The sequence below is a fragment of the Leptidea sinapis genome, chromosome 40 (assembly GCF_905404315.1).
Source record: "Leptidea sinapis chromosome 40, ilLepSina1.1, whole genome shotgun sequence".
Lineage (NCBI taxonomy): Eukaryota > Metazoa > Arthropoda > Insecta > Lepidoptera > Pieridae > Leptidea > Leptidea sinapis.
This window is the reverse complement of record NC_066304.1, coordinates 6,194,869-6,255,816: the sequence shown is the minus strand read 5'-3', so window position 1 is coordinate 6,255,816 and position 60,948 is coordinate 6,194,869. Positions and strand designations below refer to the sequence as shown.

Below are 60,948 nucleotides of genomic sequence, written 5' to 3'. Positions count from 1 at the left end.
TCGAGGCCGCCCGCCCGCTGCACGTGCTCGCCGTCCGCGCCGCGCACCACGCCCAATAGAAGTGCGGTGTCTGCGGTGTGTCGGTGTCGCGGTGTACTCACAAACATGTCGAGCGTGACGTTGTGCGCCTGTATGCGGTGGCTCTCGTCCAGGTTGAGGTCGGGACAGATGAGGTCGAGGCCGCCCGCCCGCTGCACGTGCTCGCCGTCCGCGCCGCGCACCACGCCCAATAGAAGTGCGGTGTCTGCGGTGTGTCGGTGTCGCGGTGTACTCACAAACATGTCGAGCGTGACGTTGTGCGCCTGTATGCGGTGGCTCTCGTCCAGGTTGAGGTCGGGACAGATGAGGTCGAGGCCGCCCGCCCGCTGCACGTGCTCGCCGTCCGCGCCGCGCACCACGCCCGCGCCGCCCGCACTCCGCACCGCCCCCGCACACGACGCCATCCAGCTGTAGCACGGCTGCAGCGCCTCCCAGCTGTACCCTGCGACGAATACATACGTTTTTTTTTCAAGTTATTTCATCATAAATATATGCACAGTTGTTACTTAAATATATCTCGCGAAACTGTTACAACAGTTTGTTGGGTTGATGAACAGATTGTTGGTTGAGTTTACGCTCTTAGACTATACTATACTATTGCGCATCTATAATAATAATAATAAATTCTTTATTGCCATACAAAACATTACAAATATAAAACGAAGAAATAGGATACAGGATGAAACAAAAGGCAAAAGAAAAAGGCTAAGCTTCACCTGACATAGAATTATGGATTTGTTATGATTTATTATGTTTCCATGCAGCGCTGTTTTTCAGCCATCACCTCCTCCATAAGGTGTTGAGTGGAAGTGTATGTATTGTGGCTCTCCAATTACCTACTTAAGCTATATTTTTTTTATAAAATGTAATATTTAAAAAAAAGTGTTCTGATTACCCTTGAAAAATGTATGTAAGTGTGTGTGTGTGCGTGAGTGTGGGCGTGTGTTTATGTCCGTACACAGAAAAAATATTTTAGAGAAAGATATTTCTAGTGGATGTGGTTCAATTTCTCTGCAGGACGTTGCTTTTTTAGTAGAGCAAAACGGTATTTTTTTTAAAGGACTCGACACTCATTTGTTTCTTTAGAGGAGGAGGTAAGTCATTCCATATTTTTGCTGCAGAGAACCTGAAAGATCCCCTAAACCGAACTGTTTATGCTTAGGGATTATCAGGCCGGGTTGTCTGTTTGAACGCAAGATGTGTTCTACGGTGAAATCTTTCACCCAACGAAGCTTTTCAAATAAATATTCAGGCTTCTTGTTCCAAATAACCTTTTGAGTTAAACAAGGATAGTGAAGTTGTCTTCTTCCACTCATGTTCAGGATGCCTTTGCTATTCAAGTAGGGAGTTATATATGCTTTCCTGGGTATGTTGAAACAAAAGCGAACACATGAGTTTTGCACTCTCTGTATTGCCCTCTCTGCGCTAGCGGTCAACCTCGGCCCATAGAAGGAGCTACAGTAATTAAACTGCGATAGTACCACAGTCTCGCACAGAAGTAAACGCAAATCTTCTTTTAGATAGTTTGTAATTTGATACAAGGTCTTTAATTTAACAAAAAAAGCTGTTCTAATTTAAGTATTCACGTGTTCCACAAACTTTTGTTCACCATCCAGTAGAACTCCAAAGTTACCCGTTCTAAGACCATGTTGTCAATTTTTATGTCCAGGCTACTTTCCAACACTGCACTAATTTGGGTTTTCGTTCCTAGGACTATCATTTGAGATTTTGTAGGGTTTAGGACCAGGCTTCAGGACATTCTCCGATGGGATATTTCTAAGATCGTCTTTTTTATCGAAAGAGTAGTACAACTGTGTATCGTCTGCATAAAGATGGTATTTGCAATGTTTAATATTGTTGCGTAAGTCAGCTGTAAATATGGTGAATAAATAGGGCTTAATAAAGAGCCCTGCGGCACGCCTCTTTCTAGCGGTCTTAAGGTTGAGAAACTCTTATCACCATTTTTCCCTTCAATTACCACCATTTGCTTTCTAAACTTGATTGATTTAGTATAACTTTTTCCAGGACTTTAGACAGCACGGGCAGCATTCAAATTGGGCGGAGATTTTTCAGTTCAGTAACACAGTTCTTCTTCGGATATAGTCTTACGATCGCTTTCTTACAGCAAGATGGAAATGTGCTGGTTTCGATGGACTTATTAATTATTCTTGTTATAATAGGAAGGGTCACATCAAGAGTTAGTTTTAGCATTTCTATATTTAGGCAAACAATACCTGACGTGTTTCACTTGATATTCATAATAATTTTTTGATCTCTATTTCTGTCGTTGGTTTCAAATTGAGGGTGTCAATGATGGGTGTGTGATATCTGCGTATGTTTTAATATCGGCTGGTAGGATCAGAAAATGCTCATTTATTTTGTTTGGATCGTTAAGATGATCAGGAACTATATTTTCTTGTGCGCTACTAAGCTGAATAGTTTTTTTTATATTTTTCCACAATAGGGCTGCTGGCTTGGTTAGGTTATTGTTAATACAGTGATTAAAATACGCCCTTTTTCTCGTTCTATGCTTGCAGTTACCAAGTTTTCTTCCCATTATTCCGATAAAAGTTTTTAGAGCTCTATCTTTTTTGTTCAGTGCGTTTGTTAAAGCTTCGTCTCGTAACGTCATCATAAATTAAATCATGACCGTTATCCAGGGTTTAGAGTTATTTCTTAAAATTGATTTATGTATCATAGCGTGAAGGTCAAATAAACTTGTAACGTATCTGGTAAAAATATCAATCATTTCATTTACACCATTATGAGTATTAATCGAGTCCCAACGGATATTTTTCAGATCCTGTGTGAAAGATCTATGTTGTGTAATTCTTGTGAATCGAACGAGTTTGTTTACTTTAGGATTCCTTATTTCAAAGTCAACTAGGATCAATGCATGGTCGCTAAAACAGTGGTTATGTATTACCTTTACATTTTTGCATTTTAAAGGTTTATCTGTTATGATCAGATCAAGAATAGTTTGGGACAGATCGGTGATTCTTGTCGGCTCATTGACTAGTTGTGAAAGACTGTGGTGAAAATAGAAGTTTTTAAGTTCTTTTTCTTTTGGTGAGTCTTCGCTAGTAACATCAATATTAAGATCACTAAGAACACACATGAAATCACAATGCGACACGGAGTTTAGGGACTCGCCAAGGCCATCGAGCGTCTCCAGTACAGAAATGTTTTTAGGCCTGTAGACTGTGGCTAGGGCTATGTTTATACCAGGCAGTTTGACTTCTATGCATAGTTGTTCTAGCGAAGATGGAGGGTGCTGTCGTAATAAATTATACCTAATTTGTTCGTTATATACACTTTTACTAATACACATATACCATTACACACATATCATTACTTTGTTATCAATTCATAATATTAATAAAAACATAGTAAAATCGTATCTGTATACATATAACTGAACTATACTACTTTAAATATTAAGACTTACGTGGAGACGTTAAGGAAGTGCGTTGATTGGTGATGCGTCTCAATCATGAGCAGCCATTGTGGGTGTGTGTGTGTGTGTGTGTGAGACTATGATTGTGTATGTAAAGTAATACTTATTTATGCAACTGTTGTGTTATATGGTGTATTAAATCCAATGAGTATTTTAATACCTAATTATCAACTGTTGCATACAAGACTTTATCTACACCCAGAATATGAATCCTCTTAATGATTCTGAAACAGTTAGCTTACTGCTAACATTAAAACAGCCAGTCCTAGTAGTAACCTAATATATATGTATATAATCAGTAATGGATGGCATTACTGATTATATACAAATAAACTAAGTATTAATGAAATAATTATTTATTTTTAGTAGTATTTAACATTTTGTATAGTTCAATTACTAAAATTCACTTGAATATTATGTTCTTTTGCAGCGTTTAAAATATCCGGCGGTGTGCTGTCAAAACTTGAATAGCTAATATTTTCAAGAAAAATGGTGGGGATTCGAATAACCTACATTAATTACGGCGCGCGACGTTCTGATAGTGTGGAACGCACGTAAACGAAAATGTTCCTTTTTTGAAATTCATACAGTTACCACGCATCGAACAATACGAATGTGGCTGTCTCTTGAAACTCTTTGCGCATGAAGGTATCGAAAAAAAACAAAGGAGTGTTGTTATGAAATTCAGTACAACACTCGTTTGGATGATGTAATGGTTATTAGGACATTGGGTGTTTTAATGTTGGCAATAAGCTAACTGTTTGATAAAACCATTCAGAAATGTTTTTCAAGTGACGTGGAAATGTTAAACGTCTGTCAGTTTTGAGTGCTGGGTAGTTATGGGTCATGACGTCAAAGTACATATTAACATAAGAACAAAAGGAGAGGTTAGGTTTATAACTGACATCGTTGTTCACTGACTGTGGTCATACTTTTACACATTTGTTTGTCAGAATTGTATTAGCGCCGCCGATGGACATCCGACACTCCAAAGGTCAAGGGATGCGTTGCCAGGCCTTAAGTTCGGAATATACTCTAAGATTGAAGGTTCCTAAGTCGTACCGATTTTGGAAAAACTGTAGACGGTAATCGATTCCACCAATTTGCGAAGTGTGAAGCAAGAACTCCCTCGCAAAATTCGTGGTTGTAGAATGCCAGACGGCAATATGATTGTGGCATGCAAATTTGGTTCCAACAGTTTCGGAACACACCCCGTGATAAATGCGTTAGAAGACATCACACAATGAGATGATATGTAGTACCTCTGAAGCTTTTCATGAAAGCTTTCGATAAGCTGCCACCAAGTGTTGGAATAATATACCACCCCCCGTCAGGGACAGTTCCTCCATACATACTTTAAAATTTTAATATAAATTATTATCTTCGATTATGAAAGAGTAAAATTCTGCATTATGTGGCTTGTTATATAAGCGCAACTAATATAAATTAGTTCGTTCTTACCGATTCATAGGGTAAGATTTGTTTATTATTTTTGTATATTTTCTTTTAATGTGTGTATTCGCTATTTATGAGTATTTTATTGTACTTTATTCCTAAAATTATATTCAAAGCACGTCGCGAGTTGCGTTGCAATAGGTTCCGCTACGAAAAATGAGCGATGTAGCGCCTGCTGCAGTATATGCTAAGCGGTACCCTACATCAATAGTTGAACTACTATTTTTTTTTCACTAAAATTACATTGAAAGTACCCCCACTCTTATAAATTTATAATTAGTTTAGTTTTTAAAAGCGTTTTTGGTGAGTAAAATTTTATTTGATTTTCCCTTTGTTTTTGTTTTATGCAAATGTAATGTAATATTTTTTATGTACACCCATGCTTTAAATCCTCCATTAAAGATTAAACAGTTAGCTTATTATAGCCAACATTAAAACACCCAATGTCCTAGTAACGATTACATCATCCAAACGAGTGTTGTAATGAATTTCATTACAACAACTGTCTTTTTTTAATGTTAGCAGTAAGCTAACTGTTTCAGAATCTTTTTATAGAGGATTCATATTATGAGTGTAGATAAAGTCTTGTATGCAACTGTTGGATAATTAGGTATTAAAACACTCATGTGACACTACCATCGCCCACAAACCCACGTTCGTGTATACCCCTTATTACACAACAGTTGCATAAATAACTTGTAATTGCTTGTGCGATGCGAAATAAAAATATGTCAATGAATTGATGGATCATTATTTGGTCGTCAGTCGTGTATAGATAGTTACCTGAGACCCTCAAAGCCAGTTCTTTATTGAAGGAATGCGCGATGGCGGCGGCCGCGACGGCACTGTATGGGAACTTGTTGACATCCACGTGCAGGATTGCCAGATCCACGAGCTGTCCGCAAACCACGAACTCCAGCGAGGAGTACTGCGGGAACACGAACGTGTAGCCCCGCAGCGCGTTGATTCCCACATCTCTCTCGCCCAGGAGCCTCCTCTTGGCACTTTTCCCCTCGCTGGCCAATTGCATGTAGATATTCAACCAACTGTTGATAGTAATAGGCGTGATGTCCCACGACAGTATCTTTAGTATTAATCGCTCTTCTAATAGGATCTCCTCGACCGTGCACGCGCCGTCTGTTACATAAGCGAACTCCCCGATCTTAGGCGGATATACTTCTTCGACTTTCGCCGCAATAAATAAACATGTTATCCCTGCAATTGAAGTAAAATATACTTAGATTTTAAAATGGAAGAACGAAATTCTTGTAATCAACATGTAATGTAATATCAATTCTAATAATTAACATAGTTGATTGATTATAAATAAAGGGCAGGAGATATTAATTATGCTTGAAGTACCGCTGTCAAATTTAAAACTTTATTTTTATATAAATAAACAATTTCGAAAATATTTAGAAACAGGTTTAGCACACATCAGGGGAAGTTTAGCAAAACAAAATTCCCACATTAAATACTTAACCTGTCTTTATAATTTCCTCTTTACATTTTTTTTAATGTGTAACCAAATGATACTTTTTGCATGTGTATTCTTAGTCTGTTTCGTCCATATTTACCTATAAGTTGTAAGCTGCCCTTCTGCACATCCAACGTCTCGGTGAGATACCGGTCCAGGTAATCCACGGTGAGGTGGAACGTTTCTCTGTGCATCTTATGTACGTCGCATACCTGAACAAACAATTTAATTTTTTTTATGACAGTAAGGGACGAGACGAGCAGCCACACAATCGTTTTTTAACAATTATTTTGAATAACGTAATACTTTTGTTTTGAACATTTTCTGGGATCCTGTTGTAAAAGCATATACATCGCCCCACAAAAGACAATTAATTACCAGCTGGTGTGCTTCGCTTAACTACACAACAGCTATGGAATGAGCTTTCTTCCGTTTCCGGCAAGAAAGGCCGGCAACGCTTCTGTGCTTCCTCTGATGTTTATGGAAAAGGAGGACAAACGAGCGTACGGGTCACCTGGTGTTAAGTGATCACCGCCGCCCACATTCTCTTGCAACACCAGAGGAATCACAAGAGCGTTGCCGGCCTTTAAGGAAGGTGTACGCGCTTTTTTTGAAGGTACCCATGTCGTATCGTCCCGGAAACACCGCACAAGGAAGCTCATTCCACAGCGTTGTAGTACGCGGAAGAAAGCTTCTTGAAAACCACACTATGGAGGACCGCCACACATTCAGATGGTGGGGATGATATCCTAACTTGTGCGTGTCGTGCGAAGGTGGAATGATGATGTTACAAAGTATGTGGGTGATGGTGATCACTTCATATTATTCACACTCGTTTGTAAACCTTTGATAGATGGCCGATTTTTATATTTTTCATCTATATAAGTATGTAATGTTCTCATTACGTTATCTTTAACTTGCAAACAAAAATGCGACGAATTGTGCAACTTTTTTTTATTTAGACTGGAGTACGTTTGTCACCTCATTACACGAGTCACCTGATATTAAGTTATAACATCTATTTTCAAGCCCACAGGAATAAAAGGAGGAGCATAAAATTATAATCTTTATTATAACTTAGTATTTATTTTGTGCATCTGTTGTAACTGAACTCTTCCAAAACGGCTTGACCGATTTTAATGAAACTTTCTGTGTGTCTTCGATGGTGAATTCGAGAATGGTTTAGATTCACAATTGAACTACCTCCTAAAAAGCTGGACCCATTTTGATGTTTTTTTTGTGTTTCAGTGAATTTTAGATTGGTTTAGATTTTCAATTCCGGCATATAATATAATTATCTTGCTCATGTGTATGTTAGTGAACTCCTCCTAACGGCTGGACCGATTTTTCGAAGTTAAGACGTGTGTACATGACAACGTCTGTCGGGTCCACTAGTAGGTAGGTATATATAATTATTATGTACGTGTATTGACAGAGAACTCCTCCTAAACGGCTGGACCGATTTGAATGAAATTGTGTGTGTGTGTGTTTAAGTAGATTCGAGGATGGTTTAGATTCACAATTGAACTATCTCATAAATGTCTGGACCGATTTTGATGATTTATTTTTTTGAGTGTTCCAGTGAATTTGACATTAGTTTAGATTCTCAATACAGTCGACATATAATTCTCCTACGTATGTTAGTGATATTCTTCTAAGGTCTGGAGCGATTTTTCAAATTTAACATGTGTGTACGGGTCCGCTAGTTAAAATATAAATTTTAATGTTTAAATATCATATGAAACAATAGTCAGTCACATGCAAGCACATAAAAAACTAATTAAGTACGAGTCGAAATCGAATACGAAAGATTCTTTTTTTTTATGAAAATAAGGGACAAGACGAGCAGGACGTTCAGCTGATGGTAAATGATACGCCCTGCCCATTACAATGCAGTGCCGCTCAGGATTCTTGAAACCTCCAAAAATTCTGAGCGGCACAACAACTGCGCTCGTCACTTTGAGACAAGATGTTAAGTCTCATTTGCCCAGTAATTTCACTAGCTACGGCGCGCTTCAGACCGAAACACAGTAATGCTTACACATTACTGCTTCACGGCAGAAATAGATTCGGTTGAATCGTACTATACATCACACACTACTTGTACGGCTATGGTTGTGAAAACAACAATATTTTTAAATTTGCTTGGCGGCGTTATTGGAAATCGCCATCTCGGTTAATTTTGATTTAATTTGAAATGAATAGCATTGCTATATTATATTACATTTTATATTATTAACATAGTATTAACATTTTCTAATGATGACATATTAGTTATTATCTTATACCTTTAAACGAGCAATTCTTGTATATATATAATCTGAATCTCGGAAACTCGGAGGCTCTTTCGGCCTCCAAGGCCCCCGCCCGGCTTCGCTGTAAAAGCCGTCAGGGCTATCAGCACAGAGGAGGTTTTTAGTCGGTAGGGGGTGTTTACACCCGAGCCCGACATATGGCCCCGTTTCGGAGTCTTCAATACGTAAATGTTTTACTCCTCTCGAAGAAAAAAAAAAGGAAACGTCTCCAACGATTTAAATGAAATTTAGTATACAGGTAGTTTCGGGGGGAGAAATTTATCTAGCTGCCAATTTAAAAAAATGTAGTGTTATCCGTGTATAAATGAGAAAATGCTATAATAACATTAGAATACAAAGGTAAATTTCGCCACTATATATACACGACTGTAATTTATTATTTGACGTATTGTATTTTGATATACCTACTTTCAATCAACTGTTTTGATTGTTTTTATATAGCAATAGAGGATATCATCCCCACCATTTGGATGTCTTGCTCAGGCGTTCCTCTACACTGCGGCTTTCAAGAAACTTCCACGTACAACCAAACTATAGAATGAGATGCCTTGTGCGAGATGTTTATAAGCGTGGCAGCCATGGCGGCGTTGAACACTACAATCTGGTACACTCGTTTGTCCTCCTTTTCCATTAAAAAAACTATACAAAAATGTGTTGTTTACGATACCTACAGTCCGCTGATGGAAGGACGGCGTAGTCTGAGTAAAAAGGTTGCTTACATTTAATACGAAACCCGAAATCCCCCATACAACGTGAAAATCCACACCAACAGCAATTTATCGTAGCAATTTTTTGCTACAATGTTGCTACGAATAAAGCGGCTACGACTCTCGAATATTCTTTTCATTACCTTTTGCCAACACTAATTACCAATGACGTTCTTATACATATAGACAAATCACGTCTTATAAAAACAAAGCCGAAATATGGAACATGCAATAACTTCCACCAAAATAAACTTCGACTGCTATACATTACCGCATTAACTCCAGTTGCTTAAAAGATTCCTGTTCAATAAGCAGCAATGTAACATTTATTCTGATCAGGTTACGAATTTTGAATTTAGAAGCCGATTTGGACAGTGGCAGTTGACACGACTAAGGAGAACTCTTTTCAGTTTTTTTTCTATGAAAATACGGGACGAGACGAGCAAGACATTCAGCTGATGGTATTTGATACACCCTGCCCATTATAATGCAGAGCCGCTCAGGATTCTTGAATAGCCCAAAAATTCTGAACGGCACTACAATTGCGTTCGTAAGATGTTCAGTCTCATTTGCTCAGTTATTTCACTAGCTACGTCGCCCTTCAGACCGAAACAATAATGTTTACACATTACTGCTTCACGGCAGAAATACGCGTCGTTGTGGTACACATAATCTAGCCGGCATCCTGTGCAATGGAGCCTCCCACTGGTAAAGGATCCGTTACGCTATCAGACTGCGAATTTTATGTCCTTATATGTATATAGAATGTCATTGCTTAATACCAACTAGTCACCAGTGAGTCTAAATTTAATATTCACACAAAGGTTTAATAATTCGTGGGCATCAGAATTGTGAATGATAACACAATGTGTGTAATCATAGTTTGTTTCCGGCCATGCCACCACAAACTAACCACTAGTATTGCCGTAGCCAGAAATAAACTTGAATATTGGGAAAGTAATGATTGATTTAGTTCCGGTACTACTAGCACTGCACTTTTCAAGTCAAATATAATTTAACTGAGCGCTTTTGAATACTCTATTTGATTGAAAAGAGTGGCTGTTGAGTTTCTTATATGTTCTTCTCACGAGCTCTACTTTTTCCGAACATATAGTAGATTCTGTTATTAGAATTAGTAAAATACTTTTAGCGATTCAAAAGCGCTTTGATATAAAAAGCTGAACCGACAGACGCTGTTCTGTCAGTAAAAGAAATGGTGTAAGTATTCGGAAATAATATGATCTAAAGCGATCGGAAATGTGTTATCAAAGTTAATGTATTTGTGAATGATTTTATAACATTATGTAGTAATAAAATTATAAGGAATAATATAAAAAAAGGCATTTATTTTCTCAAAACAGATTCCTTTAGAATTCTTTTGGATGTCATTTCTAATAACTACTAGATACTACTACCGCTTCGGAAACAAATGGCGCTCTGAGAGAGAAGAAGCGGCGCAAGAAACTCTCCCAGCATTCTTTTTTTTGCGCTCTTTTCAATAAAAATATACAATATTGTACAGTCATTTCTATCGCTATAAAATAATCACAATCTTGTCCCAGGCTGTCCGATCATTTAGATATTCAGCAGTGGAGTAATAGGATTTACGACAGAGCCATTTTTTTATAAAACATTTAAATTTATTTATAGATAATGCCTGAACAGTGGCTGGGACTTTATTATAGAAGTGTATACATTTACCCTTAAAGCTATTATGTATCTTATGAAGCCTACTAGAATTTGTTACAAGCAATCCCTTATTTCTAGTATTATAATAATGAAAATCACTATTAAGAGCTATAGTACTTGCAGTACACAAACAGTAAACAAAAACAGCTTTTATAATACCGCTTTATAATTGCCAATTTTTTAAGGTTTGAGAGGTGGTATCCGTAAGAGATGTGCCATCGCGGACTTTTCTGTGGCCCTATATAAGATACATAATTCCACCATACATTGTTTTTTTATATCGCAAAAGGTTTAGACAGAGTTTTCATTCAAAGCTCCCAGGCAGCTTATCTTTTTCCGACACCTCCAACAAATATGTTCATAAAAACTTAACAAATTCTATACTTAAACCTTCCTCGAGAGCCACGCTATTGGTGAAAACAGCGTGAAAAATCGGTGCAGTACTTATTGAGTTTATTGCGAACAAACAGACAGACAGACGCCGCGGACTGACACTGTTTATATAAATTTTAGCCTCTGGCTATAATTTAATTTTATAGTTATATTTTTGACATACTACTCCGTTGTTTTAGCATGTCTTCAGCGACTCTTAAGAGATTTTAAGAGTTTTAAGAGAAAATTTCAGGTGTCTTGGGACTAGACGGGCGGCAACATGTTCCATACTCAAGAGATTATTTAAAATGAAACAGTGAATAAACTTACGATACGCTAGATATATATACGACTCGTGATATGTAGAAAGAGTTCAGCAGTTATCTCAAACTTATTTATGAATAAGGATTTACATACACTTTATTATTATAACATTTGCGATATCAACTTCAGTTGACGATTGATGGTCTACCAGGGCGATGCCAATCTTCCAGCGCATTTCATCCGCTTTTGAATGCTTTGTACCACTCGTAAGCACGTGTTTTTGCTAAAGTTATTCACCCTTACCTTTGTGTAACATTTTCAGTGTCTCCGTAATGCCATTCGAGAAATTATATTCATTGATGAAAAATTTAAGACAAACTCTTTGAAAGAGCGACATCTCAAGTCAATTTCCTAATATGCAAATATTGGGGTTGAGCAGGTTATCAACTGTAAAGTAGATCCTGTAGATGGAGCCACAACCTGAGAGTTGAACAAAACAAACAGAATTTTATAACGAGGCCGTCCGTACTCGAACTGTTAGCTTAGTTGGTTAGAGCACCGGCACGGAACGCCGGATGTCGTGGGTTCGTATCCCGCATCGTTCATAAAATTTTGTTTTTGAAATTTTATTTATGTATTAATCCTAGAAGTGAGGGTTATCACTTCAAAAACATAACATATTGTTTACAAACTCTTTGTTCCATGTTTTTGTCTAGAAATTCGCAATACACATTAATTTCTGTTTTCTTTTTAGTGTTTACTAATTGTTTAAATGTTGTTAATTTAATTTACTCGCAACTAAACAATTAGCAGCTATAATTTAGAACATTATTTTTTTCTCTTTAATTTCAATTAGAACTTGTTTAAACACTTTTCCTATGTACCTAGCATTGAATACCTCAAACTTTTACATAGTAAAATGTGGATAGCGTGTCTGACTACAATTTTATTAGTCTTATATGTTATTTCTTTATCCTACTACTATTCTCCTACTCTGTAAGTATTTTTTTTTATGGAATAGGAGGGCAAACGAGCGTATGGGTCACCTGGTGTTAAGTGATCTCTTGCAACACCAGAGGAATCACAGGAGCGTTACCGACCTTTAAGAAAGGTGTACGCCCTTTTTTATGAAGGTACCTATGACGTATAATCCCGGAAACACCGCACAAGGAAGCTCATTCCACAGCTATGTAGTACGTGGAAAAAAGCTCCTTGGAAACCGCACTGTGGAGAACCGTCACACATCCAGATGGTGGGGATGATATCCTAACTTGTGGCGTGTCGTGCGAAGGTGGAATTCGGCGGCAGGAAACAGGTTAGCAGCTCTTCGGAAAACTACCCGTAACTCTACGCAACGCGAAAAAGTAGTTGTTTGCTTTTCGTAATAAAAAAAATATTTAAGCATAATTATTGAACCACTTAGAGAATGGTGTCGTGTTCGTGTTCGGTTCGAGAGTCGTGTTCGGAAAAGGCAGAGCTCTTGAGAAGCACATAAAAGAAATTCAACGGCTAATCTTTTTAATCAATTAGAGTATTTTACCAAAGTAATACAAAAATAAACTGTTTAAATATAAATTATCGTGCAATACCATCAAAGCGTTAAGTTTAATTATAGCAAAAGGAGCGAAATATTTTAACGAAAAAAAATCTCCAATGCTCCCATCGAATATCCCAACGAAATCGTGTTATAAGATTTTCGATGTAGCTCACAAATAAAATTTGAAAACAAAATTGTATGAACGATGCGGGACACAAACCCGCGACCTATCGCATTCCGTGCGAGTGCTGTTTTCAAATTTTATTTGTGTATTAATCCCAGAAGTGAGGGTTATCGCTTTAAAAACATAACAAATTGTTTCGATGTATCTATTATATTATTATGAAATAAATGTCAAGATAATCATTGGATAATACATTTAATTATAATAATACCTAATGGTGTGCTAACTCGTTTGAAACATTGTTTAATCGATATCAAATGTTTGTTCGTAATGCATAAAAGTGCACGGCCTGTTGATAAACTCTGCTTAATCTGTTAATTGACATCGTCAGTATTGGGTCAGAGATTAGGAATATTTGACAAAACAATATTTTAACATCCTTCCTTACCGCATCAAATATTTAAAATTAAAGGACTGGAAATGATATATTGCTGACTATAAGGGCTATACTTCACGTGTCTGGTGTTAGAGGAATTACAGGAGGAGGAGGAACTGCGTAAGAAAATTCATTCGAGTTTTGCTGTTCGTGAATGACATATCAAGATATTATTCCAGATATTCTAATTATGGTTGATGATTTTGATAAAATGTGTGAAAGAATATTATACCAGACAATTACAGTACAGGATGCCAGGGAAATCGTAACAACAGCGGCGAGAAGACGAACAGGACGTTCAGCTGATGGTAATTGATACGCTCTGCCCATTACAATGCAGTGCCGGTAAGGATTCTTGAAAAACCCCAAAAATTCTCAATGGCACTACAATTGCGCTCGTCACCTTGAGACATTAGATGTTAAATCTCATTTGCCAAACACAACTCATTTAACAGAAACACAGTAATGCTTACACATTACTGCTTCCCATAATCTAGCCGGCATCCTTTGCAAAGGAGCCTCCCACTGGACCTATTCTGGTGCCAAGCAGTGCAAGCACGATTTGTGTTTCAGATTGGAAGGAACCGCAGCTAATGAAAGTGGCTAATGAGCGTTAAAATCTTATATTTTTAGATTTTGGGTTTTTCAAGAATTCTGACCGATATCGCATTTTAATATGTTGTAATACAACCACTTACAATCAGGTGAGAGATATGAGGCAACGGGATGTAAACAGGATTTTATTACTGAATTATTTACATTGCCTAGAAAGCACGCCATAAACTATTCCTCACGGACTAAGCATCAAACGGTCTGATATATTTTCAGAGACTAGATTATATTCTTCATAGAATGAAAATCTATAGCCAACACCAGAAAGCATAGTAAGGAGAGGAGCACCAGAGGAGCTCATCAAAATAGACTTCATCATCACGTGAAAGTCCAGCTCCATAGCAACTCTGATATAGTAAGAAGACTAAAACAAACAAAACCTATTGGAGTGTTAGTGAATTAGTGTAAAACAGTATAAAAATAGTGAAATTATGAATGACACACGAACAACGTGACTTCGCCTTAATAGAACCATTAACGGCCGTTCCCAATATACTATCTACAGACAGATATAAATTACTACAGACAGATATAAGTCCCAATATAATGATAAGTCCCAATCTTATCGCGTTATATTGGGACGCGTGAATTGAAATTTCCATACAAACTTCTATCGCTGGTCGTCGTCCCATCGACAAGTTTATTGGGACAGAAAAGTCAACGATAGTTTCGTCTCGTTTTATCTCAAGTAAGAGACTGTATATTGGGAACGGCCGTAAGAAGTGTTAATGGACACATTCTAAAATTAGTCTATCTAGTGTTTAAAGTAGAATTAATTATTACCCTAAGTTAATTAGACGACCTGTATAGCCGAGTGGTTAACGATCCTACCTACTAAGCTAGAGGTACCGGGTTCGAATCCCGGTAGGTGCAAGCATTTATATGATTAATATAGATGTTTTTTTCCGAGTCATGGATATTTAAATGTATTTATGTATGTTTATATGAATTTATGTATTGTATTAAATATATCATTGTCTTGTAACCCATAACTCAGGCTATATTAAAAGCTTAACTTGGGGCAAGATAATTTGTGTAAAAAAGTGTGTCAATTTAAATTAGATTGCAATACAAGTAAGGCAACATTATAATATTAATATTTCCCAGAGGAAAAAGCTGAGGAGTTTTACGGAGTACTTCATATTAGTAAATGACACTATATTTTAACAAGATGACAGCTTAGCTATCTGTTACATAGACTCGATTCATCGAATCTGTCGCATACAAAATATGATGTCAACTGCAAATTATAGGTATAACAATAATTAAGCCAACGAGACAAATATGAAATATCGTACAGATGTCGTAAGATACACAAAATAATGATCGTGCTTAAAACATTTCGAGGTTAGTATATTGCCGATTACACAAAGTAGGGATTAACTACGTCATCAGTTTTCCCGTTCATATTGGAATGTTAAAATATTGTTAGTAAAATATTCTAATTAATCTAATATTAAAAATTCTCATGTCGCGGTGTTTGTAGTTAAACGTCTATTTTTCATCCCCCTAAATGTTAAGGGTGGTATTCGCCAATTTTTTTTGACATTTTTTTAAATTTGTTTGATTATGAGTCAGCATTAAAAAATACATAGAACTTCAACCATTTTCACCCATCTACGATCAACAGTTACTTTTGTATCGCGATTTTAATATCGGCAATACGTTTGCTGGGTCAGCTAGTTTTTATATAGAATGTGATTTTATATCACTTATTGAACTTCAAAGCCACCCATTCAAAAATGGTATGCCTTACACCTAGGAAGAATGGGCGCAATAAGTCGGCCGGCATCTTTTACTTAAAAAAAAAATCTTTAATTAGCCGGAGGGAGTCGTTCCATTCTCATTCTCCGACATCAGAATGTCACTAGTAATTACCACGTAACGTTTCTCAAGCATCCTTTTAACTTCGTAACAAAATATATGTTTTACATTTTATGGGATAGATGTTGTAAAACATATGACATCGCCCAACAAGACTTATAAACTCGACTTAACCGAGAGTAGTATATAACAAGTTTATGATTGTTCCTGGTGTTACATTACTATTATCACAGTTTCTAGAAAATTCGCATATGTGCATAATTCTGTAAATATATTATTACATTATGTTATGTATTTAAAGTGATATCCCTCACTTCTAGGATTTATACCCAAATAAAATTTGAAAAACAAAATTTTATGAACGATGCGGGACTCGAACCCACGACCTCCGGCGTTCCGTGCCGGTGCTCTAACCAAATTTTGTTTTTCAAATTTTATTTGTACATTATTACATTATCAAGAATACGATGAGAGACAATATTTAAAATATTAGATAAATCGTTCGAAAAACTATAAATTATTACCTTAGGTCATAGTCACACATTCTTGGGAAGATAACAACAAGTGTTCAAGTTATTTCATATACGTAATATCTTGTTTACAAGTTTAGTGCGAGCCACGCAAATAAAACCTTCAAATGTATACTAAATTATAAAATAATTTTTAATAATGTTTAAGATTAGTTGATTTGTGTACTTTATGTATTTACTAAAAATGCTAGCATTAACAATGCTAGGTTCCAATAATTGGAAGAGCAGAATTCCGGTTCTGAAAACCTAAAAGGGAATTCCTAGAAATTGTATTCACTAAAATGCTATATAAATATTTTTTCATCCGTTTTTTATTTTTGATTTTGACTATTTCTTAAAAAAATCTCTTAATTTTTTTAGGACCTAGGTTATGCATAGCGCAAATAGCTCTCTTCTGCAGCTCAAATATGGTATTTATGAATATCGGCTGCATCGCTCCATAATTATTTACCATAGTACATAATACTATGAAAATAACTAAAGTAACATTTATAATATATACGTAAAACGAAAACTATACAAAGATTGGCACAGGTATTTTTATACTTAAAAGACCTCACACCATATACGGAATATTTTGTGTAGTTAATAATTTTCTTGTATACGAAAAACCCAAAGTTCAACAGGATGACAATTGTATATATAAATTACGTGACACGTTGTTTGTCCACTATGGACTCCTAAGCTAATAAAGGCATAAAAGGCATAAAAGGCATAAAAGGCATTTATTTTCTCAAAATTGATTCCTTTAGAATTCTTTTTGATGTCATTTCTTATACTACTAGATACTACTACCGCTTCGGAAACAAATGGCGCTCTGAGAGAGAAGAAGCGGCGCAAGAAACTCTCCCAGCATTCTTTTTTTTTGCGCTCTTTTCAATAAAAATATACAATATTGTACAGTTGCTATAAAATAATCACAATCTAGTCCCAGGCTGTCCGATCATTTAGATATTCAGCAGTGGAGTAATAGGATTTACGACAGAGCCATTTTTTTATAAAACATTTAAATTTATTTATAGACAATGCCTGAACAGTGGCTGGGACTTTATTGTAGAAGTGTATACATTTACCCTTAAAGCTATTATGTATCTTATGAAGCCTACTAGAATTAGTTACAAGCAATCCCTTATTTCTAGTGTTATAATAATGAAAATCACTATTAAGAGCAAAAAGGTGACGATTTTTGTGAACATATATTAAATTTTCATAAATGTACTGACAATAAACAGTCATAATATTTATTTCTTTAAATTTTTCTTTGAGAGACTGTCTATAACCAAGCTGATATATAGCACGAACAGCTCTCTTTTGCAGAGCAAACACTATATCAATGTCAGCAGCATGACCCCATAGTAATATACCGTACGTCATGATGCTGTGAAAATAACTAAAGTACACTAATCTAGCGGTCGCAACATTCGTGTACTCTCTAATCTTTCGAACTGCATATGCCGCAGAGCTGAGTCTATCTGCTAGATGGGTAATATGTGGACCCCACTGAAGCTTTTTATCTAACGTGATACCCAAGAAGACCGTAGTGTCCACAAGTTCCAATCTCTGGTCATTTATAAGTACGTTGGTTTGTACCTCCGCTGTGTTTGGTGTAATGAACCGTAAACACTTTGTTTTTTTACTGTTTAAGTGCAGATTATTCGTCTCAAACCAACGCACTATCTTTGAGAGTGCATTGCTTACCTCGTCATCAATATCCGCACGTCGCTTCACTTTAAAAATAAGTGAAGTATCATCAGCAAACAATACAATCTCATGGCTATCATCTACCACAAACGGTAGATCGTTAATATATATAAGAAACAAGAAAGGACCGAGAATAGAACCCTGTGGAACACCTATTCGCACAGGTTTACCCGAAGACCGTTTGCCATTTACATCGACTATCTGAACTCTTTCGCTTAAATATGATTTTAACAGATTTAGGGCTCTATTTTTCACTCCATAATGCTTTAGTTTTAGGAGTAAAGTTTCATGGTGGACGCAGTCAAATGATTTTGACAAATCACAAAAAATGCCCAATGCATCCTGTGACTCTTCCCAGGCGTCAAAGATGTGCTCAATGAGTCTAGTACCCGCATTAATTGTTGATAAACCCCTAGTGAAACCAAACTGATTTTTGTTCATTAATTTACAAAAATGCATTTGTAGCTGTTGAAGCAAAAGTTTTTCAAAAATTTTACTAAAAACAGGCAGCACTGAAATAGGTCTGAAATTAGCAGGGTCAAAAGAACTGCCCGATTTAAACAAAGGTATAACTTTGCTGTATTTCATGAGGTCAGGGAACACACCCTCATCTATGCATTCATTAAATATTATTGCTAATTCAGGTGCTATAATGTCAAGTATGTATTTAACAATATTAGTCGAATGGCCCCATAGGTCTTTTGTATTTTTTAGGTTAATTAATTTGAAGATTTTTATTATATCGCTACCTGTAACATACTTAAATTTCAAGTCAGTAGAAGATACTGGTACGTGTAATTTAAGCATATCATATGCTGCTTTTGGCAACAATGAACGGATTTTACTGGGGATTACTTCATGGAGTGCAGTTTGGTCCAACTTGAGAGATAGGATAGTTTTTATTTCGATTTGGGACCCATAAATATTTTTATTTTCAATATTTGTTTTGTATGGACATATTTTCTATGAGAGAATTTAGTGACGCACGGTTTGACAGTTCCACTGTGAAACAATTTCATTCTAACAACAGGGAGCATATTTACGAAATAATTTTTGATGTTTTGAAATATAAAACAGTTGTTTTTTTAATATCTACAGAACAACGTCTGTCGGGGCAGCTAGTAGTATATATAAATTACGTGACACGTTGTTTGTCCGCGATGGACTCCTAAACTAAATAACGGATTTTAATGGGTATTACTTCATGGAGTGCAGTTTGGTCCAACTTGAGAGATAGGATAGTTTTTATTTCGATTTGGGACCCATAATTATTTTTATTTCCAATATTTGTTTTGTATGGACATATTTTCTGTGAGAGAATTTATTGACGCACTGTTTGACAGTTGTGCTGTGAAACAATTTCATTATAACAACAAGAGGCATATTATGTTACGAAATTATTCTTGATGTTATGAAATATTATTGACTTATTCATTAAAAAACAGTATTTTACTTATTATGTACAGAACAACGTCTGTCCGGTCAGCTAGTATATATATATACTAGCTGACCCAGCAAACGTTATATTAATATTTTAGAGTTAGACTGTTTCTTGGACATTGCAACATTACTTTATTTTTCTGAAATATTTTTTTTTTCTAAACGTAGCCTAAGTTACTCCTTATTATATCAGCTACCTGCCAATAAAAGTCAGTCAAAATCGGTCCAGCCATTTCATTTTTCAATTTTATTTTGGTGTATGTATGTAGTAAAAAACAGTAATTTCAATATTACAAACAGACACTCCAATTTTATTTATATGTATAGATAATATATACATAGTTATTGTATTCTAATACTCGCCAAATGGTCTAGTGTCGTGTTGAGTCCGAGCGTTAACTGTTACACCTTTAATAATATTCACCCTAATCGTAATTATATATCGTACCGTTATAGACCCTTCATAGTTCAAACTACGCAACGTGTGAACAAGAATAACGAACGAAATCAAATTTCAATAACAATTTACGTCAATTAAAGTTATTTAACCTAATAATGTAATTTTTTTACATAGTAAATGTGAATTTTCAATTATTATTTTTATCATTTGTTTATAAAAATATTTAAGTATTTATCCCGATATTAATAAATAATGTCATTTTTTAAATAATTAATGCCAATATTCTGTTATTATTTCTTTATTTAAATATTCATCCCGACATTAAAAATAACGTATTTTTTTTTAAATAATTAATGTAAATCTTCAGTTACAAAACTTTTTATATGTCCTTGGTATGAGCGATAGTATAACGCAACCCTTACGACACGAAGATTTTGAAGGTTCCCGATAATACATTTACAAAGTTTATTTGAAGAATTAATTTGTTAAGAAGAAGTTTGATGAAGGAAATTATATTATATATAAAATTCTCGTGTCACAATGTTCGTTCCCGTACTCCTCCGAAACGGCGTGACCGATTCTCATTAAATTTTGTGAGCATATTGAGTAGGTCTGAGAATCGGCCAACATCTATTTTTCATCCGCCTAAATGTTAAGGGTGGTCCACATGATTTTTTTTTTTTAATTTTTTAATTAATTTAATAATATAATAGCATTATTCTTAAATGGTTGTAAAATCACTGAGGCCCCATTCGAGTCGCGAACTTCGATGTATGATTCGAAACTATCAAATGTTTATTAGAAATCAAAGTAAAAAATCCAAATATCTAATATATAAAATTCTCATGTCGCGGTGTTTGTAGTTAAACTCCTTCGAAACGGCTTGACCGATTCTCATTAAATTTTGAGTGCATATTGGTAAGGTCTGAGAATCGGACAACGTCTATTTTTCATCCCCCTAAATGTTAAGGGTGGTCTTCGCCAATTTTTTTTTTGACATTTTTTTTTAATTAGCTTGATTATGAGTCAGCATTAAAAAATACATACAACTTCAAATTTTCACCCATCTACGATCAACAGTTACTTTTGTATCGCGATTTTAATATCGGCAATACAACGTTTGCTGGGTCAGCTAGTAATATATATAATAGATGTGGACAAGAGTGGTTCACGTGTTGGCATCTGGTCAGATCAGCCCACACCACGTCGGCGCGTCAGACCAAAATTTTTTACACTCATTTGGTCTTTGAATGGATTGACAAATGAAATCGGGACGCGCGTAAACCGTGCCGGACCTTGAACGATAATTATTTTACTATAATACACTCGAACTCGAAATAAGACCTAAAAATATCACCTAAAAGAGATCGCAAATCGTCATTGGCATTATGAACTCATAATATTCTTAAACTAAAATCATGACACTGTAAAAAATCGTAAAAGCAGATGAACATAATAGGTACAAAAAATGTGCAAGCATAGGCAAAACGGTTGAGTGTGGGGTCAATGAACGCGACGAAAACGGGTCATTGCCCTCTAAGTACTAAGTATTTTTTTTTGCAAAATATATCTCTATGTTTAAAAAAGTCTTACCTGATCACTTCTTGACAAAGCAGCATGGAATAACACCATATTTATTATGATCTATCTTATAGAAAATACCTACATTTATCTTAAGGTAAACTAACAATATTTAATATTGTTATATTATGCTCTACCTTGTAGTGTCTATGTATCAATTAAATCTATGTACATTACTTACTAAGCTTTCTATTATTGTCCAATTTCTATTTGAAATTTAAATGACCACAAGTTTTAAAGACCTATAGATGAATTATCTAGTTCATATGACAGTAAAGCATAAATTTGCATGTCTTAATATATTCAAAATATATCAGTATTAATGAGGTTTTGGTATCAAATCTCATTAAATCAAATTGCCATAAACTAGAGAGAGCATAAGAGTATTTGAATCTGATTTACCTCATTGAGCCAATCAAGCAGAATTGCTCTCATCCTTGGCTGGAGAGAGGGATGGTTTTCAAACATGTTAGGGCTCTTCCTCATGGATGACTTTATGTCACATTCACACATGCTTCTCCAGACATCCGCCGGATCAGCCCAAGACAGGCTGGGCAGAGGACACTTCCGTTTTGGAGGTGTAGGGCAACGGAACTTACTTGTACTGTAATAATATTATTTGATACATGGGAACATCTGTGTAGCTTTAATTATGCATCAATACAAAAGTATCTGATTTGAAAAACATGATAAATACTAGAAATAATAAATGTAGCTATTTAAATCAAATCAAAAATAAACTCCAGACATGTTTCTCAAAATTTTTAGCCATTTGGGCCTAAAGTATAAATACAATTTATTTCACATAATTTAAGAATATTAAATACATTAAAGTTATCATGAATATGGGAATAACATACCTGGCTCTCTTGTTTGAGTGTGGTGTGGAGTCACCTCTAGCCACATTGTCTAAGGGGCTTAGAACACAATTTGGTAATTCAGGTATACTTGGTGGACTAAGGTAACTATCTGCATTATAATCTATGTCTGTAAACACACTCCTGGGTTGTTCACTGTTTGGGTAGCCTTCATCATCACTGGAGCATGATGATGACTCCACCACTACATTACATGCTGGTTGTTCATTCACTTCATCATCTAACCTAGGTGATATCTTCAATGGTGGCATATTCTCTGCCTATAAATATATTATAAACATCATCAGCTGTTGTCAGTATATGGTGTGTTACAAATAAAATCAGCAGAGATACAACATACCTCATCATCAGTGGAGTTTCTTTTTCTTTTCAAATTCAGTCTCTTAGCATCTGGTTCACAGGGAGATCTGCGAAAAAAAAAATGTGTAAATAAAGCTTATCAAGGTCAAAATATTGACAAATATGGTTAGCTGTACATACCCTGCCTGTGCCATAGTGACGGCTATCTAGCTCACTGGAGATGCACCAACTGGCTAAAATATATTATCTGTTAATAATGCACTACCTAAAGAAGAATATAATATCACAGTTTTAATTAAATTATCATTAAATTACCGCATGTCACGAACTAACTAAAAATAGGGTTATGTCAGTTGTCAACCGAAATTGAGGACATATTTATAATTATTATTCACTTACAACACTACTAACTAACACAAGACACTCTTATGAAAAAGCACATATTCTAAAATTAGTAATAATGATCATTAGTATACGGTTTCTACGAGGGTGTAAATTCGGCGTGCCCCCTGGAGGTTGGCGGGAGAATATTTTTCAGGAATGATTTTCAAGGGTAACTACGGGAAAATATTTATTGTTTTAGCATTATATGCATTCTAGTATATACGTTAGTTAATCGTTCATCGATCAAATGTGAAAAATCATGAATCAGCTGGCGGAAAAAATGCCACGAATCCGTCACAATCGCGCGCGAAATTCTTCCGTCAGCGCCATTAGACACGTCGCTAGCTTGGCTTTCCGACTCCATCCACTTTAGGAAATTGATAAAAATAGACTACACATGATACCGTCGCATCATTCATATATTCATTATTAATATTATACTCCGTAATTTTGAAAAAATATAAAGCAATATACAAATATCTTCTAAGTTTAAATGGCTTGGCTTATCGCCCACCATAGGTTTATAACCTAATTACGCATAAGAGACAAAGATTTAATTAAAAGTAATGAATTTCAACGAATAAGTTAATGTTAGAGAGTCTAATTATTCAATATAAACATACCCAATCATTCACAAAATACATAAAAATCCTTTAGTTAAAAAATGTTAAACTCCAAGTTAAGAACGATCACTGAGAAGCACAAAATCACTTTATTTTTTAAGCTGATGTTTATAGATTTAATCAAAATTGAATTTAATAATAAATAAACTCTGTATGGACCAATTTCACATGCTATTATACAATTCCACGGCTCGATAACGCCCGGCTTTCCGCGCGAAAATGTCGCGCTAAAAGTTTGGTCTACAACCAGTCATTGGCTAACTTCAGGTTTGTTTCTTTTTGAAATTTATACGTCATTACTATTCGTGTTTCCTTACACGAAATTTTTGATAATTTGACAGTTGCAAATGACATTAAACTGTTTCAAAAGAAATTAGTAAGAAATCTGAAATACTAGTGTTCAAAAATTGTTGGATTATGAAAAATCAAAATAGGAAATAACCTTTTCCCCTTCTTGTGTTTAAAACGAAAATTAAAATTTTTTAACTCAATTTTAAGACTAAAGTATAGATATGTTCCTATTAATATAACATACACCAGATATATCAAGTCACTATATTAATAAAAAGTACCATTTTTGCAAATGTAACAAAAATAGTTATACATTACGCCGTAGAATGGAAATATAATATATTAACAATTATTGCCTGCTATTGGTCTATATTTTGCGTATGTTGGCAGAACCTTACCTTCATGGCATTATTTAATTTTGAGGTTGGCTGACTGTAAAAACGAATTTCATGATTGTGCTCAGCTGGGCGCCAGCTGATAGAAAGCCGTGAATTAAATGTCAAATGTCAAATTTATTATCAAGTAATCAATATCTAGTACCGAGTACGTTTACGTAGTATGTTTTAAAATAATTATATTCTATAAAATTCTAAAAATGAAATAATAAAGACCTTTATTTATTTATTTATCGATTTCCAAAAACAATTAAACAAGATGTCTCTTGTGAATTTAGCTGTTAAGCTATGCGGAGTTTTACAATCACAAAACGACGAAGGTAAAAAAACCCTTATTGTTTAATGAAATAGATAATTATTTTATTGTATTGTTATTATTTAATGTTATTTTTGTTATAGAAGTGACTGCACGTGAATGGCGTCTCGTTGGTCAAGAACAAGATGGGTCACAAATTTTCACATGGATATCAACCCGTGATTCAAAAGATGTCCTTCATATTGGAGTTTACACAAACAAAACGAAAACTTTATTGAATTTATTTACATTCGATGAAAAGCTTAATATAATTCAAGCCTCAGTGAACTCCTCACATAGTTTATTAGTATATGTGGTGAAAGTTATATCTGTAATTAATGAGGATGAACCGAAGTACTGCCCCTACCTAATATCTGTGTTACCAGATAAGGTGACAGGTCCTGAGCCAATAGAAGAAGAAGGTTCTACTAAACAGATAATGTTACAATATGTATATGGAAAAAGTAACAAATACAGTCCTGGAATAAGAAATGACAGATTTATTCTTTTTAAACATTTAGAATGTATGTATAATTATTTAAAATTGTTATAAGGTCATATTATGAATCATAAGGGTTTTTCTTATAGGGTAATGGCACAGTAGATAACTAACATCAACAATATAAGGATAAGGGTCTATGTTAACTTTAATAATAGCCCTTTTTTTAAATCATTAAATATTTTTATGTAGAAATGGTCTTTACAAACTGTCATATTGTATATATTTAATATATTTGTTGATGTTGATTCCAGGTATCAAGATATATAGATCACCAATGTTTTTAAATGAGTGTGAAGATGGTTCAGAGAAATGGGGTTTTGACGGCATTTATCCAGAGCCAGAAACAATTGTAAATGTATTCTCTTGGGCGCAGTGGGATTGTGTTAATCAAGTAAGTATACCAGCTGTTGTAATATATTTAATAATTTTGATTGATATAATACCACAACAGCTGTGTGGCACTACTCAGTAGGTACCAAAACATACTCGGCAGTTGGTTGCCAGTAGCTAACAGAGACTTGCCGATTTTATTGTAGTCAAATGTAAATGATTTCCTTATTTTTTTGAAGTAAAACTTCTCACAGATGGAGAAACAAAAAAAATCTTTAGATAATCAAAACAAACAAAAATGTTGCACTAAAATAATATATAATAAGGCAAAGTAAGTATGTAATTCTTTCTTCTGTCCTAGTGTGAATTGTAAGGAAGTTTTAGTCTTGTTCAATAGGTTAACTACCTTACAGCTACAAGTAAATAGCTAAGTAGGGTGAAAATGCTGAATGCTGTGTAATTGACATGCCTCAGCCCAGGATTGGTATCCAATACATAAGAAGGAGTAGATTGTAGTGTGTGTAAACTAACTTTTTCAACATATACTGCAACACAATAATATCATAGTGAGGAGAATTTATAAGACCAATTACAGGCACAACTAGTAGAAATAATTATTAATAATATCATAATTAAATGTTGTACAAGTTATTGCTGTTAGTGGTGAACTTTTTAATAGTGCACAGTGTGGTGCACTTCAGATCCAGTGGAGTGCAAAATCACATTTGGTTTTCCACTCATTCTGCATATCTAAACTCATAGTGTGCTCTTTAAAGTTATTAATTCTTTTTTCTGTAGAAACGATTTTCTTTCTTGACCCAAACCCTACTCTGTCTGAATTGTTTATATGTATGTAGAAGTAAAATCATGAGTTAATTTCTGTAGCCCATTTATCTAGTTTTAGTCAAAACATAATTGAGAGAATCATAATTATGTTATGAATTTCAGATTTTTATTGGTTTGTTTTCCGTCTTTATATGCCATTTCAACCGGATAGTGATCTATTTATTGGTAGCCACTGATGTTTCAGAATTACTACTTAAAACCATTGCATACTAAAAGACTCCTTGTATTTTTTTGCAACCATTTACAACAATAAATGAACAAAGAATGAACTTCCTTGTGCGGTGTTTCCGGGACAATACGACATGGATACCTTCAAAAAAAGCGCGTACACCTTCCTTAAAAGCCGGCAACGCTACTGTGATTCCTCTGGTGTTGCAAGAGATTGTGGGCGACGGTGATCACTTAACAACAGGTGACCCGTACACTCATTTGTCCTCCTATTCCATAAAAAATTAAAGCTGGTTATTTTTTAAGTTAGTTATAAAGATATATATTCTCCTTGTAAAGCATCTGAAAATGCTTTATTGAAAGCACTACAGTAGAATCATATAAAAATTTCCAAATATTGCAAGACATTGGTTCAATTTGAAATCAACAATTACATGCATTTTACTACAGTGAGTGAAGTTACTGCAACAGTTTTTTCAATGGCTATAATAGTATTTTATTACTAGATTTGTTAGGTGGCAAATATAATATAACAAATTAAATTCCGATTGAAAGACAAAGTACTACTTCTTGATAAACATTACAAATTACATTTTTATTTATTAGAAAAGCCATTTAAATTAGATTACCTTGATTGTTTTCAATTTGTGACTATTCCCAGTGTTGTGATGAATATTTTGACTACATTTTATTATTAGCAGAAGTAAACAATCATCATTGGTCCATTTATCATATGATGGGGTACTTCTACATCCGAAATAGTGTTAATTAAGCATTATGTTCATGTACGGTTGCCCGCTGAGTTTGTTGCGCCCGTTATTCTCAGGTCTGAGGTCAGCATAGTTTTTGACTTTCAATAAGTGATGTCACATCCTAGTCTGAATAAAAATATTTGAATTGTAATGGGCAGGGCTTATCAATTACCATCAGGCAAAAGCCAAGCTCGTTTCGTCACATTTTATCTTGACCTGTACTTTAATGAACGAAAACTCCAATTTTATAACTCTATCATCATTGGTGTACATTACACAGCAACTAGATTCACAATCACGCTCAAAAATTATCTGAAGCAAAACTCTGCCTACGCGTTAATTACGCTGAGTTTTTTTTACTTTTGTTTCGACCGCGCTTTGAATACAACGTCTCGCACGTGACGTACATTTACAACGCTCATACATTTTTTGACGACCTTTTAATAGGCGAGGGAGTCTAGTTGTTTTATTGTATGTTAATGGTGGTATCATAATTGCGGTTGTGACTTGAGACATAACACGTTTAAAGAATTTATAGCATTATTACATGCCTTAAGCCCGAAGCGCGTATGTATGTTCTACTTGGGCCTTGGGCCTACGTTTTCTCGCATAAAATCATAAAACCTATGTATCAATTATATTGTGCATATAAATGATATTAAAAAGCACATCGTCAGAAAGATAAATGATTATTTAAAAAAAAACGATTAATTGATAGTTTTCCAAAAAAAATGGTTTTAGTTATGGTGTGGATTTATTGAGTCCGCATGGCGGGGTAAACAAAATAACTTCTGAAAATTTTTTTTTTTACTAAATCTATATTTAGATCTCTTCATTAATTATGTGGGAAGCCATGGCAGTAGGTATAATTTGGTTTTCTTCAGCCTTTTTTATTTTCGGCTGGGGCATGCCGAAATTTTCGGTCTCTGAGCAGCCCTATGTTCTATTTTTAACCGACTTCAAGGGAGGAGGTTCTCAATTTTATTGGTTTTTTTATGTATGTACACCGATTACGCTGAGATTTATGATCTGATTTTCGTGATATTTTTTTAGTTTGGTGCAGAATGTTTGCCATTTGGCCCCATAAAAATATGACATCGTTCGGCCCAGTAGTTTTCATTTTATGATTATTTTTGTTTACATCGACGATCATATCAGTACGGCTTTTTTTTAGGTTGTTTAAATATTATTATAATTAACCCGTATCTCCATAAGTGAGCCTTAGGCTACCTTTCATTCATAACTAACAAACGTTCTTCACGATCTTTCACTGTGTCACAAGAACATGAAATCGAGTTTTGAACTGCATTTTTTCGGAGTCGATTACTTTTTTCTGTGCCCGTTTCTTGGGATCTATATTATTAAAGGCGCGCGCGCACCTTTCGTAGGCTTACCCACGGACTGCTACTTAAAAAATACTATTTCATATTTGACAGTAAAAAGCAACGTTATAATTTTCAGAACAACCTATGAGAGACACTAAAAAGTAAAAATTAAAAAAAAACGACTACCAAAACTAAAAAGTAGAAAATATCTTAATAAAGATTTAATTTAATACAACTATGCAATCCTAATACATTTACTATTAATAAAATACCTACTATTATATGTATGTGCTTCCTATTGATAGGTTTGGAGTAGGTGCCATATTAGTGAAAACTTATCTGTATTTAAACTACTTTAAACTACTTAAATACGTATGACATGAGCGCTTAAGGCATGCATATTTGGATTTACCAAACTTTTTTGTAACATACAGGTTCTATTCTACATCCACTACCGCGCGCCGACGCAGAGCTTCGCCGAAGACGAGGAAGTCAAATCACCCACCGAGCCAACGCCTACTCTGTCAGCTCTGCAGTTCCATGCAGACTTACCCCACGAGACTGTGGTAAATATTACATTATACTCTTTCCACGAAGCCTTTATAAAAATCATCTTAACGACCAATACATTTTCTACATAAGTTGTATGAAACGCTGCTTACTTCGAATATGCAATTTGGACACTATACGAAGGTATGAAGCGTAAGTAATATCTTTCTTAGTAGGTGTTCAATAGAAGGCTGGCTATAGAATAACGTAACTAAATTATATTTAACGCTAGGGTATATTTGTTTGGGTTCTTTATAAGGTAGGCACTGCCTGATTGCCTTTATGGTATGCACTTCCCTGGATGGCGCCCAGATATTTCCTAGTGTGTCTCCTTTTTCATTCAGCCTCTTTAGGAGGTTGTCCACTATACTATGTTCCATTGAAGTGATAAACTTTTGCTCTTACGGTAGGTACTGTATCTTTACCGGACCGCCCTTTTTCTGACAAGGTCGGTAATTCAGTTTACTATGACTTGTCAAACATTAAATTTTCTAATAGGCGTTCTTGATGATACTGTTTTGCTTCTTGATGATACTCTAATTCTTCTTTTATTTCTCTAAAAGTTGCAAGTGTTGAAGCTTTTTTTGTGACAGTATATTTTGTGCGTGTACATGGTGATGTCATGTGAACTGCCAACTCTACTGATCCATAAATAGGAAAGGTTCTATATATGTATGTTGTGAGGGTTGTAGGGTTATGTCTTTTAGTGCTCCGTCCCTTACGTCAACCCGATCGTGGTCTTTCCAGTTTTTTCAAATACTAAGTACCTATCAGTTTTGGAAACGGTTGGGAAAGACTAAAAACCTAGAGAAGAATTGTGAGTGTGACTGAAGACCTGCTCGCGGTCATGAGAAGGAGAGTCTGATATACAAACGGACAACGTTGTGTTCCTATAAGGGTGGAATTTTTCATTTAGAGGTATGCAGGCTTCACACCTTTCTTAGCCTTATATATATATATTGATTTTGTGAAGTAAATCTGAAAAAAGGGGTTCGTGAAAAATGCGTGACCTACTTGTGACACGTAAATATTATACAAAAGTATTGAACATCAGCAGCGTCCTGCTATACACCTCAAAAAAGTTTACAATGTCTTTTTCATATCTTCTTAATATATATAAATTACGTGAGACGTTGTTTGTCCGCGATGGACTCCTAAACTAATGAACGGATTTTAATGGGGATTACTTCATCGAGTGCAGTTTAGTCCAACTTGAGAGATAGGATAGTTTTTATTTCGGTTTGAGACCCATAATTATTTTTAATTCCAATATTTGTTTTGTATGGACATATTTTCTGTGAGAGAATTTATTGACGCACGGTTTGACAGTTCTGCTGTGAAAGCATAGGTACGTTCAAAAAAATCTTGATGTTATGAAAAATTATTGACAAATTCATAAAAAACAGTATTTTGTTTATTATTATGTACAGAACAACGTCTGTAGGGTCAGCTAGTATAATATATAACAATATTTTCATTATAAGCAAATTTAACGCGAGGCACGTTAAACTACCTGATACTGTTAAACAAGCTATTCTATTTAATATGTTTTTGGATATCTCGTAAACAACTCACGATAAAGATCAAATTTACAACATGGCGCTTTTTCGGACCCATAAATCGATCATACTAGGTCTCATCTCAGGAAAACCAAAACTCTTTTTTCAGAGGTTTTACACCCGTCATGTAAATCATGTAGCTTATCTCTTTTGAGTCAACCCTTGTTATGTACACAAATATGGTATGGTCAGCCAGTCGTACGTGTAATTTATTTATTTAAATAGTTTACCAACTAGATATACAATTAATATTATGACTACTCTTAATTTAAAATTTCTTATATTTAATACTTATATATATACAGGGTGGACCAAAAGTCCGTTTACATTTGAATCGGTTGCCACGTCTAGCAACGGCGGCGGAGGGGGGTGGAAGGGTTACGCATTGCAAGAGCGGCCAATGGGTATTAAGTACCATGGCGTCGTTTAGCGGTAGTCAACGTGCATTTTGTGTACGCGAGTACTATCGAAACAACGATTCTGCGACCTTAGCTCAACGAAAGTTTTGCAATCATTACAAGATACGACACAAAAATAAAGCTCCATCAGGTGTGTTAATTAAATAATGGGTGCTCAAGTTTGAGAAGACGGGTTCAACAATGGATTTACCTCGATGTGGCCGGCCTAGAACGTCGAGGGACCCCGAAAACGTGGAGCGAGTAAAATCGTCTGTTCGTGACCAACCTGGACTATCAACTCGAAAGCGGTCTGCTGTCCTTAACGTGCCAAGATAATGATGTATTAAACCGCATTCTCGTATTCGCACAGAAATCCAAAACATCTCAACAGAAACATGTAAAGCTGTCATCGAAAATTTCCGCTCTAGATTGCAGCAATGCCAGAATAATGAAGGATTGCATATGGATGATGTGATTTTTAAGAAATAAATTCCCCTTTTGTTTACTATCGAAAACAATAAACAGTTTTGATCTACTGTAATTAGTTTTTTTTTAATCATCATTCCAATTATAAACGGACTTTTGGTCCACCCCGTATATACGATTTAAGAACTTTATTTCTCAGAAGAATATTACAATATTCACTTATAGAGAAAATATACTCTATTTACTATATAATATAATATGTGAGCCGTGAAAATGTAACAATATCTATAATATATCGATTATTTTTTTCTTCTTTAACTATAAATATTAACAGAGTAAGTAAAGTGGAAAAAAGACAGTAAACAATATATATATAACTTTTAGATATGCACAGAGTTGCTAAGAGGTTTATAAGGGTTCAAATAATATTTCTTAAAATTGACAAATGTATTAATATTAAATATACAGTCGTGGTCAACTAATTAGGGACATTCAAGATAGTGAAGAGAAATAACCGGTTATGTGCATATAAATATATAACCCTATTGATTTCTCAGTAACAAGTCCTCAGTAATATGCATAGTTTGGTACAATTATTATGCAATGAATGGCTGTAAGATAAAAATATATAAAAGATTAAATAAATAGAAAAAAGTTTTTTATATCAAAGTTGTATTAGTTTTATAAAAAGTTGAGGTACGATAAGTGGTAACTTTTTTCTTGATTTCGTGCCAAAGGTGCTCGATTGGGTTGAGGTCCGGGCTATTTGCTGAAACGTCCATATAATAGGGAGATGTTCCTCAGCGTAGGGAAGCATAGTTTCCCCTAATATTGCCTTGTATTGATGTTGGTCTAAATTACCCTGAAATTTCCTCACAGGTCCCACTCCACGTCCAGAAAATGAACCCCACATTTTAATGTTTCACCTGCTTTTTTGTGAATCTTGGATCTATTTCCGCTTTTACAGGACGCCGTACGTATTGCATTCATCTGAAGAAATCAAATTAACCTTGGTCTCGTCAGAGAATAATACATGTTGCCATTGGGCGTAGGTCCAATGTCCATATTTACGTGCATTTCTATGTTCTTTCTTCAACAACGGTACTTTGCGAGCCACTCTTCCGACCAACCCTGCTTCTACCAGACGTCGTCTAACGATCCTCGCTGATTCACCGGCTCTTTCGTCCGCCCCAAACACTTCGTGTTTAATTAAAACAGTGCCTAGAAACGGATCTTTCTTAGCTAACCTGGTTATCATTATATCTTCTTGCGGAATTGTTTTTCTGGATCCTTTTTTTCTGGGCACATTTAAAGCTGTGTTGTTGCGCCTTAAATGTTGCATTGCATACCATACTTTTTAAACAATTTAAATATTCTGCAATCCTTCGGTATGACCAACCACGCTCGACAAACTTCATGATGATTTTTCGTAGTGTTGCACCACAACTTTTATTTTTGTCCATTTTCTTCAAAATAGTTATCAAAACTTAAGATAAAAAATCTTGATTGCCGCCAAAACTACCACGAAACAATAGGACAAGAAATAAAAAAAATATTGAGATTCAGATTTTGAAAATAGAACGCAATATCTCAGTGTCCCTAATTAAATGACCAGCCAGCATTTTATGAACAAATAGCACTGTGGTAATCTATCTGCTTTACTGTAAAGAGGTTTAATGTTTAGGAAGTTGTTATTGTTTGTATAATCGGGCACATAAATGCCTAATTATACTTACATGTAAGGTATATGGAATCTTGTTTAGACTCGTTGGAAAATAAAAAATAAATTCACAATTTGGTTTAACTAGAGAGTGTCCCTAATTGGTTGACCACGACTGTATATACTTACCTACTACTATTATTATGGAATTTACTGTTATATGATTTTGAAATAAGTTGGATGGGTTAATTTAAGCAATAATTGTCTCTGAAAAATCGACCATACACTGGCAGATATGTACTAATACGCCAATGATAAGGTGGTACACGTAATTCAATCTTGGATAGATGTAAATGGCAGTCTAATCTATAAGATTGTGGGCGGCGGTGATCACTTAACAACAGGTACGCTCGTTTGTCCTCCTATTCCATAAAAAAAAGAAGAATTTGTGATACATTGCATTAAATTTGTAAACAAAATTTATGAACGATGTGGGATTCGACTCCGTGACCACTCGGTATTGTTCGTAAATCTTGCTATGTCTTGTTCAACTCTCAGGTTGTGATTCTTGTTTACAAATTTAATTTAATAGTGATCAGAAGTGAGGGATATCATTTTAAAAATATCAAATTGTTTGTGATGCATTTATTTTTTCACAATTCCTGATTCCTTCAGAATTCTTTTTGGTGTCATTTCTAGTATGCTAGATACTACTACCGTTTCGGAAACAAATGGCGTTCTGAGAGAGAAAAAGCGGCGCTCTTCTCTGCCAGCATTCTTCTGCGCTCTTTTTAATGAAATATACAATATTGTTATACAATTCTACGGTTTTCGTATTGAAGAATTTTAAGCTGTTGTAATTTGTTCGTAGCTCAACATTCCGCTGAGCCTTCCGCACGTGCCGGGTGCGCACGGAGCGGGCGCAGCGTGCGGCTCGTACGAGGACGACCCCGTGCCGCTGCGGGTTCACGACTGCAGCCTCGACCTCTACATAGTGTGCGACCCGCGGGGGCTGCTCTGTGTCTGCCACCATTATCTCTACAAGGTATATCGCGGCACGTAAAAAGACTCTTGACGGGGATCTTTATTTTAATTTTACTTTATTTGACAAACCAACAATATTCATGCACAAATAATGTAAAAATATCAACAAGGAGACCTAAAACTAAAAGGCACATAGTAAAAATATCAATAACTGGCATGTACAAAAGGTTTAGAGCCATACAGATTATTTTATGTAGTGTAACAAAAATAGAAGTAATTTCTACAAATTAGCTCACTTACGCAGGGAATCAATGATTATGACGAAATCAAGTTGACGTGGAATTAAATAAATTGAGTTGCTGATTTTGAGAAAGTGTATTAAATTGGCGAAAAATACGATTGATGCAGTAGTGATATGCTAGGTTAGTACGGCTACGATTATGTTTAAATATGTTGTTGGTACAAACTGTACGTTTGTGGATTTTACAATTCAAATTAATTTTTGTTAATAATGAAGTATCCGTTTGATTATTAATTGTTTTATTAAGTAGCATCGTGTCAAGCAGCACACTACGCAAGCATAGAGGATCGAGTTATCGTATCAAACTAAATCCATGTGAATTTGTGACAATTGCGTGGTAATATTGTATAGGTCTTAGATAATTTATACGTCTAGATAGCCTCTTGATGCTAGTCAACCGATGAAAATAGGCCAGATTTATTACTTTAGTGTGCGTGACAAGCTATGTCTTACTCTAGCTATAGAACTTAAATACTTAAAAATCATAAATCGTCTTACACGCACGACAATTAAATGGAAGTATTGTAAACATTATCTTAAACTTTTTACCGAAGAAACCTTTAAATATTTTTCTTTTTATTGAATATATATTAAAACTATCGTCTTAAATAATTGCACGTCACTGTTTTTGAAACGCCGACAACGTTTCTAAGTATATCGCGGCTTTTAGGACATAAGTAATGTCTGCACTGACCTCGGCTGTCAAAATGCTTTTGTGCCTTTTCGATATTCGCCATTTTGGCACTGTTGGCCATGTAGCGAGATGGTACTAAAACTATTGAACACAACCTCAGCAAACTTCGATAGATGGTGGGAAACTATTTACAAAAAAAAATGTGTACTTTATTACGTTGAAAACGAACGAAATTAATTCAAAATGCAAAAATACTTCAGAGTAGTGTACGTTCCTTTGCAGCCATTTGCATTTATACGTCAAAATTAGTTCTCTGGACACTCGCGAGTGGCGCTTCAAATAGTCAACCTGTCCAGTGGTATTTATACAAGTCAGTCAATGTCTGCAATACGTCGTGTTTCTTAGAGAGGTACTGTTACCCCAATTATCAAAAGCAGTTTTCTGAAAAGGGTGGCGCTTAGTAAAGAAATCGCCTGTGTTCCATCATTGATTGTTGATTTCAGCCCCTAGAGGATTCCACGAGCTCGCTAGTACTAGATGACGTAGACCTGAAGGAGTCAGGCGTGAACTTCGCCTACTCGGTGACTCTGCTGCATCACGGCTGCGTGGTACACACCGTGGTACCCGACCTGCCGTGGACCCTCGCCAAGTCGCTGCGCCCGTCTTACACGCTATACGCAGGTATGAACGTAGCCTAAGCAAAAAGGGAATAGTATATTATGCACCTAGGTAGAAAAGTAGGAACTCACCCGCGGAATATCGGCGACATTCACGGATGGCAATGTCCTACTTTTCTCACGTGTTGCGTAGAGGATTTTTTGTGTATATTACGACAAAAGTCGTCTTGCCGAGAGAGAATCGGCCACTTTTCTCCCTCGTACCGGGGACTAAAAGCAAGCTTTTCATCGAGGTGGAAAAAAAATATTTTTTATGACTTCTATGAATCTAAGATAATATGTAATAAATCTTTTAAGAATTGTGTAACATTAGAGAGAAACATATCATAATAAAATTTATAAGAATGATATATACCTAAAGAAATGAAAGTTTTATCATGGAAAAGGAAGATTAAAACGTGAAAACTGATGACATTCTTTTACACTCTAAAGGTTCTGGAAAAATCCATTAGATGCAAACATTTGTATGATTTATATTAGAGTTTGTGTTTGAGACATGCATACATTTAATGTATTACAAGGCTATGCATTGGGTTAGATCAGGGGCGTGCATATCATATAGGCAATTTGGCAGTGCCTACCTCGTTATAAATCTAAATATATATAGCACTAGTGTTAAACTTAATTTAGTTTCATTTGGTACCGTTATTTTATAACCAAGCTTCTATTGAACGCCCACTCATAAAATTTTTCCTTACGCTAGATACTAGATACCTACGGTAAGCAATTTTTGATTATTCCAAAGCTCAACTACGACTAGTTAGATCCACATTGCCTAATTTGCTAGATAACCATTGCACGCCCCTGGGTTAAATATAGTTTGTGTGAAAGTATGTTCTTTTCTTCTATCCAAGGTTGAATTATATAATATAATATTGACACACTTTTTACACAAATTATCTTGCCCCAAGTTAAGCATATATAGCCTGTGTTATAGGCACAAGACAACGATATATTTAATACAATATACTTATGGCTGGTTTACACAGTGCGAGCTAGCGTACGAGTAAGCCTTCCGAGTAGCCGCACTGCAGTTACTCGCACTGTTTGGACGTAACTTACGAGTAACTCGTACGTGCGAGTTGGTCAGTAGATGGCATCCGAGTTACTTCAACATTTTTTGTTTTCACTCGCCTGCTCGCCCGGCATCAACTCGCACATTTCAGCGGCTCGTGCGTCGCTCGCATCGTTTGGACGCGTTCGGCAGTAGCTCGCCAGTGCCAGCTGGACAGTTGTGAGTGGAAGCCGTGTTTTTTGTGTGCTACGCCTATGTACTAAATCGAGTTCGAAATGGGTACGGATAGATGGTCTTCTGACAATAATATTTCATTCATGAAACTCTACAGAGAACAAGAAAACCTGTGGAATTGTTTCGATAAAAACTATCGAAATAGAGATATGAGAAAAGAATCTTTGGAACATATCGCAAAAGAAATGCACCTAGGTAACACCGGTGAGGTAACCAAGAAAATAAAAAATTTACGGTCCACCTACAATCAAGAAGTGAATAAAATCGAAAAAAGCAAGAAGAGTGGCGCTGGCGCAGACGATGTGTACAAACCATCCATAAAATGGTTTGATATAATGGATTATATAATGAAAACAATTAATTTAAAAGAAAAGAAAACAACATCCAATCTGGTGAGTACCTAATTCTTTGACTGATAAGTGTAGTTGGTTACATTTCTAGATATTAATCATACGACTTTGCCAGGAGACAGCACCGTCATTACAGAAGTAGTTTTTATATTTTTCTCCCAATTTTTCGGCAACTGCTTTTGATCTGTTATTTGTTCGCGATCGGTCGATACTCGGTAATGCATTTATTTCTGATCTCCACGTTTCAAGGTTGACAGTGAAATTTGTAATATCTTCATAATCTACACTACCAGGAGGAGTGTAGATGTGTGGTGAAGATTTCCGTAACTAGTTGTGCAGTACGCAAGTAGTTCGAATAATTTTTATTGTGGTTTCCTCTTGCAACTGGATAGGTTTTCCCAAAACGCGAAAGCGAGATGCTAAAATACCGAATCCATTTTCTACTATGCGTCTTGCCATAGAGAATCTGTAATTGTAAGTGTTTTCAGCTGTCGTAGTCTCATTGGGATAGCGTTTCAATAAGTACGTACTAAGAGGAAAAGCATCATCTCCCACTACAATACCGCCTTCTGGCAATAATGTGCCATTTTCCAACACTGGATACAATGAGGAAGCTTGGAAAACACCACCGTCAGAATTTCGCCCATATGAGCCTATGTCCACATATTTAAAGCAGTAGTCATGATCCACGATCGCTAGAAGCACCAAGCTATTAGTTCCTTTATAATTGTAGTATTCACTACCACAATTGGGCGGAGCTTGAATCACCACATGTTTGCCATCGATGGCTCCACAACATCCTGGAAAGTTCCACCTGTGGTGAAATCCTACTTGTACGTCTTCCCATTCCTTTCTGCTTGGTACCTGAAAAATATAATATTCATTTTATATTTCAATTGCAGAAAGACAACACACCGGCGGATTTTGAAAATGCTGTTAGTCAAGACATGGCGGATAACACTGATGATAAAACGGGTGATAAAACTCTTGATAAATCAATCTACTCCAGTGACAGCACATTGACAAAGAAAAAAGAAACCCGGGTAAAGCTAAAAAATCACATAATACTGCCCAAGAAATGAGCGGAATTACAGCAGCTATTGATGAGCTGAAACAACTAAACAGTACTATAGAATCTTCCAGCTCTTCTAGACATGAAGACGAGTATGATGTTGTTGGAAAACATGTCGCTATTCAATTGAGGCGATGAAATTCAACAAGTACTTTCACGATACCGAAAAAGAGCTATATACGCTCGGAACGCATCTGCCCTTTCCTCATACAGTGCTTCGTCACCACAGTCCTACATAGCGTCACCATCATCAGGACCCAGTGTGTCCTTCCTAGGCACAACTTATCAGCCTACAGAAACAGTTTTGGTGCATCACCCACTTCAATCAGTTGATCACCAATCATCACATTCATCATACGAGGCAGCCAATTTAGAAACGGTTTCCGCGCAGCAGCCAGTTCAACCAGGACAATTATTTGACTTTAATGATACAATAGTCAAAGCGATGATAAATGCTAATGTAAACAACATGCAATAATCTTTTAGTTAAGGTTTAATTTGTTTTTGAAAAATAAATGAATGAGTCACACGTCATGTATTATTGAGTTAATTAACTTTGACTTACTTGAAAATATTCATCCAAAGCTTCAGAAATAGCGTCACAAACTTCTGGTATAAATTTTGATATAGAAGCTTTAGATATCCTGAAAAATACTGATAGCAGTCTGAATGACATTCCTGAGCTTAGGAAACACAGAGTTGCTTCCAACTTTACCCTTGCTGCTATGGCATCTCTCATCAATGTGTCTTGACGTTCTATTTTTGTTTTTATCACTCTCATCACTGCTTTATATTCTCGGGGGTCTTCATGGTAAAGCTCGTTGAGAATCATACGTGTTGCTCCTAAAGATCTTCTAGCCATCCATTCTCTAATCCAAATCCTTTTCTTACGCTCTTTTTTCTTATATTGGCTATGGTTATAGATATTTTCCAATTCCTGACATAAAATTGTTGTCATAGAGCGTTTACCGTATCACCGTTTTTTTTTACTAAAACAAGTTCACTCGACATCGCGTACGAGTAGACAAACCGAGTAGCTGTCTACTGGCCAGGCAGCAGCACGCACTGTGTAAACGAGCCATTACTTAAACATACATAAATTCATATAAACATACATAAATTTATTTAAACATCCATGACTCGGAAACAAACATCCATATTCATCATATAAATGCTTGCACCTACCGGGATTCGAACCCGGGACCTCTAGCTTAGTGGGTAGGTTTGTACCACCTTATTATTGTCCTACCTATTAGTATATATCTGTCAGTAAATGTACGATTTTTCAGAAACAATTATGGCTTAAATCACCCATACAACTTATTTCTAAATCATTTATCTGTAAATTCCGTAGGTATAGATATTTAATTTTAATACATTTTTCATTTATATTGTTATAATATGTTGTGTGGTCCTCGAATTACGACCACGTACCGGAAGGCGTAGTGTTGGTAGGCCCCCCACAAGATGGACCGACGATCTGGTCAAGATCGCCGGAGTAGGTTGGATGAGGGCAGCGCAGGACCGATAGTCGTGGAGATCTTTGGGGGAGGCCTTTGTCCAACAGTGGACGTCTTCCGGCTGATGATGATGACGTGTGATCTTAATCCCACAGATAACATTCTACTAGTTCACATTCCGATGCTGTTCACACATCTCATAGACATAAGTCCCCACCACGAACCATGCTGCCACATTGTGATGCCGATGGAAGCCAGCGAGAGTGGACCCTCTCTCGCCCCATTACTTGGTTGGGGAGCCCACGCTATGGTAGATCTGAACACACTGGACGTGGTCACTATGAATGTTGCTGACAAGGACTTGGCCGCTACGTTTAAAAGTGACACAGTGATTGAGAACAAACTGGCTATTATACATTATCTGGTCCAGCATGAGGGAAATATGGATTTGGCTGAAGATGTATGTATACAGAAACTATATATTTATAATGTATTTTTTTCTTCCTAGGCATTTTTTAAAGCTCCTTCAATTAGTAGTAATAAATTTTATTTTACTTTTTTATTAGTTCATTTGACGCCTTTACAAAGGATATTGGGTTGGATAATAATATAATATGTATGTACCGATATACCGACTGGATCCGCGAATTAAGTAATCTTTACCCGCGAATATAGGAATTCGAATGCATTTTTTTTAATCCGTGAACAAGAAAAAACGAGAATCAAGCAAGTGCGAATAAGTAGCTTTAACTGTATTTTACAAATTAAATTTGTTACCAAAATTTAACAAAAATGCGAGATTTGAACCCGCGACCTCTCGTGTTCCGTCCGAGCGCTCTTTTCAACTGAGCCAACCGTTCGAATGGGTCGTAAATTTTTGGTAGATATATCTTGTTCACTCTCAGGTTCTGGCTTCATCGACAGGATCTACTTTACAGTTGATAACCTGCTCAACCCCAATAATTACGTTAGAAAATTGACTTGAGTTGTCGCTCCTTCAAATCTAAAATTTATTATTGTAAAGTATCTTAACGCACCTTAAAATTTGTAGCCAAAATTTATGAACGATGCGGGACTCGAACCCGCGACCTCTCGGGTACCGTCCGAGCGCTCTTTCCAACCGAGCCTACCGTTCGAGTACGCATGGGTCGTAAATTTTTGGTATATCTTGTTCAACTCTGTTTTTTGACTGAATCGTGACCGCGTAAATATCTGATTTCCAGTTGATATCCTGGCTGTGTGTGACGCAGCGTGAGGTCGGTGGGCTTCAGCGAGCTATGCAGGAGTACCTCGTGGGCACCACATACGCCGTGACGCGCCGCTCGCTGCCTCCCGGAAAGCTACAGCTCATCAACTGTCTGCCCTTCACGGCGCATCTCTCCTTCACTGATGTCAAGGTGGGTTCTTAGTGCTAGAGGAACGGATGACACCTAATATTTTGCCCATACTCTTTTGTAATACCAGAGGAATAACAAGAGCGTTGCCGACCTTATAAAGCATCGAATAAATGCACATATTATGAAACAGAGAACATATTGGTACGTGACGGGGTAAAGATCCTCAAAGAAAACCATGAAAAAAAACGCTTCACAAAGATGGCGCCTGTCGCTATCTCATTTCTTCGCCTCTGCGCATTGTGTGGCCAAAATATGGAAAAATACATTGTCTGCATATGGTGGGCAAGCGAGTTTTAATTCGGAGCTGATTGAGGAATTCGCCGTTTAAGGTATCCAGAGCCACAACATTCACGAATGCATCAATTCATTGCGTTTTTTGGCTCAAGATTGTCCACATTTCTATTCCATACGGAGTAAATATGGACCATCTTGATAAAGGAGTCTATGCAAAGGCTCTTTTGCACTGAATGCCGGCTAGATTATGGTAGAATCAGTAATGTGTAAGTATTATTGTGTTTCGGTCTAAAGGGCGCCGTAGCTAGTAAAATTACTGGGCAAATGAGACTTATCTTATGTCTCAAGCAGTGCATTGGTTTTCTAGCAAGGTAGGCACTGTGGATCTAACTAGTCGTAGTAGAATATTAAAATTAATGTCTTGCAATGAGAGTGGTGTATGCACCAGTAACTGGCATTCATACCACATTATGTACCTATTAGACCATAATTATTTTTAATGTTTTGTAAGTAATGCTGTTGGTGTGTCAATAAATAAATAAATAAATAAATAGAGCTTTGGAATGCCCAAAGATTGCTTACCGCAGGTATTTAGTATCTAGGGTAAGGACATTTTTTTAAATTAACTTTAACACTAGTGCTATATTTATTTAGGTTCATAACAAGGTAGGGACTACTTAAATGCCTATGTGATATGCATGCCCCTGGTCTAAAGGTCACAAGCACAATTGTGGTGCCGCTCAGAATTTTTGAGGTTTTTCAAGAATACTGAGCGGCACTTCATTGTTATGGGCTTATCTCGTACCAGTCGAGTGTTAGTTTGTACCTGCGCAGGCGGGCCGGGTCTCCGTGCTAGTGTCTCGTGCGGCCCTGTGGCGCAGTGCGGTGTCGGCGGTGGTTCTGTCTCCGCGGCAGCGCGTGTGCCAGTTCGCGGAGGACGTGTGGACGCGGCTGTGGGTCGCTCTCTGTGCCTTGGCCGCACCGGCCCAGCGACTGCAGCCCGCGCACGTGTTGGACCGACTGCGGGTCAGCCTGCATTGCTATCAGGTCTCTTCACACTACTTGTTAGAAATCGTATTATTTGTAAACTAAACGAATAAAAATTTGTTTCGTCTTTTATGACAAAGTGACATTGATAACACTGTCCTGTGTCACATTTTCAAATCAAATCAAATCAAAATATTTTATTGCAAGTCACATTTTACAGTAGGATGGTTGGTACATTAATGGGTAGACAATATGTGACGCCCTGCAAGGGCACAGCAACGTTATACATGAAATAAATAAGTCTTATACATTTTTTACATTCTTATACTATATTATAACTAACTCTCACACTTGTAATTAAAAAATTCGGGTAAATCGTAGAAGCATTTTGAAACTAAAAAATTTTTAAGATGTCTTTTAAATAGAGAAGGCTTCTCTTTATTTTTAATTTCGTTTGGGATGTGATTATAAATTTTTATTGCCATGTGGTGAGGGCTCGTTGACACTAATGACATACTTGTTTGGGGAATTTTTAATTTGTTTAAATTTCTATTATTTCGCTTGTTATTTGGTAGTGTTGAGTATAAGTCCGAAGGTTTTTTAACAAATTTACATGCTTCTAGGATGTAAATTGAAGTAAGAGTTAAAATTTTGTGTTTAATAAAATATGGTCTACATGAATCCATCTTCTGAATATTTTCTAAAATTCTGATACATTTTTTCTGTTGAATAAATATATCTTTTATTTCACTACAGTTTCCCCATATTTTATTTTGATAAGATACTCTATGCCACTGGTTGTCACACTCTCTCTGCTCCGTTCGTTGATTCGTTCTGTAACTGTGTTAGTACTTCTCTATATTAAATCCTAAATAACTAAATCCATCGTTTTGTTTTTCGCCATATTCCCATCATTACTAACATTTCTTACCCTTAGTAGAAGCAGTAGAACTAGAAACTTCAACTTGAGATAGAGACGCGAATTTGTCATTGTGTTTTGTAATTGCATTTGTAATTTAATTTAAAATATATATATTTTTTAATATTGACACACAATTATCTTGCCCCAAAGTAGGCATATATAGCCTGTGTTATAGGTTGCAAGACAACGATATATTTAATACAATATACTTACTTAAACATACATAAATACAAATAAACATACATGACTCGGAAACAAACATTCATATTCATCATATAACCATGCACCTACCGGGATTATACTACTACAATAGGCAGGGTCACTAACCACTGGGCTATAGGTGTCAAAATTGATATAAAACTAGCTGCCCGAACAGATGCATCAATTCTCACACACCGTAAATAAATAAAGGTATTTTGTGAGCATACACTATGTAGTTTATATAAAATACCTTAATATTGATAAATGTATGAACTTAATAATAAATATAGTTTTAATAACTAATTTTTCTCCTATTAATTCTAAATAATTGGTGTGAAATAAAAAAAAATTAAATCATAAATTTCAGTCTAAAAGAAAGGACTTTTTAATATTGACACACTTACACAAATTATGCGCCAAATTAGGCATATATATATTGTGTGTTGTGGGTTGCAAGACAACGATATAATATTTAATACAATACACTTACTTAAACATACATAAATACAAATAAACATTCATGACTCGAAAACAAACATTCATATTCATCATATAACCATGGACCTACCAGGATTCGAACCCGGGACCTCTAGCTCAGTAGACAGGGTCACTAACCACTGGGCTATAGAATATAAATTTTCAGTCTAAAAGAAAGGACCAAGACTCATAAATTAAGTTTTGCGTACAACGTTGCAGCCAGAGGCATTGTCGCGGTGTAGCACGCCTATGTCTCCCACGGCCGCGCCCCTCCCGACACGACGTCCCTCACTCGTCGCCCAGGATGTATTCCCTTTCGTGGAACTGGATGTATGCACCGCCAGCAAGCAGGAGCAAGTCATTGCTGCGGTGAGTATCAAAAAAAATTAAAAAAGGTATATCGCAGTCATATTAATCGATTTGTTCCTTCGGTGTTGTGTTGACATAGTTATATATACAACTACGTCAGTTTTCCAAGGAAGTAGGCAGAGATAACTGCGTACATTTGCCGCGGTCTTATAAACTTGATTGCCTTAAACTATTTATATATGCTCCTCTTGGCCTGATTCTGAAATGTACGCCTAAGACGAACTTATCCTAAATGTTGCGCCTAAGAAGAACTAATCCTTAATGTACGCCTAAGAAGGACTTATCCTGAATGTACGTCTAATACGAACTTATCCTAAATGTACGCCATAGAAGAACTTATCCTAAATGTACGCATAGGAAGAACTTATCCTAAATGTACGCCTAAGAAGAACTTATCCTAAATGTTTTATAATAAAGAAATGTTCTAAATCCTAGATGATCTACCTATTTCGTCACTTATTCCTATAAAAAATGTATTTAGAGCAAATGAAATTTCAAACCTGGGATGGATTAGAAATGCACCTAAGATTAGAAATTAGTGACAAGTGGAGCTCACAGTTCCAATTGTAGTATTGATTCGCTCGTATTTTCTACAAATAGTCACTGTTATAAAATGTTTAGTTTAAATGAAATGAACCTCAAAAATATGAAATGGTGATGCCCTTTTTTCTTGTGATTAATACATTTCTATAATAGCAGTTATACGGTTAGAATATAAAGATAATTCGCTTAAAGAATCTGAGAGCAGTGAGCGTGCACTTAATGCGGGAGAATAGCACCGACAGCGCTGGAGCGCTTGAAAGCGGCGTGCACGCGCTCGCGACACGCTGGGCTACGGCGCAGTTGGACGCGTCGCGCGCGCTCTGTCGTGCAGCGCTTAAAGCGGTCGGGGCGCTGCCGCAGCCGCATCAACCGCGCGGTTTCGCATACATGTATGAGAGTCGTGTGCAGATTTCCGTTGCAGTTTTTGTTTTTGGAATGTTTCTGGGTGGCCATTTGTTTTGCTTCATTGTTTTTGTTTTAATGAGTCTTTAATTTCGTTCATATATCATTTTTGTTTCTCACGATTGCAGTAGGTAAGTTTAGCTGTTTGTTATGCTGGCACATCTTTTTTGGCTATTGTTTTTTTTTATCAACTTCCTCATTCTTTGTGTGTTATAATTTATTAGAGATTAGTATCTACTGTCATGTCAGGAAATAAATAATCATTGTTTCACGATCAACCAAAGTCATAATCACAAGATTAAGATTTACGGTTTCGTATTTACGCAATTCACGTCAAACCATACAGTGAACACTCATTTTTCGTTTGTAATGATTTTCTGTTATTAATAACTCTCGTTGCTTGGCGCCAGTTCGTATCTTAAGCGGTGTTGCATTTTTATTGATTATTATTCTAGTGGTCATTCCGAGAAATACCTACTTAACCAAGCATCATTGGATTTTGAAAAACTAATATTCATAGCTAAGAGTTAAACACGTTGATTCCTCATTGTTTAGATTTTAGAAACAATTTAACCTGAATAGTTGCGCTGTAACTTTGCTTACCGCTCAAGATCCGCGCCTGGTTTAAAATTAATACTTATGTTTTTTAATTCATATACCTATAGGTATGTTAATTTATAACTCATCGACGATTACTGACGTGGCAGCCTAACGTGGTATTTTTGTTTTATAATTTTAAAATTTATAAGTGCTTTATTCACTAGTTGATTTATTTTCTTTTACATTATTATTTTAGACCTAAGCCTAGACTAAGTAAAGACCTACTTACTAAAGCCCCAATAGAGAAACTCAAACTGAAATAAAAATTCACATTTTTAAATTGATGATCGATAAAATACAGCATGCGCTTACAACATGTCTATAAATTTTACCAGGAACATCTTTTATTAGAAGAGTGCAAAGAAGATATTATATTTTGTACGTTCGCGGCAGTATAATGTGACAGTTCAAGTGGCATGTTCAACTGTAAAAAAATATATATTTGATGTAAGCATTTTATAAAAAAATAGTTACTTTTTTGATAAAGAAAACACAAACATCTTGTTTCTAATTATTTCACCACGTACCTAAATACAAAAATTTCACTCTTCTGCGTAATACTTAACAATTATGACAACTTATATATTAATACGGCTTTACTCACGTTTTGTCGGTGTCGTTATAGTGTCTGACCATTCGAAGGTCCTTCAAATTCAAATGTCAAAAACACTTTATTCATGTAGGTCACAGAAATGACACTTATGAATGTCAAAAAAAAAATTATAAAAATATTGTTTCTTATTGAATTTACCGCTACTTCGTAAAGGGTTGAGCTAATGAGAAGAAGTAGCAAGAAACTCAAGCCACTCTTTTAAGTCAAGATTTACATTTTAGTTGTTTTACAAATAATTCCAATTACAATGTATGCAAAGTGACGCAACAAAAATACTCAAATGTCAAAAACTTAAAGGCTTATATGAGTAAGTCAAAAAAATAAAATAAAGTAAATTAATACTTATAAACACAAAAGTTATTGAGTATAGAAGATGCATCAATCCACACATACCGTAAATAAATAGAGGCATTATGTGAGCATTTCATAAAATAAAATATATAATAACTTTAACTTTAAAGGACATAATAATAATAAAAAAACACATCAAGCAGACCTCCCGGTAACAAGATCATCCAGCCCCCACAAGTAGCACCCGTTCACGAGCATGACGCATGGACCAGCCATCGCCTCCCTCGACCATATTTTAGGGAAGGGAACGACCCGCCCCACGTCGCCGCCATCAGGGTGAGTGTGGTGGGATCGCGATGACGTCCCACCTCTTACTGAACCCACCACACTCACCCTTATGAAGGACCTAAGAATGGCCTCAAACTAGTCGGTACCGACACCGACAAAATTTTTTTTCAAAATTTACGTTACAACTAGTAATAAGCACCTTTTAAACTCCAGAGATGAGCTGGATCGTACACACGCATACGTGGTATTCAAGACCCTGGAGCAGTACGTGGTGAGTGCGGAACTGGTGGCGTTTCCGTTGCCGCAGGGGTTCAGCTCGTTCTTCACGTACCTAGGGTACCGCACGCTGGGCTTCCAGAGCTTCATGCATCTCGTGCACCGCAATGTGTGCGAACTTCAGATCGATGTGCTCAAGGCTATTGTTGCCAGTAAGTTAAGCTCTTTCTCTAATTACGAATAATCTCTAATACTTTAGATAATCCGAGTGCGCTGATATTGAGACAGGCAGCAATCACAAGCGCACTTCTTCGCGGTCCCATTCCGAGACATTGCATACTAGTCTCGAATCCAGAAACGATATATATACACCCTTGTGACACAATGTACTATATTGATTTTGTGACTCAATGTACCTACCTACTATATCGGCCTTTTCTTTTGCCACACAGCATATTCAGTTAAGATTATGAATAAACCTATTAACAATTTGTTATGTTTTTAAAGTGATAACCCTCACTTCTGGATAAATACACAAATAAAATTTGTAAACAACAATTTATGAACCATGCGAGACGCGAACTCGCGACCTCTCGCGTTCCGTGCGAGTGCTCTTCCAACTATATATTTAATTCAATATTAAGTATATATATATATATATATATATTTTTTTGGAATAGGAGGACAAACGAGCGTACGGGTCACCTGGTGTTAAGTGATCACCGCCGCCCACACTCTCTTGCAACACCAGAGAAATCACAAGAGCGTTGCCGGCCTTTAAGGAAGGTGTACGCGCTTTTCTTGAAGGTACCCATGTCGTATCGTCCCGGAAACACCGCACAAGGAAGCTCATTCCACAGCTTCGTAGTACGAGAAAGAAAGCTCCTTGAAAACCGCACTGTGGAGACCCGCCACACATCCAGATGGTGGGGATGATATCGTAACTTGTGGCGTGTCATGCGAAGGTGAAATTCGGCGGCAGGTTGAACAGCTCTTCGGAACACTCCCCGTGATAAATGCGGTAGAAGACACACAAACGAAGCGCCGTCTCTACGCAACGCCAAGTGATCCAGCCGTTCACAGACCGCTAGTTCCCAACAAATCGAGCTGCTCTGCGTTGCACGCGGTCAAATGAATCGAGCTGATACTGCGGTGCGCCAGACCAGAGATGACAGCAATACTCCATGTGAGGCTGGACCTGCGCTTTATACAGCGCTAGAATGTGGGCCGGCTTGAAGTATTGCCGTGCTCTATTTATAACGCCCAGTTTCTTCGAAGCCAATTTGGCTTTGCCCTCCAGATGGCCACGGAATTGGTAATCGCTCGAGATTTCGAGACCCAGTATTCCGATACTAGGCGAGGCTTTAAGGGAAGTGTTCTCGAAGAGCGGTGATACGGCAAATGGGGTTTTTTTAGTGGTAAACGCGCAAATTTGAGTCTTCTAGGGGTTAAATTGGACAAGGTTCAACTTACCCCATTCCGCGACCTTCTCGAGAGAGGACTCGATAGAAGACACAAGTTTCTCCCGGCACTGGTCGACGTTTTCCCGAGAGAGACCTGCATGGCCTGTGTATACGGCATCACCAGTGCTGTCTTCTGCATAGCAATGAATGTTGGCGGTGTCCAACATATCATTGATATGCAGAAGAAACAGCGTGGGAGATAGCACACAGCCTTGGGGCACTCCAGCGTTCACGGGCTTGGGATTCGAGCAATAACCGTCGACAACGACCTGTATGCTGCGCCCAGTGAGGAAGCTGGAGGTCCACTTGCATAAGCTCTCGGGAAGCCCAAATGATGGAAGTTTTGCGAGGAGCGCCTTGTGCCATACACCATCAAAGGCCTTCGCTATATCCAGGCCAACTGCCAGGCCTCCCCCTTGCTTTCAATAGCCGCCGCCCATCTTTGTGTTAGGTATACCAGAAGATCGCCAGTCGACCGACCATGGCGAAAGCCGTACTGCCGGTCGTTGATCAACTGGTGACCCTCAAGGTATACCAAGAGCTGGCGGTTAATTATGCTCTCCATGGTTTTGGAGAGTAGGGAGGTAATAACAAGGAGGTAATAATAGCCTGTAGTTTGTCGGATCCGAACTGTCTTCTTTTTTTGGGATCGGATGGACAAGGGCTGACTTCCATGAATCAGGGACTACGCCTTTTGAATAAGAGTGCCGGAATAAACTTGTTGGCACCGGCGTCCACTCAGGGGCACACGTTCTAAGCACGATTGGAGAAATGCCATTCGGCCCGCTCGACTTCCTGACGTCCAACGAAAACAGTTCTGTCGGAACTGTACTTCAGGCATGGAGCTCTGACACTGCGGGATGGTCGGCGGTGCTTTTCCGTTGTCGTCAAGAGTCGAGTTGGAGGCAAAAATGGTGCACGATGCACGAGTGATCGGCTTTCTCTTTTTCCGTATGGGCCAGGGTGTCATTCCTCATGTGCAACGGCGGCATGGACGGCTGGTTGAAGTTACCAAGAGCAGCTTTCGACAACGACCAGAACTTGCGTGTTCCGGTCGAGTAGCTGGAAAGCTGCTCGCCAATTTTGACGACGTGCTTCGATTTCGTACGGGCGATTTGACGCTTAAAAAATCTGGAGGCACGGTTATATTTCCTCTTCAGAACTTTGCAGTTCGGATCCTTTGAGCCCAGCGCCACAACCCAAGTTCGATACGCCTGTTTTTTGCAGTCAGATACTGCTTTAACTGACGCATCGAACCAGGGCTGTGATCTGCCACCGATCGGTACTACAGAGCTTGGTATAAAAATATCCATGCCCTGCAGTATCACATCGACTACTGCAACGGCGCAGGCACTAGGATCATCCGAAAGGAAACAAACCCTGCCCCAAGGGTAGGATGCAAAAAAGGAACGCAGCCTATCCCAATCTGCTGACTTGTAGTGCCAAACGCGGCGGGTCGCTTGTGGTCTGTGACGTTGGCGTCGGATAGGCACTACACTCCTGACCAGGCAATGGTCGGACGTTCCGAGAGGGGCGTCGACATGGTAACCATCGGGATGTGTTGTCAGCAGAAGATCTAATAATGGCCTCTAATATCTAATAATAAAAATGGCCTCCGGTCCTCGACCACCTACCTATGCGAAACATAGCGGCATTAGGCTGCTACTTCATGCCGGTATTCTGTGCGAGTGTGGTAAGTAACCCGGACGAGTCTGGCCCGATTGTGCTGACGTCATAAGACGGCAGCGTGACTCTCCCACTTTCAAAACGCCCGTAGTCGCTTCTTACGAAAGAAAGAGAGAAAAGAAAAATTCGCGTCTTACATCGTTCATAAATTTTTGTTTTCAAATTTTATTTGTATGTACGTATTAATTATTAAGATTTTAATTCGTCATTTTCCTTGTGTTGCAGCCAAGGATGACGACAAGCGGTCAGTCAACAACAAGTTGCGTCTCATCCAGCTGGCGGGCGAGGGTCGCGGGCGCCGGGCTCTGGCCGCGTGGCCGCACCGCGCCGCTCTCACCCTGCGCGCGAGGGACCACGCCGCCGCGCTGCTCAGTGGCGGGAGTGCGCCCGCCCGGGACCACCACCCGCACCGACCCGTCAAGGATATAGGTACGTCTAGCAGCGCGGGCGCCGGGCTCTGGCCGCGTGGCCGCACCGCGCCGCTCTCACCCTGCGCGCGAGGGACCACGCCGCCGCGCTGCTCAGTGGCGGGAGTGCGCCCGCCCGGGACCACCACCCGCACCGACCCGTCAAGGATATAGGTACGTCTAGCAGCGCGGGCGCCGGGCTCTGGCCGCGTGGCCGCACCGCGCCGCTCTCACCCTGCGCGCGAGGGACCACGCCGCCGCGCTGCTCAGTGGCGGGAGTGCGCCCGCCCGGGACCACCACCCGCACCGACCCGTCAAGGATATAGGTACGTCTAGCAGCGCGGGCGCCGGGCTCTGGCCGCGTGGCCGCACCGCGCCGCTCTCACCCTGCGCGCGAGGGAACACGCCGCCGCGCTGCTCAGTGGCGGGAGTGCGCCCGCCCGGGACCACCACCCGCACCGACCCGTCAAGGATATAGGTACGTCTAGCAGCGCGGGCGCCGGGCTCTGGCCGCGTGGCCGCACCGCGCCGCTCTCACCCTGCGCGCGAGGGACCACGCCGCCGCGCTGCTCAGTGGCGGGAGTGCGCCCGCCCGGGACCACCACCCGCACCGACCCGTCAAGGATATAGGTACGTCTAGCAGCGCGGGCGCCGGGCTCTGGCCGCGTGGCCGCACCGCGCCGCTCTCACCCTGCGCGCGAGGGACCACGCCGCCGCGCTGCTCAGTGGCGGGAGTGCGCCCGCCCGGGACCACCACCCGCACCGACCCGTCAAGGATATAGGTACGTCTAGCAGCGCGGGCGCCGGGCTCTGGCCGCGTGGCCGCACCGCGCCGCTCTCACCCTGCGCGCGAGGGACCACGCCGCCGCGCTGCTCAGTGGCGGGAGTGCGCCCGCCCGGGACCACCACCCGCACCGACCCGTCAAGGATATAGGTACGTCTAGCAGCGCGGGCGCCGGGCTCTGGCCGCGTGGCCGCACCGCGCCGCTCTCACCCTGCGCGCGAGGGACCACGCCGCCGCGCTGCTCAGTGGCGGGAGTGCGCCCGCCCGGGACCACCACCCGCACCGACCCGTCAAGGATATAGGTACGTCTAGCAGCGCGGGCGCCGGGCTCTGGCCGCGTGGCCGCACCGCGCCGCTCTCACCCTGCGCGCGAGGGACCACGCCGCCGCGCTGCTCAGTGGCGGGAGTGCGCCCGCCCGGGACCACCACCCGCACCGACCCGTCAAGGATATAGGTACGTCTAGCAGCGCGGGCGCCGGGCTCTGGCCGCGTGGCCGCACCGCGCCGCTCTCACCCTGCGCGCGAGGGACCACGCCGCCGCGCTGCTCAGTGGCGGGAGTGCGCCCGCCCGGGACCACCACCCGCACCGACCCGTCAAGGATATAGGTACGTCTAGCAGCGCGGGCGCCGGGCTCTGGCCGCGTGGCCGCACCGCGCCGCTCTCACCCTGCGCGCGAGGGACCACGCCGCCGCGCTGCTCAGTGGCGGGAGTGCGCCCGCCCGGGACCACCACCCGCACCGACCCGTCAAGGATATAGGTACGTCTAGCAGCGCGGGCGCCGGGCTCTGGCCGCGTGGCCGCACCGCGCCGCTCTCACCCTGCGCGCGAGGGACCACGCCGCCGCGCTGCTCAGTGGCGGGAGTGCGCCCGCCCGGGACCACCACCCGCACCGACCCGTCAAGGATATAGGTACGTCTAGCAGCGCGGGCGCCGGGCTCTGGCCGCGTGGCCGCACCGCGCCGCTCTCACCCTGCGCGCGAGGGACCACGCCGCCGCGCTGCTCAGTGGCGGGAGTGCGCCCGCCCGGGACCACCACCCGCACCGACCCGTCAAGGATATAGGTACGTCTAGCAGCGCGGGCCCCCTGCTTCATACTCTACGCTGATAACCTGATAACTCGGCTGCGAAGAAAGTGGGGGTCATAATTAGACCAAGATAATATTATATCTAATATATAAAATGCTCGTGTCCCGGTGGACGTAATTGAACTCTTCCAAAACGGCTCGACCGATTTTCGTGAATCTTATGTGTATATGGAGAATCGGACAACATTTATTTTCATCCCCCTAATTGTTAAGGGTGGATCCACTCCTAATTTTTTTTTGACAATTTTTTTTTAATTTTATTTTATTATGATGCAGCGTTAAAAATAGATACAACTTGAAATTTTCGCCCTTCTACGATCTACAAGTATTTTTGTATCGCGATTTTTATATTATTCTGTTCCATCCACAAAATCCGCTATAGGGTTGCAAGATGGTAATCGAATATAATATTGACATATTTTTACACAAATTATATTGCCCTAAACTAGGCATAGCCAGTACTGTGGGTACAAGACAACGATATTTTTAATACAATACACTTACTTAAACATACATAAATACATATAAATATCCATGACTCGGAAAAAAACATCTATATTAATCATATAAATGTTTGCACCTACCGGGATTCGAACCCGGGACATAATACTTCGACATACTAGAGCGTAGGCCCGGCCACATTTGAAGTACTTTATGCACACCAGTTTCACTGCACCCCAGCTGCACAATACGTTGAGTTGTGTGAGCAGCTTAGATCACTTGACGTTGCGTAGAGATGTCGCTTTATTGTGAGCCTTCTACCGCATTTATCACGGGGAGATATATGACGTTATATGCCTGTCACCAAATTAAACATTCGCAGAACACGCCACTAACTTGGATATCATATGAATTCCTTTACAGTGCGGTTTCCAATTTCTACATCTCAACAATCAAACTATAAAATGAGCTTCTTTGTGCGGTTTCCAGGGCGATATGACATGGGTACCTTTAAAAAAAAGCGCGTACTAAACACCTGTTCCTCTGGATCTTGATTGCAGGAGAATGTGGACGGCGGTACTCACGTATCATCTGGTGACCATTAGGCACCTCTTGCATAATACGTATTATCGTATGTTATACTCTTCTGAGCTATAATTATGTCCAGTATTTTAAAAGGGATCCGAATTGTTTCTTCACATGACAATATTTTTATTATAGTACCTACATAATTTAATTTGATATTGACAGGTATTGCGGCCCTACCCTCCGGCGAACGTCTCTCTCCGCTTGACACGTTTTTAGATCTGCTCACTGCCAAGGCAAGCCTAAATGAGTTGGACTTTAACCTCATTATAGAAGCTACCCTAGCTTCAGTGCAATGTGATGCTGCAATTAGGTCATAGACAAAAACATTTTAGGCTTACCAGACCACAAAAATGAGCATTTGATTTACTTCTATCCTTATTCCATATTTACCATTATTATTATATACCATCATTAGAATAGATTCTATAATATGGTTGCCAAAATGATTCAAGATGTCAAAGTTATTTCAAGTACATATCTGCAATATAATAACTTGGGACAGTTAATAAAAATAATAATGTGCTTATAATATTTTTTTGTGTCTTGACAGAAGTGAAAAATTCATCAAGGCAAGGTTAATAATACGAACTACAACAATTATTTGTGTTTTATATTCATAAAGTTATTATTTACAATATTATGTATAATAAAATATATCTGTGTAAAAATTATTGGGTCAATTTTGCTATGACTGACTTGACACTCAACTCATTTCACGATTTGTATAAGTGTACGTGCATTGCTCAAAATAGAGGCTAACAGTCAACCTCCAGATTGATTTCGACGTTTTCACACGCGATGATCTATTCGATTCTTGACAAAAATCTGCTAATTAAATAAAACAACTAAATTTAAAACAAAATTGGAGAATTCAATCCTTAAGACTTACAAACTCAATCTTTTTTTTTCGTATTAAATCTAACCAACTTTTTTTGTGTGAAAATTCCTTGCTACTTAACTTTATTAATTGATTTAAAACTAAAATGCAAAATTAATGATCATATAAGAAAGCCTCGACTGTGTAAAAGAAGAATATGCAAAAGATTTAATTTTCATGTTCAACAACTATATTGAAAAATAATATTATCAGTCTTGTCTTCCGTTTAAGTTTTATGTATTAAATTATTTTGTTTATTATTGATTTTTGCTAGTTTGTAATTGGGTAAGGCTGGTTGAAATTATGCTCAAATGTACGCAGATCTCAATTATTAATAGTTTCATTCCATTGTCTACTTCTTTGATTAATATTGGATAAGTATTTATTAAATTAGTAATAAAATTATTTAAAATTCGAAATTGTTTTTTATTTGCTATCAATTATAGGAAATATAAAACATAATTATTGGTGTATTTCAACAAATTTGTACTCTAGTTGTCAATTTACCAAAATTTAAAACATTAAACAATTAATTAATAAATAATTATGTAGTAATTATAGCAAAAAAATGTTTCAGACAATCTATACAGAATTATTACTTGTTGAAAGTACAATAATTTTCTAATTATTTACATATTAGTATAAAAAATCTAAGAATCAATTATAAAATGGATTATAAGTAACCCAATGAGCCCTCTGCTGCTCCTGTTCATTCTTATGAGATGTAAATAGGGATTTATAAACTTCACTACTTTGAGGGTCCTTAGCAACACTGTAATCTTTTTTTGATTTTTTGTATGATGGATCACCCAACCCGTTAGGAAATGCTCTCTTTGTTGGACCTAAAAATCCCCGAGGTTGTTTGTTCGGATTAAATTTGGGTAAAGATAATGGTATTGTATCTGCCTCTTTTTTAACCTGGCTACAGCTAGCAGTTGGTTCTTCAGCCTTAACTTTTATATTAGATGCATCTCCAGATGGTACAGAAAGTTCTGTTTCCTTAGTTTCCACATTCTCTATTTTCTCTGCTTTGATTTTCTTAGTTTTTCTGCTTGCAACACGTTCAGCCATTCTTTCTTGAAGCTTTACTATATCCTCTTCATTTCCATTTATAACAACAACATCTTTGTCTGTAAATGGCTGCTGACACTGAAAATATATAAATTTTTGAAGAACATTCAATAGTTCTTAATGGATTATGTTACACTTGTTGATAATTCTATAATATCTGTTTTATTGTTGTTCAAGAAAAATTGTGAATAAAATAGATTTGTAAATAAAACTTAAGAATGATGCGGGAGCAAATCGTGCACACTCAGATTCCATCTGAGCACTTTCCCACTGAAACAAATTTTGTTTACAAATTTGAGGGTTATCACTTTAAAAATATCAAATTGTTAAGTTCGCTAGATTTAAGGGCTCCTTCATAAGTATTCAATTTTACAATAAAAAACCCGACAGTATACTAGGACTCACTAAGCACACATTCAAAAAAATTATCAAAAAATATATTAAAGCTTCTTTGACAAAGAATAAGTCTGCTTTATATGGTATAGTAGATTATAATATAGAGGATAATGATCTATGGTTCTCTTATAGTTCTGCGCGGGCCCTCTGAAATTGTATAATATAAGATTTAATAGGCTAAGTTGTTATATGATTTAAAAGATGGGCTGGGAGTTCCAAAAGCCCTTTACAAACTGATGAAGCTTCATGATATTTACCAAGTGTTGTTGCAATATGTTATGTTTTTTACTACACCCATGCTTTAAATCCTCTATTAAAGATTCTGAAACAGTTAGCTTATTGCCAACATTAAAACACCCAATTTTCTAATAACCATTACATGATTCCAAAAGAGTGTTGTAATATTGTACTGAATTTCATAACAACACACTTATGTTTTTTTTTTTATCGCTTCATGTGCAAAGAGTTTCAACACACAGCCACATTCTTATTGCTTGAAGTATGGTATATGTATGAATTTCAAAAATAGAACATTTTCGTTTACGCGCGTTCCACACTACCAGAATGTCGCGCGCCAAATAAAAAAAGTACGTTATGCGAATCCCCGCCATTTTTCTTCAATATTTTTATTGTTTTGTTTACAAAAAATGAGCGATTCATTTTAAACACTGCAAAAGAACATTATATTCGAGTGAATTTTAATTATTGCACTATACAAAATGTAAATTACTACTAAAGTAAATTACTGTTTCATTAATACTTACTTTATTTGTATATAATCAGTAATGAATGATATTAGGTTACTACTAGGACTGGTGTTTTAATGTTAGCAGTAAGCTAACTGTTCCAGAATCGTTTAGAGGATTCATATTATGGGTGTAGATAAAGTCTTGTATGCAACTGTTGATAATTAGGCATTAAAACACTCATGTGATACTATTATCAACTCCACATTCATGTTTTAATACCACTTATTACACAACAGTTGCATAAATAACTATATCAGTCCCTATGGTAAATGTGGGCGGCAGTGATCACTTAACACCAGGTGACCCGTACGCTCGTATGTCCTCCTATTCCATAAAAAAAAAATCTATTATATTTGTTTAGGCAAACTTAAAACAAGCAACTAACAAAACTGGTGACCCGTCAATTCAGTACTTAAAAAAATTACACTGGATGGTGAACAGAAGCTTCCTCAATCATAATTTAATAAGAATATTAATAATTAATCCGTTTATTAATTCAAGCAACAGGTGCTACCAAACACAAATGATAAATGATGGACATTATACAGCTATATTTTATTTTTTAAAGCTAGCAATATATGTGTTACCAATCAATTTCAACATTAAATAACCTACCATGTGACATAGATTCTGTTTGACCTCCTTCAAAGCTCGCTCTGCCAGCACACAGCCACAACTCCACAGAAACACAAATCTAAACTTGCCAGACATCTCTAACAAGCTTATAGGGCATATGAAGGGGGCGCTACCATCCCCCACTGCACCATCTGTGTGCTCTGTTGCCTTGTGAGCAGGGTTCTTTGTTAGCTTTAAATCCTTGATATCCTAAAATAAATGTTTCCCCAAATATTAAACATCAATTAATTGCGCGCTAATGGCCTTAAAGGCCGGCAACACTCTTGTGATTCCTCTGGTGTTGCAAGAGAATGTGGGCGGCGGTGGTCACTTAACACCAGGTGACCCGTATACTCCTTTTTCCTCCTATTCCATAAAAAAAAAGTGCAAAGCATGGATCTAACCACTGAATTTGAAATTGACTTGTATTAGTAAATTGAAATATCATTACACTTTGTAAAATATAAGGGGATTGTGAATTCAGCATTCACTTATCGACTTGTTTCTGTAGCAATGGTCAGTTATTGTTTTCGAAAAAATTTCTCATACTTATCTCAAACTTACTGAATTTTAGACTTGTTACGCTTAGGTATTGATTTGATTACCTTTTTAAAAACTTACCTTCAGATTTTTGATATGACCAATAGATTCTGGCTTAGATTCTTTATCTAACAATGCTTCCAACACTACACTTTTGCTATACAGTTTACCGAGACCACATGCAACTATGGGCTCCTGAAGTGGTTGCTGGGATAAAGCACAATTGCGCCACTTGTTCGAACGCTCTGCATCTTTATCTTTCTGAAATTTTAAATTTATCAAACACTAAAAACCTGTCGTGTAATTTTTTAAATAGATAACATTACAGCTTTGAGTCTGTTAGGCAGTCTGTGTATTGGCTTTTTTTAATTACCTGTTCTGGTTTCTTTTTTAATCGAACCAATTCGTCTCGGCGAGGTATAGTACCACCATCACAACCCATTGTATTGTTTGAATGATATATTGAACTTTACTTTGAGATTACAGCAAGGTTTATGTATGTTATTAATGAAATAACAAATTGCTGTTGGACTATCACTTAGGTCACTATTTACTAAATGACTAAAGACTGAATTAAATATTGACAGTGGTGTTTTAGATATTCATTTAATCAGAGCATTGGTTAGCAAGATCAGCTTAAACCAAAATACAATAAAAGAAGAATATTTAGATAACGTTTCAATATACTCGATAACAAAGAAAAACCCGAGGCATGAGCAAAACAATCTTCATGTAGAATTTATTTGGTTAAACCGCCATTTTAATTTTATTGTTTGTTTTTCACTTGTCTACTTGACAGTTGACAGTGACTCCATAATATATTTATTTTTGGGATTTTATGACCTGGTAACTAGAATCTTTTTGGTAGCTAACACGCGTGAGTCGAGTGTATAATGACATTTTCTTACAGTGCCTATTAATAACTTGTGTATAGCAGTTTTTATTATCTTATTGGTGGTGGAGTATTTTTTACTAGTAAGTATTTATTAACAATTTAATATAGATATCTAATTGCGTGCTTACTAACTTAGACTTACTACCAACTTATCCATTATGGATATAACTCTCACAGAACCTCCGGATATTCCATTACCTGGATCGAAACGTCGTTTACAGGACAGCGCAACACATAACGCAAATGCAGTCTCTAAAAAGACAATTATTGATACCGATATGGCTTCTGCATCCATACAGAATATATATAATCACCCAACTTTAGTTGTGGGGATTAAAGAATACACCTCATTAGATAAAGGTCCATTTATTATTCATGTTTCCCGCACTGAAGAAGATCCCTCTTCAGTTTTAACAATAAGACCTATAAAATTTGGTCAACTTTTACACAGACATAAAGTTGCCAATATATGCCCGGATGGTATTAAAAAAGTTGGTAGGAATAAAATAGCAGTAATCTTCAAATCAGCTTCAGATGCCAACAAATTTTTAGATAAACTTTTAACTGCAAACAAAAATGAAGCAAATATACCTAATTATAATATAACAAAGATGGGTATTGTTCGCCAGGTTCCGGTGGACTTATCCATGAATGAGTTTGTCGAGTCAGTTGATCTTCCCACAGGTTGTGGAAAGATTTTAAAAGCTCGTAGACTCAATAGAAAAGTTATTGAGGATAATAAAGTTTCTTGGATCCCAACCCAAACTATAGTTATTACTTTCCAAGGACAATCACTCCCTACCAGAATATTCCTATTTCATAACTCCCTTCCAGTAGAAACTTACCTTTTCCCCACCATTCAATGTCAGAACTGCTGCAGATTTGGACACATTAAAACTACATGCAGATCCAACTCAAGGTGTTATAAATGTGCCCAATCCCACTCTGGTGACTCATGTAATATACTAGAAAAAGATGTAAATTGTATTAATTGTTCTGGACAACATATTTCCACCAATAAAGGTTGTCCTGAACATGGTAGGCAAAGAACAATTAAAATAATAATGTCGCAAGAGAACATCTCTTATGTAGAGGCAGCAAAGCGTTGCCCAAAATCTACAAGGCCATTCACAGAAATTCTCAGTAATCCTACCACATCCCATAATGCCCCTACAACCCACATAAGCCAGACTAGTATTCCTTCTGCTCCCACTACCTCATATAGAAAAACTGTTACTTCTCTTCCACACTCTAGAGCCCCATTAAGCAAGTCCTATGATAAAGCTGCTCATCAGGCCATTATTGCTGAGGTACCTTCAGTGTTCTCCAATGGCTCAGCATTAATGCATCAGTCTATTCCCTCCTCTACAGTACAGAATGAAAACCTCCTGGAGGTTCTCCTTTCACTCATTCTAACTCTCATATCAAGTAACACTCTTAAC

The 60,948-nt window shown here is 37.6% G+C and overlaps 3 protein-coding genes across 6 annotated transcripts; 1 reads left to right on the top strand and 2 right to left on the bottom strand.

The window, feature by feature from the left end:
• Positions 1-276: 276 nt before the first annotated feature.
• LOC126976298 (G1/S-specific cyclin-E) lies at positions 277-24,213 on the bottom strand (the record flags this gene model as incomplete). Its single annotated transcript, XM_050824568.1, has 8 exons — positions 24,146-24,213; positions 23,319-23,371; positions 23,179-23,245; positions 22,821-23,098; positions 22,363-22,564; positions 6,529-6,640; positions 5,834-6,166; positions 277-353 (listed from the first exon to the last, which is right to left on the bottom strand). Coding segments are annotated over exons 2-8 (1,083 nt in total), but the record flags the coding sequence as incomplete, so codon positions are not given.
• A 749-nt stretch (positions 24,214-24,962) lies between these two features.
• On the top strand, positions 24,963-55,659 carry LOC126976382 (protein pigeon). 4 transcript variants are annotated; one of them, XM_050824684.1, is made up of 14 exons: positions 24,963-25,151; positions 25,231-25,650; positions 25,880-26,019; positions 29,484-29,615; positions 34,513-34,686; positions 36,064-36,241; positions 40,524-40,828; positions 41,592-41,765; positions 42,834-43,046; positions 44,806-44,955; positions 45,691-45,887; positions 47,906-48,120; positions 51,283-51,486; positions 54,526-55,659. In XM_050824684.1, exons 1-14 carry the CDS (start codon positions 25,091-25,093, stop codon positions 54,678-54,680), a joined length of 2,718 nt encoding a protein of 905 aa, XP_050680641.1. In that variant the 5' UTR covers positions 24,963-25,090; the 3' UTR covers positions 54,681-55,659. The 4 variants fall into 4 exon arrangements, with proteins under 4 accessions (XP_050680641.1, XP_050680642.1, XP_050680644.1 ...); XM_050824685.1 differs by lacking the exons at positions 45,691-45,887; positions 51,283-51,486; positions 54,526-55,659 and having other exon boundaries at positions 47,906-48,053; XM_050824686.1 differs by lacking the exons at positions 24,963-25,151; positions 25,231-25,650; positions 25,880-26,019; ... (1 more) ...; positions 34,513-34,686; positions 36,064-36,241 and having other exon boundaries at positions 39,850-40,828.
• LOC126976419 (replication termination factor 2) lies at positions 54,953-59,401 on the bottom strand. The gene is made up of 4 exons (XM_050824740.1): positions 58,985-59,401; positions 58,693-58,872; positions 58,072-58,281; positions 54,953-56,389 (listed from the first exon to the last, which is right to left on the bottom strand). The coding sequence occupies exons 1-4, from the start codon at positions 59,051-59,053 to the stop codon at positions 55,898-55,900; spliced, it is 951 nt and encodes a 316-aa protein (XP_050680697.1). The 5' UTR covers positions 59,054-59,401; the 3' UTR covers positions 54,953-55,897.
• Between the last annotated feature and the right edge of the window lie 1,547 nt (positions 59,402-60,948).

Bases quoted from the DNA above. Each gene is read 5' to 3' on its own strand.
- LOC126976419 (XM_050824740.1), bottom strand. From the start codon at position 59,053: ATGGGTTGTGATGGTGGTACTATACCTCGCCGAGACGAATTGGTTCGA. The intron at 58,282-58,692 runs GTAAGTTTTTAA...CATTTATTTTAG, and splicing joins GTCATATCAAAAATCTGAAG to GATATCAAGGATTTAAAGCT. The intron at 56,390-58,071 runs GTAGGTTATTTA...ATATATTTTCAG, and splicing joins AACAGAATCTATGTCACATG to TGTCAGCAGCCATTTACAGA.
- LOC126976382 (XM_050824684.1), top strand. From the start codon at position 25,091: ATGTCTCTTGTGAATTTAGCTGTTAAGCTATGCGGAGTTTTACAATCA. The intron at 43,047-44,805 runs GTCTCTTCACAC...ACAACGTTGCAG, and splicing joins TCAGCCTGCATTGCTATCAG to CCAGAGGCATTGTCGCGGTG. The intron at 51,487-54,525 runs GTACGTCTAGCA...TGATATTGACAG, and splicing joins CCGACCCGTCAAGGATATAG to GTATTGCGGCCCTACCCTCC.